The sequence below is a fragment of the Heliconius melpomene genome, chromosome 14 (genome assembly GCF_056956725.1).
Source record: "Heliconius melpomene rosina isolate 202511_hmr_F chromosome 14, ASM5695672v1, whole genome shotgun sequence".
Lineage (NCBI taxonomy): Eukaryota > Metazoa > Arthropoda > Insecta > Lepidoptera > Nymphalidae > Heliconius > Heliconius melpomene.
Window position 1 is genome coordinate 105,410 of NC_140402.1, and position 72,089 is coordinate 177,498.

The following is a 72,089-nucleotide window of genomic DNA, read 5'->3' on the forward strand; positions in this document are numbered from 1 at the left end:
ACATAAGTCCCAATAATAGAATACTTATTGACATCCCCATTACAGGTTTGAGTTAGGGTGTTTCTAAATTTTGAAAATAGTATCCAACTTGTAGATGTGATTCTTTGGACCCTTATATTCTCTATGTCAATCTCTCTTTGCTCACATTGTGTTAAGTTATCTTCGAATTTTAAGAGCTGCTCGATACAAGTTATCTCAGGATAAAGAGTTTGATGATCTTCGTTACACAAGAATTGTTCTCCAGCAGCAAGTGACCGGCATGGTTTTAGGATCGGTAAGTATTTCGTACCCTTTGCCAAGAGGTAGGGATATTTAGGGATAATGGAAAATGTTTTATTTTCTGATTTACGAAAAATAGGTAAGGAATATAATTTATAATAATTATAAGTAATGTTATCTGTAATTGGAATCTCCATTATAAACGTAATCTGGTTTTGCTTAATATATGATTTAATATTGATTTTTTCCTCTAGTTTTACCAAATTTTCCGCACTCGGCGTATATAATAAATTTTCAGTTTGAGATATTAAAACTAAATGTTGTAATAGTTCAGTAGAATTAATAATACTTTGATGTAATATGGATATTTTACTGAAAGCTAATGCAGTCTCTATTTCTCCTAACTTAATGAATATAGTACGAAAGTTACTTACGAACAAATTAAAAAGACTTACTATATATGTGGTATACACTAAATGATTATCCTTAGAAACTAACTCCTTGATCATAGATTCAACAATTTTCAAACGCTCATTTAATACAAAAGAATTTTGATTCAAAACTTCAGTAGTATTTATAAAACTATCAAGCATTTTAGATATTAAAGTAAATTTGTTCCTCATTGTAGTTTGATCATTTGCGAGCTGAGAAATGATTTTTTCATATCTTACAGCGTTGTAGGGAACATTATTTATTCTAAATTAATATTATTACATTTACTAAAATCATCCGCACGCAGCGGAAGAAATATCTCCGATGACCTTGCGTCAGTCAAAGCCATTTCGGGAGAATCAAAATACCATCAGCTGCTTCATGAGTTTCCAGAGGTAACGAGACCATCAGGTACGTCTTCCTTACCTAAGCATAATACCGTGCATTACATCAAAACCATTCCCGGACCACCGGTTACCAGTAGACCTCGTCGTTTAGACCCAGTTAGACTGAAAGCAGCCAAAAAAGAATTTGACGATATGCTGTCACAGGGAACTGCCCGCTCCTCTAACAGTTCGTGGTCGTCCGCTCTGCACTTAGTTAAGAAGAAGGACGACGGATGGAGACCATGTGGTGATTATAGAGCACTCAATGCTCGCACAGTACCTGACAGGTATCCGATACGCCATATCCAGGATTTTTCCTACCAACTCTCTGGTTGTACAGTATTTTCAACTATCGATCTAGTCAAGGCGTACAATCAAATACCAGTACACGTCAATGATATCCACAAAACAGCCATTACAACTCCTTTTGGACTTTTCGAGTTCCCGTACATGACCTTCGGACTGCGCAATGCAGCACAAACCTTTCAGAGGTTCATGGACGAAGTGCTACGTGATTTTGATGACTTTTGTTTTGGTTACTTAGACGACATTTTGGTATTTTCCAGTTCTGAAGAACAACATCAGCGCCACATCAGACTACTCTTCACCAGGCTCAAAGAGTATGGTGTTTTGATAAACACATCCAAGTGTGTCTTCGGGCAGCGACAGGTAAAATTTCTTGGTTACCTAGGGTCAGATTCTGGGACTCAACCTTTAGAGACGAACGTAAAGAGCATAGAGGAGTGCAATGTGCCGAAAACTGCTAAGGAATTACGACGTTTCCTCGGTATGTTCAATTTTTATCGGCGTTTTATTCCCGACGCCGCAAATATCCAAGCACCATTAGATGCTGCGCTTTTAGGACCTAAGATGAAAGGAGCTAAGCCGATCACTATGACGCCGGAGATGATGGAAGCCTTTCAAAAATGTAAGACTTGTTTATCTCAAGCCACATTACTGGCTCACCCAGATCCTTCTGCAGAGCTAGCTATTGCCACTGATGCTTCTGATGTCGGAATTGGAGCAGTTCTTCAACAACGTGTTAATAACGTATGGCAACCTCTTGGTTTCTTTTCTAAAAAATTAACATCTGCGCAGAAGAAGTATAGTCCTTACGACAGAGAACTGTTAGCCATTTATGAAGCCATTAAATATTTTCGACACATGGTTGAGGCTCGAAACTTCGTGATTCACACGGATCATAAACCTCTCACATATGCATTCAACATTAACAGGGAGAAATGCTCACCGCGCCAATATCGGTACTTTGATTATATTTCTCAGTTCACAACTTTTATTCAATACTTACCAGGACGTTTGAACGTAGTGGCTGATACTCTGTCACGACTGGAAGAGGTGAGTCGATCTATTGATTACCAGGCTCTAGCACTTGCTCAAGATACTGATCCCGAACTGCTAGGTCTGCTTCAAAAAGGCTCATCGTTAAAACTGGTTAAGGTAGATTTGCCAGACTGTAACCAGAAGTTATACTGTGACGTATCAATGTCTTCTCCGCGCCCGTTCATTACTGAGAAGTTTCGCCGACAAGTTTTTGAAACTTTACACAGCTTGAGCCATCCTGGTAGGACAGCTACAGTGCGGCTGGTTACACAGAGATTTGTATGGCCAGGGATTCGCAAGGACTGTAGAGAGTGGACACGAGAGTGTATACTTTGTCAAAAGAGCAAAGTTCACCGTCATACCCTTGCTCCCTTATCCTCAATTCCAACTCCTACATCGAGGTTTGAACACATCCACCTCGACATCGTCGGACCTTTAACTGTTTCGTCTGATTTCAGATATTGCCTTACTGTCATCGATCGTTTCACACGATGGCCTGAGGCATTCCCACTTAAGGACATCACAGCTGATTCCTGTGCTACCGCTCTTCTCTCTGGTTGGATAGCAAGATTTGGTTGCCCTCTTCGAATTACAACCGATAGGGGTCGTCAATTCGAGTCGCATCTCTTCAAGGCACTATCAGCCATGGTTGGTGCACATCACTTTACGACTACTTCGTATCATCCAGCTTCCAACGGCTTGATCGAGAGACTCCATCGGCAGCTGAAGGCAGCTATCATGTGCCATCCCTCTTCGACCTGGACGGAAGCACTTCCCTTAGTGCTGCTGGGCATCCGTAGCGCTTGGAAGGATGACATTCAGGCTTCAGCGGCTGAGCTGGTCTACGGGGAGCCCCTTCGACTTCCAGGGCAATTTCTGGCACCCTCAGAAGACTACAGGACTGCAGATATCACAAATCTGGTCACTCGTCTTCGTGCTGGTATGGCACGACTCTCCCCGAAGCCCACGTCATGGCATAGGACAGGTCCTTTTTATATGCCAGCTGACCTTGCAGAGACAACACATGTTTTTTTACGGCAGGACCACGTCCGCAAACCACTGGAACCACCTTATGCAGGCCCATACAAGGTTCTCAAGAGGACTCCTAAATATTTCAAAATAGACATATGTGGTAAGCCTAATAACGTTAGTGTGGACAGGATCAAGCCCGCATATGTTACGCGAGAGGCCGTTCCTGCATCAAAGAGGATAATAACAGCACCAAAGGCTATCTCTCAATCTGACGTGGAGCAGACACTTGAGAGGCGGACAAGAAGCGGAAGAAGAGTCAAGTTTCCAGACTACTATCGCCCTTAACCAGGTCTCTGGGGGGGGAGTACTGTAGGGAACATTATTTATTCTAAATTAATATTATTACATTTACTAAAATCATCCGCACGCAGCGCATTGGAACAATTCAAACCTGTTCAGAGTTTTTTTGCTATGCGTGTCGTAGGCTGCTAGCTAGCATCGCCACGTTTAAAGAGTCGGCTAGAATCGCTTGCGACATTCACTTGTGTATCCATTGCTCTCTTAGCTTGCATTCAATTCTCAACCTTAACTTCTTGCTATTACGTACTAGTTTAGCTTGTATTTTCTATTGGTATTTATTTAAATTTCTTTATTTCCTTCTGTGATTATTTTCTCTTCACGTATCTGTGCGTTAAATAAATTTGGACAATTTCTCCACAAAATTTGGATTTTTAATTTTACTCATTTAGTGTAAAATAAATAAGATCATATTAAATAGTGGTATCACATCTCAACCGCTATAGCGTCATTATAGTCTAAATTCCCAATAATAATTTTAATAAGAGAACCCAATGGATTGAAAAGGCCTCTCTTGAAACATTTTTGTGTAACTAGCTGTTCATATTTCTGTACGGTGATGTCGCGAATATATTCAACGTGAAATCTTGCAACTTGAAAATCACGTAAGTAAGAAATATTTTTATTAATTAAATTGTTAAATTCATTGTATTTATTTATAACAAAGTATAAATCATCATATATTTTATTTAAATTTAAAACCTTAATTATAGTCCAGTAATCTGTTTGAAGATACGCCTGACCTTATTTTACAGGATACACACCTGGATTATTTTCAAGAGATTGCAGATGAAGGGCCAGCACAGATCCCATTATTATCAGTACCAGCAAACATCACCTGCGGAGGGCGTTTTATATTTTTAACGGGAACTTTAGATTTTCTTTGACCAATTTGTATCGGTATAACATTATTTAAATCCTTTCCTATAATTTTGGCCTTATGATATCGCGGTTTATCCTTGCTTTTCCGTTTATTAACGTCTTTTGTAAATATAATTTTTCCTAATGGAAGATCTATTTTATCTTCACCACCTCTACTTTCCTTTACCTTCTGCTTAATTTCAATCATTTTTTCGGCTAAGTGTTTATATAATACAATTAGGTTTCAGAAGTGAAATATGAAAATAAAACTATACAACACTAATGTTACAAATACAATCTTATTTATTAAAAATCTTAATAACTATAAAATGAAGTATAAATAACTAGAAACTTATATAAAACACCAACAACATTCGAAAACACATATAGGTATTTACTCAGTGTTAATTATAGCAGCTCTTTTAACCAATTCATATTATTTATTAATTAAAACATTTAAATTACTTTATAACTTGCTAATAATGATCTATTAACAACCTAGTAACAAATCACATCGACTACAACACGTGTAACCTCAAGTATGTGAGGGCCAAATATGTCTTCCCGCTTAAATTAGTAACTTAATAACAAAATGAAAAGAGCGGGATGTCAAAATGACATTGACAGCGACATTGACACATTGCAGTACTATATTTGACAGTTGACATTTGTAGCACAGAAGTCTCCTAAGTCGGCCATTCTGACCCTGCGTCGTCCCCGACGTAGCTGATCCAGTTGCCTCATCACATGCTGGTGCATCCCGATTAGCCCCAAAGTCATCGGCGTCGTTTCATGGCTGTATTGATGAAAATTCTACAGTAGTACCATATTCGCTGTCTTCATCATCTAAAATTTTAAGTTTATAAATGTCTAAACAATACAACATAAACGGATAGGCAATCAAAATATACAGACAAAAGATATAAAAATAAAAAGTTTTGAGAGCTCTCATTTTTAACCCTGTAAAATCTTCATATCCAAGTATGTTCAGTCCGGTGCAGCAAACTCCGGAACCTGTGAACAGAACAGTCAGAAGGCGTCCCCTCTGTCTGCCAGGACCAAATGTCCACATAGACGTCACATGGCCACAAGGACCAAACGTCAGCAAGGACCAAACGTCCACAAGGCCATAATGTCAGCAAGGACCAAATGTCCACCTTGACCACAAGGACCAAACGTCCTTCAGAGCCACATGCTCTTCACAAAATCTTTCAGGGCCACACACCCGTCAAAATTTCTCAGGCCATATGCCTCATCAGACCAAACGTCTGATACAAGTCAAAGTCAAAAGTCAAAGTCAAAACACCCAACCCAACCCCATGTATGTGCCCAAAGGGACCACACATCCAATTGAACTCAATAAACAAACTGCCACATTACACCAGTATTGTACACTAAGCCCCACCTTGGTTGTCAGACAAAAATTAAACATTTAGAAAAAGAATTAATGGAGGATGAGAAAAATAAAATGTCTGTCTGTATGTATGTAAGCATGTAATGATTTAGAAAGAAATTGTGCTAGACAACAAAGCAAGAATTAGTGCAATACAGTTAAAATAACTTGACAACGAAAAAGGCAGTACAAATTTCCAGTTACTAATCCCCATGCCATTGTACCATGTTAGAGCTCCTCAAGTGGTTTAACTACCACCACTCAATAATTAATTGCCTCAGTGTTATAGAAGCTCGGCCTAACCTGACCTCTATTTATAATTCAACCAACATGTTCAATTTCTGTTGAAGTAATAAACATATTCAAAATTTTATGGAAAAATCGGTTTTTTTTTTGTTTGAGTATTAATAGTAACTGAATCCCATCATAACGCATTATCAACACGTCATCAACATATTCTAAAACATGATGCCTACATTCAATATGTGTTTACATAAGATATGACAACATTCAACACATGTTTACATAAAATATTCATAACCACCACCACCACCAAATTATCCGTGTGTGATCATCAATCAAAGGGAGAAGATAGCTTCCTCTGACATTCAACCCTTTCAGTGCCCCACAATCAACACATATCCAGTCATACACACTTTGGATTGCACCCTCCAACACACATACTCCACTCCTCTCTTCAAGATGGCTGACAATTTCATGTACTTTAAGCTTTTCCCCACCCCATATAGAAGATAAGCATTTTCCCATATTTACCGTTGTTTGCACATTTAATGGCACCGATGATCGAATAATGTGAAAATTTATTTATTATGTACATAAGAGAATCCAGCGAATAACCTAAGTGGTACATTAATGTGCTGCCAAACGCTGAATGTGCTGACAGACACTTCAATACAGACACACTTCACACTTTAGACACACTTCACACTTCAGACCAGGACAGATACTTCAATAGATATTCCTAGGCATTGTTTACTCCTCACTAATTAAGTTGTCTGAAATTGTCTCCTATATCATAAACGATAAATTATTATTTACTATAAACATTCTTCTGGTTTCAATTTCCCATTTTAATTTGTTTAAAATAATTCAAACTCTGTAACCTCATAATAGTAATACACAGAAATCTTTTGCTACAATAATCCCTCCCGCTAATTACTTATATAGCTATTAATAGAGATAAGTCTAAATATTGTATCCTCAGTAATATAAGTAATAGTTGTAAACTTAGTCTTAGCAAAAATTATATATGTAGTAATCATAATGAACTTGATGTAATGGATAATCCTATTTGTGAAACTGAAATTATGTCTATGTATGTTATGGCTTTTAATTCACTTCCTACTATTTGTAAAACAAATTTTATTTTAGAAAATTTACATTTTTGTCAATCACTAGGTAATAACTGATGGGTCTTTATTTATTCAAATCTACTAAATTGCATGTTAATTGTAATAACAATGATTTCAATGTAACTTTATTTGACACTGGAATTTTAACTTTGAAACTGAATTTATTTACTCAGAATGTTACCTACAACATATGTTACAGATGTAATTAATTAATTATTAATATTTAGTCTCCATATACATTCTACCATTAGGCATGAAAATATTACATTTGGTTTTATTAACATAAAATTTATAATTTTTATATTTACTTGTTATGTAAAATTTATTAGTTCAATTAATCCAACAATTAAATTAAATTCTACTCATTCTTTTCAATCTTATAGCAGACAATTGCTGCAATTGCACATAAATTAAAAATATTAATAATTCTAATTTGTTTAATTTAATAAATCCTAAGTTATATACAAGGTTTGCACCCTTATCTGCATCATTGCATCACTTCAATACTATGTATGCATTAATAAGTCATTAGTATAAAACATAGTTAGTCTACCTGAAACTCTTCTAACAGCCACACATTTTTCTATTTCCACAGTGACTCAATTCTATTTGTTTTATGATTGAGACTAATTAATATGTTTTAAATTATTACCAAATCTCTTTTTAATTGATTAATCTTTTTTTTTTTAAAACAACTTTAAGCCAAATGTACATAACAGCACACACATTCTACATACAATAACATCAGCATCTATATTAACTAGAACAGGCATGCAAGATCTCAGAACTATCAAGTCGGCTCCAAGCGAGAGCTCATCAATAGCCAAGGAAACAAAACCATTTCCTTCCAACAAATTAACAGTATTACTCACCCTCTAAGGTACAGTTTATTGATTCTCCCTCACACAACTAACATTTCAAAACAAACAAAGGTTACAAGTCATACTGCTACCATTTCTAGGTTTCCTTATCCAATGTTACTCACACCCCCTTCACCAACCATAAAATTGTTCTAATCGAAAAGAATTGTGTAACGAATGCCCAATTATTAAGCTATGAATCTCTTCTTTCTTTTTTTTTTTTTTTAGTCACTATGAATTATGCTCAACTGGCATGCTCGAAACGCCATATATCAAGAATCTAATTCAATTTCAAATTCACTAAGCCCTATATACATTGACAAGAATCATCTCAAGGCAAACTGGCACCCGTCTCTCCTCTAGCACACTAAGCACAACCACAGAACTCTTCAGAATCAGCCTGCATAAAACATCAACCACCTATGATCACCAGTAATCACTCACTCACTCATTCAACCATGAACATCACCCTTAAGGCGCCCAAAGTAATGTGATAAACATTCTGAATCATTCCAGTTATTAGCACTTCTAACCCTCTCCACCTCCTCACACTATAGCTCAATATTATTGATAACAGAGTCAGTTTGATATAAAATAGTTTTGTATTATTCAACTATTTAAAGATTTTATTGCATCAGAAAGATTATGGGCTAACTTGGTAACCCCTGAAGTACATTGAGAAGGTGATGAGGTATCAGAGGCTATACTTTCAGATAATGCACCTTTGGGAAAAGTATCAAATCTAACAGTTAATCATTTAAATTTGTTTTTAACAAACTAGCATGACAGGTTGAATTATGAGAAGAAATATTATTTTGTGTACCTTTTTCAAGTTTGTCTAATCTCCAAAGAAATGCATTGTAATGCTCACCAGTAGAGGCACTCAGATACCTGGAGACACACAGAGACGCGTCGCGCATTGCAAGCAGAAGTGCGCATACACGTGCGGGGACGCGTCGCTCATCAGAGGCGCGCAGACACGCGCGGGAACCGCATCCAGACCAGTAGCGCGCAGATACGCGCGGGGACCGCATCGAGAGCAGAGGCGCGCAGATATGCGCGGGGACCGCATCACAAGCAGTCTCGCAGACGCATCGCATATTGCGAGCAGAGGGTGTGCAGACGCACACGAAGATGCGCAGGAATGCGTCGCACATCGCGAGCTGAGGGCGTGTAGAGGCACACCAAGACGCCCAGGTAAGCGTCGCACATCGCGAGCTGAGCGCGTGCAGAGGCACACCAAGACGCGCAGGAAAGCGTCGCGCATCGCGAGCTGAGGTCGTGCAGAGGCACACCAAGACGCTCAGGTAAGCGTCGCGCATCGCGAGCTGAGGGTGTGCAGAGGCACACCAAGACGCGAAGGAAAGCGTCGCGCATCGCGAGCTGAGGTCGTACCGAGGCACACCAAGACGCTCAGGTAAGCGTCGCGCATCGCGAGCTGAGGGCGTGCAGAGGCACACCAAGACGCTCAGGTAAGCGTCGCGCATCGCGAGCTGAGGGCGTGCAGAGGCACACCAAGACGCGCAGGAATGCGTCGCGCATCGCGAGCTGAGGTCGTGCAGAGGCACACCAAGACGCTCAGGTAAGCGTTGCACATCGCCAGCAGAGGTACACAGAGACGCGCGGGGACGCGTCACTTGTCGTGGGAGCAGAAGCACCTCATAGCGGCACGGCGGCGGCATGAATGTCCTGCAACAGCACCATGAAAGCACCAGCGCTCGAGACACCCTTAGCGCTCGAGTCCCATAACATGGCTTTCAAATGACTTAACCTAACTCGCTAACCGCGACCACGTGTCGTGTCCGGTCGACGTGATTTGTTTTGTGATTTACTTCCAGCATCACCCATATTTAACACTATTTCTATATAGGCAATAAATAATTTAAGAAAAGAGAAATGATGAAACTGGTGTTTTATTTGCTTTCACAAAAATAACAAAATTATAAGGTACAAGGATCTGGCCTGATGGGCTTAGATAGGTATCCCACTTCTGAAATTAGGTTTCAGAAGTGAAATATGAAAATAAAACTATACAACACTAATGTTACAAATACAATCTTATTTATTAAAAATCTTAATAACTATAAAATGAAGTATAAATAACTAGAAACTTATATAAAACACCAACAACATTCGAAAACACATATAGGTATTTACTCAGTGTTAATTATAGCAGCTCTTTTAACCAATTCATATTATTTATTAATTAAAACATTTAAATTACTTTATAATTTGCTAATAATGATCTATTAACAACCTAGTAACAAATCACATCGACTACAACACGTGTAACCTCAAGTATGTGAGGGCCAAATATGTCTTCCCGCTTAAATTAGTAACTTAATAACAAAATGAAAAGAGCGGGATGTCAAAATGACATTGACAGCGACATTGACACATTGCAGTACTATATTTGACAGTTGACATTTGTAGCACAGAAGTCTCCTAAGTATACTTTTAAACGTTTTGCATGATCTTTAACCAATTGCTGTATGTATTGTTTCTCTAAATCTATATCAAATAAACTACTTGAATCCGTATGACCAAATACTACTTCGAAAGGGGTTAGACCTGTGACAGAATGGATAGAACTATTATAGGCAAGAATGGAATACATCATCACTGATGCTGCATCCGTGCATTTCTATAAATTTCATTAATAGTAGAATGTAAATGCTCAATCAATCCCATCGAATTAGAGTTGTTAGGGGAGCCGATATGGATTTCGATTTTATGTAAACTCAAAAATTCTTTCATTAATTCATTATTAAATTCGCTACCAGGATCGGAACTAATCTTTTTAGGGGTACCATAAAATGAAAAATATTTCATAAGTGCACGAACTACTTCCGCGGTTGATCTATTATCTATTGAAATGGCTTGACCCAATTTACTATTACTATTTACTGAAAAAGATCAATGAATAATTCTTGAAACGGGGCGTCTTGTGTTTGAGTCAACTGTAAAACAGGTTTAAAAGGTTTTCTATCGTATTTCATTTTACAGCATGTTTCACAAGCGTTAATAATGGCTGAAATGGTTTCTTGCATATTGTGCCAAAAATAATTCCTACGTATACTTGCTAGAGTTTCCTTAATACCGCGGTGACATGTTTTACCTTGGTGATGTTTTAATACGATAGCTTTTTGTTCTTTTTCATTTTCTATAAAAATTACTCGCTCTGTAAATTCGAATAATAGAACGGTATCCTTCCTAAATAATTCTATGACAATACTAGTAAACTGTTTCCGATGTTCATTATTTTCAAAATAAATGAAATACTTGGTTTTTGGTTTAATATACTCCTTTAAAAATTGTTTAACGAAATCTCTATTATAAGTGGGTAAAAATACTTCTAACACCTGTTGCTTTTCACGTGAAAGATCGCGAACTTGTATTTCATTCTTAAACCATGTATATACTAGAATTTGATTTGGCTTTGTGTCTATTGCTTCGTGTAATATTGATATACCTGACGATTCTACGTTATTAGCGGAATGAACTGTGTCTGTTTTGGATGTTTCAGACGGTGACCTAACCAGATAGTCACATGTCCTAGGTGAACTCGGCACTGATAAAGTTTCGGAATCGGAAAGGGTTATAGGTTTTTCCCTAGAACTACATTCTGATATAGATATTGTACTAGAGTAATTGCGTTGGCGTAGCCCTTTCTCTTTCTTATCAAAATTTACTTTCATAGAGTCTTTTTCATCGTCTGAATGTGTGGCATATACTCTAATTCTTGACAAAGCGTCCGCATTTAAATTTTGGTTTCCCTTTTTATAAACTATTTCGTAATCGTAGTCCTGAAGTCGAAGGCGCCAACGAGTAAGTTTACTACTTGTATCTTTTTGTGAGTTCAGCCATGATAAAGGCTTATGATCGGTATATATCATGAATTTCTTACCATAAAGATATGGCCTAAAATGTTTTATAGCCCAAACAATAGCAAGACATTCGCGTTCTATTGTACTATATCGAGATTCCGTGTCACTTAAGGTATGACTAGCATACGCGATTGGTTTATCGCTACCAATGGGACCCTGGGATAGAACTGCTCCTAACGCGACATTAGAAGCATCAGTAGTCAAAATAAAAGTTTTATCAAAATCAGGATACTGCAAGAAGGGTGCATTTGTTAAAAGTTCCTTACATTTGTTGAATGCATCCATATAATTTTTATCTAAGACAATTTTATTTCGTTTTTTTAAGCAAGACGTTAATGGTTTTGTAACATGAGCAAAATCTTTAATGAACCGCCTATAATATCCAATGAGACCTAAAAACGATTTTATTTCAGTTGTCGTCTAGGGTATTGGGTAATTTAATACGGCAGTAATTTTATCGTCATTTGGTTTAAGACCGTCTTTTGTTATTGTATGTCCAAGGTAAATTACTTCTTTTCGTAGGAATTCCGATTTATCTAGTTGGATTTTTAAATTCGTCTGTCTAAGTCGGTCAAAAATGGTTCTTAATTTTTGAATATGTTCATCTAGGCTAGCTGAAAATATAATGACATCATCTAAATAGACCATACAATGTATTCCCTGTAACCCTCTTAATATACTATCCATAGCCCTTTGGAATGTTGCTGGGGCTGTTTTTAAGCCAAACGGCATTCTAAGGAATTCATAATGGCCATGTTGCGTGCTAAAAGCCGTTTTCTTTATGTCTTGCTCGTCTACCTTTATCTGATGGTAACCGCTTGCCAAGTCAAGCATAGTGAAGTATAAACTTTTGCCAAGTTTGTCCAGTAGGTCAGTAATATTAGGTAGTGGGTAACGATCGTCAACAGTCACTTCATTAAGACGTCGATAATCGACTACCATACGCCATTTTACTAAACCTGATGCATCACGCTTTTTGGGAACTAAATGAACAGGTGCATTCCACGGGGAATGTGATTCTCTTATTACATTATCTTGGAGTAATTTTTCAACTTGTCTATTAATTTCGTCTGCTTGCGCAGGAGCTTGCCTATATGGTCATATAAAAATAGGATCTTCACTCTTAGTACGGATTTTATGTTTAACTTCGTTGGTAAAACTTAAGGGTAGTTCATCACAATAAAATATATCCCTATATTCGTGACATAATTCTAGTATTCTAGTACGTTCAGTTTCGTTAGTGTGGTCTAATCTAAGTTTTTTTAAATTTTGTTTCAATATTTCGTCGGTGTCAGTCATTGTTTCGTTATTATTTTGTATGAAGTTACATTCTGAAATATTAATACTCGATGTTTTAAACGCTTTGCTAATAGTCAAAGTCATAGGTCTATCTAAAGTGTTTTGAATTATTGTTGATGCATATCCATTAATACAATTTACTAATGCAGAAGGCATTCGTATACCAGGTGTAAACTCTTTAAATTCAATTACTGCTTCTCCCGTGTGTAAATCAGTAGGGATCTTTACTCGTTGTTCACACCGAGGTTGTAAATGAACGAGATAATTCAAATTATTAATTATAGGAATGTCAGTGGTCTTAGTTCTCAGTAATAAATGTTTGAGGTCAATAATTGCGTCCAATTGTTTAAGTAAATCGTTTCCAATAAGTCCGTCATAGCGTTCATCTACATCATATAAATGAAATTTATGATAATCTGTAGTATTAAAAGTCGGAAATAAGGGAATTTCAATAATTTCTTTGTGTAGGCTAGAAGCATGTGTGCTAATAACTTTAAAAGGTTCATATTTAATAAAATTAGGAAAATATTGGTAAGCAATACGGGGGCTAATAAACGAGCGAGTGCTGCCAGTATCAATCATTAATTTTGCATTAATTTCTGGAATAAAAATATGAGGTAATTTAAGATTCGGGTCACAATTTAATTCTATGATTTCTTCTTTTGCGAGGCTTCTGTTTGAAAATTTTCCTCGGCTGGTGGAGTTACAATATAATTGTCTATTCCGTCAATAGGTGCATAAGGCACGTCCTCAACATACGGTTCGTAATTCATATAGTCATAAGGATCATAATCGTAGTAATAGTCGTATTCCAAATTTTCATTTTGTAAATCAGTTTCATTTAACCTAAAACCTTGTTGCGCTATTTGAGGTCGCGGGGGTGCCGTTCTCATAGATATGTCAGTTGATTCTAAGCGGTTATTCTGAGGTGGTCTTTGACCAAACTGTTGTGGTGTCATAGGATTTTGGGGATGCTTATACCCAAATTGCGGATTTTGGGGTGGCCTATACCCGAATTGTGGATTTTGGGGAGGCCTATATCCGAATTGTGGATTTTGGGGAGGCCTATATCCGAATTGTGGATTTTGGGGAGGCCTATACCCGAACGGTTGAGGCTTTAGTAATGTTTGCTGCGGTTTATATTCAAATTTTGGTTGTTTTGTAAATTGAGGTCTAATAGTATGGATTCCAAAATTAAATTTTTGCTGAGGGGTAAGATTATTTTGTGTAAATGACGACCCTGCGACGTTAGGTGTTGGCCTCGGGGCCGTTGAATTGTTAAGAATGCGATTACGAAGTTGATATTGTTCATGAAAATTAACCTCCTCTAAAACTATTGATAGAGCTTGTTCTAATGTACTAGGTGATTTAAGTCTCACAATACGCACCATATTTTCTGGTAAATTATAGAGAAAAACATTTAAGGCTGTGTGGTTATAAATAGCAATTTTCCGATAAATTTACTTTAGATATTAACAGGGACCGAATATTTTGTATTCTGTTACAAAACTCTAAATAACTTTCCCCTGATTTAATTTTACATGATTCGAGAGAAATTTTTATACATTCTTCGCTACGAGGGTCACCAAAATGTTGTTCCAATAATTCTTTTAACTCAGGCCACGTCTCTATATCCTCACGCTCAGATAACAACGCGGCGGCATCATCTATTAATCTACTAGTTATAGCATGTAAAACATAAATATTCTGCTGCTGATGACCACGAAATTTATTTATAATGTACTCACATTTTCTAAAAAATAAATTTAATATTCTTTTGTCGCCACCGAAAAGAGGAATTAGTCGTAACATTTCATTGGGTATTGGTACTACGCTATTTGATGCTAAAGGAATTTCTCGCGATTGTTCCATTTTGTAGAGTAAAAATTAATAGAGAGCTCTGAAGTTTCAAATCAATTACAATTATTTTTAACTAACTTAACACATACAAAAATATAAAATATATCAAAAACACATATAACAATTATGTATATAAAGCACACAGTAAATTAAAAATATAAAAATAGTAGGAAAATAAAACACAATAAAATTATTATTATTTTTTTTTTTTTGTTTTTTTTTTTTATTTTTTTTTATTTCATAATACATAAAAACAATTACGATCGATTTTTAGATCATTAATTATTATATATATATATATATATTTTTTCTTTAATTACTAAAATATTTTAATAATATTACTTCTAGACGTTAGTTAGTCTATGGAGATACTTTTCTTAGAACTACAGGTTTAATAGAGTTTTATATTAAAACCAGATACGTTATAATGCGAGACGTTCAATCCCAAAATAACGCCACTTATATTTATTGTAAATCTCAAATAGAATGTGGGAATATAAGAAAAAGGAAGGCAAAGAGTTTTACTCACCGACCGATCGCTGATCCCATCTTCTTGTTCAACTTATTTCTTTGGTTCGTGGATAGCCTAAGTCTATTCGCACTGTACTCGCGATTTTTGGGCGAATTTGGACACCCAAATCTACAAGACACGCAGACCTTTGATAGACTATCCTACCGGCTGCGCCAGTTAAACTTTCTAATTGAGAATTTACTTTTTTGAAAATAAAATATTAATTTAAATTAAAACTATTTAATACGTCTGATCGATTTGGAGATCACAACAATATCAATTCTTAAAGTTAAAAATATTTGTATTACCAAAGTTATAATGTATTGCGACATTTAACATGAATTTTTACGAAACAATAAAAGTGCTTATAACAATAATGAGAATATTCCGGTGGTCTCGCTGAGCCAGCGGAATAATCTCGCTTAACCTAATACTGAGGGTTTGGGTGAGTGCATAACTATATAGAGCTGTCAAAATGTTTACTATGAAATATTTACATACCACTACAGTGCTGTACTGCGCCACGACGCGACTGTCAAATTCGACGTAATCAGGAAATCAAAAGATATAGAATTATTCGTAAGTATTCGTATCTGGTTTCCATTATCATCACACATAAAGCGGCGACTAATCTAATAATGTGTTCAGATTAATACTATTGCTGATTTTTCTGGGAAATTTGTTGTCACATAATTATTAGTTGCAATTTAGATAAAATACTTAAAAAATATCTCTTCGTTTCAGAAAGGAACAAAACACAACAAGAATGTTAAATATTATAGCCCAAAATCCCAGGGCCCCCAGATCTACGTGATTCTAGCAAAGCCAATTATATGTCAACTAAATGTACATCTCTGTCTGGGAGGATGATGGAGCCATCAGATTGGTCTGGGTGCTTATGAGGGGTCTTGAAATAGTCCGTAAATATCGAGCGTTTCTGTAACTTAGGTACCTCTGACGTTGGCACTACTTTTATGTTGGTAAGCACGCCTACCGTCTTATATATTTGACTATTAATCCTTATAATGTCAGCTTTGCTAAAATGACGTAGGTCCTTGGCCCTGGGATCTAAGTCTATTAAGATAAAATTTACTATGAAGTCATCATACAATATATAAAAGTAATATAATTACGAGAAAAAATCATCAATCTCAATCTTTTGCCTGTTTTATTTATGTTTACGCGGTGCGCCATACATGGCAAGGTAGGCAGAGGGAATCTGGCAATCTAGTGCTAACAGTTAAGACACTCCGCCCCCATTAAGACATTTCCATGCCCACTTGCCGCCGAATTCTAGAGACCTTGTGTATTAAGTGGCGGAGTTCAACGACGCGCTTTGCCTCCACGCCAGAGCGAGGAAATGAGAATATTAAATATTTATTGAAATATTTAATATTCTCATCTGGGATATTGTTCCCAGATGAGAATCGAACCCTGCACCACGACCAGATACTAAATCAGATCGGTATCGCGGGCGGAATTTCATTAACATTGTATGTAAAAACGCGAAAATCAAAGAACTTATTATATAAACTTAATATTTTAAACTTGAGGCGTGAATAATAACATTTTCACCATAAAGGGAAAATTTATAAAAAGTAGAAACGAGCATTGTCTGAAGGTAGTCACGTGACGGCATGACGGCGTGACGGCGTGACGGCGCGCCGTTACACTCTTCTATTTAAGACGATTCGTTTCTTAAAACGGAGCTCGTTTAATAGATTTATTTGGGCATGTTTTGAAACACCCATTCGAGAGTTTGCGAGGTCCGGACTTGAGATAGAACAAAAAACCTTTATTTCGGTATCCTTGCTCCTTGTTTTACGTAATCTTTATGATACTATTTACGTTAATTTTATAGTTTTTTTAGCTTCACGCGGTATCCTGCAACAAGGCATGGTAGGCAGAGGTAACCTGGGAACGTAGTGCTAAGATACACATTTCTTATTAAGAACCGCTTCCCATTTCCCACTTTCTATCAATTTCTTGAGACATTGCGTGTTGAGTAGCGGTACTTAACGCCGCGCTTTGCCTCGTTACCAGAGCGAGGAAATGAAAATATTAAATATTTAGTTCCTTTCAGTCGATATGGAACCTAGAACCTGTCGCGTTTACAGTCGTTGAATAAGTCGCTACATATGGAATGCTTCCGCCAGACCACAACCACAAGACCTATTATTGGGTACAACTAGACTAACTAGTAACAACCGCCATAGAACACAGAGACCATGGTCCCCGCCACTCCGCCGCGGCTCTGAAGCGACTCGTCCATACGACTGTATGTAATTAGTACATAGCGCACTCTAACAGTCATTGCAGCCTTAACAGAAATTAATTAGAATCGTCCCGCGGTTTCTCCATTCCCGAGTCGAGGTCGGAATGAGGCGAATTACATTTTCCGCTGCTATTATATTATAATATATATTTAAATAATTTCAAGTTCGTTTTGTTACCTATATTTTTTTAACCTTCACGAGAGACCCTCGTGGCGTAGTGGTGAGGAAGTTGTATTTGCAATCGTTTAAATTTCGATTTCTCTAAAGAAACCACCCCTTACTTGCTTCGCCAGCCTAAATTCGGTCGCTTTGGCTGTTGAAATCGTAAAACATTAATTAAAATACGAGGGCTCTTATCTTTTGATTGTGTTAATTTAGAAGGTCTACTTTCCAAGACTCCAAGAGTCCGTTGACCTGAATATTTGATATTAGTTTCAGGGTACCTCCACGCATCTCGAGATAAATGGTCTTATAGGGTCCCTTTTTTTCTCTTGAAGTAAAAGGTCTGCAACAATTATAAAATATTTTACTATATAAATCTATACTTTTATTATATTTGCGATGTATTTCTTATATAAATGATGTATGAGTGTAAGTTTCTGGCAAATGTGGCGGCGTGAAGTGAGCTCACAGCCCGAGAGTACATACTCGCTCGGATTGAACATTATACTAGACATTTCTGTAGCGACATGGACTTCTGACTCCGCTTTATCACTCTCAAATTATTTGCTGCATTCAACTGGAAGCCCCGCGCGCCTCTAGCGCCCCGCGCGCCTCGAGCGCCCCGAGCGCGAAGTGTCACGGGCTTTATTTATTAATTAATTTTTAACAAAAAGAAAAACCGACTTCTAACAACGAACTAAAAAGTGAAAAATAATTATACAAAGATTTTATAATTTTGAAGTCGGTGCCAAGTAAAACAAACAGGCTTAGTAATTAGATATTGTAGTAAAGGTGTTGTAGCATTAGCTTGACCACTGTCAGACATGGACCAAAAAAATGGGACCATTCGGGAAGCTATACCTTTCAAATAAAAAAAAAATATGAAAATCGGTTCACCCAGATAAAAGTTATGAGGTAACAAACATAAAAAAAAATACAGTCGAATTGATAACCTCCTTTTCTTACAGAAGTCGGTTAAAAAGAAGGGTAATTGAGTTGCATTTGCGCGGTTTTGTGATTAAATATGACTGCTGTTTTGAAAAAAATGATGGCGCAGTGTCAGTGATAGTAGATAATTTATCCTTTCACAGAGCTCCACCTGCAACTATGAGAGTAAATACAAAAATTGTAAATTTGGGAGGATAAACGATAAAAACAAGCTCGGAACGAAAGTGTATTAGGAATTATTATAAAATACTTATTTAGGTCATATACATTGCTAGTTAGCATATAGTCACAGAATTATTTGACACTATTAACCTGCTATATGATTATTTATTAATATACTGAACTATACTCGCTCTTTATTCGAACTATATTTGCAGTGCACCTACGGTGATGAAAGGAAAAAAAAGAAAGTGGGGAATATCTTAACAATAGGTTCCCTCTGCCTACCCTGACATGTGCGGGATGCAGCGTTAGCAGCATCGTCTTTTTTTTTTCTGACTTGAAGTTAATGCTGTTAGCCTTACTGGCCTTTACAGCGACACCGGGTGGGTAGGGAAGAGGGTACTCTGGCCCTGAAAAATATGCAGGCACTGTGTGGCTGCCTGTGGGGAGTGCCGACGACGCAAGGGCGCCCCCTGCGGGGCTCGAACCTCGGCTTGCGGTCGTCGAGCGGACTAGGAGTTTCCCTATTCTAAGCAAAGCCGGCCGCGACACAGAAGCCGCGACCGGGGGATAAAATTAGACTAATCTAAGGGAGCTAACGGTCCCTAACCGCTGGACCCGACGGCGCCGAGGCCGCCGGGCCGTGAGATAAGCTAGACTACGTCGTCGGTTCCGGCGACGACGGTGTGTGTGTCGTGCGTGTGTAGTGTGTTTACTACCTACGTACGGGCCGTTTGCTACGGTAATGGCGTCATCGGGGTCTAAGAGGACGCTACGCGGGCGTCTACGAATCGCGTGAGGCGTGTAATTACACGCCTCAGCGACGAGGGGGTTCGCGTGCGAGCCTGCGCGCTCAAAGTAGCGCTTCGCTAAGCGTTTGCAGTGCTCGTGAATCGATTCCAGTTCAAAATCTCTATGTAGGTCGACATTACGCACGTACCAGGGGGAACCTGATGCGATACGTAAGAATTTATTTTGCACTTTTTGCAAGGGAATAAGCTCGGTGTGCGCGAACGCAACGCAAGCATAAGCAAGGACAGGTCTAATACAAGTTTTGTATAGTGTCAGCTTATTTCTAAGTGACATTTTACTTTTCTTGTTTATAAGATAGTATAGTTTATGAATAATGAATTTTGCTTTGTTGCAGACATTTTTAATGTGGGGTTTGAAGGTGAATCTAGAGTCTAGGGTGACACCTAGATACTTGACCTGTTTTTCCCAGGGAATGGGTTTGTCTAAGAGATGGATGGTAGAGACTCTTATATTTTTATTGAGAGGGAAGAGTATTGCTTTACTCTTCTCGGGATTGACTTCGATTCTCCATTGGCGGAACCACTCACCGAGTGCGCGGGCCGCTTCCTGAAGTCGATCTTTAATTAGGATAGTACAACGCGAGGTTGTGAAGAGGGCTGTATCGTCGGCGTACATAGCCATGTGAACACCCGGAGTGAGCGGGATATCACTGGAGTACAACGAGTACAGGATAGGACTGAGCGTAGAGCCCTGAGGCACGCCTGCGCGGAGGAGGCGGGGGGAAGAGAGAGTGCCTTTGACTTTATAGCGAAAGTATCTATTCGTGACAAAGTCCCGCAGGATGTGTACGAGACAGTCAGGCAAGCCGTAAACGGTGCGCAGCTTGAAAATCAAGCCGTTATGCCAGACTTTATCGAAAGCTTTCGCTATATCGAGAAAAATAGCAGCTGTATTGCTGTGAAAATGATCCCTAAGGTTGTGTCGAGCGATATGCTCTACAACACGGTGGACTTGATGTATGGCGGAATGTTTCTTTCTGAAACCGAATTGCTCATTTCTGAGCAGAGAGTCGGCCTCTACCACCTTTGAGACTCTAACGAGAATGATTCTCTCGTAAATTTTACCTAAACAGCTGAGAAGGCTGATAGGTCGATAACTGGAGGGGATATTCCGCGGATTATTAGGCTTGGGAATGCCTATGACTATGGCCTCCTTCCATTCGTCGGGGAATGAGCACGACTTAAGAAGGGAATTAAAAATAATGACCAATAGAGATATGAACTGAGCCGGTAGGGACTTGAGCATTCTATTAGACAATTTATCGGGCCCCGGGGCCTTCCTATCTTTGAGGTTTTTGATAATGACTTTGACCTCGTCTTCCGAGGTCGGGCGGAGCGGTTCCCCTTGCGGGGGCGTCAGCGCCCCTTCTGCGACCGCGGAATCCACATGCGCAATGTGGCTCGGGTCGCAGGGCTGACTGCTCGGGGTATACTGAGCCTCTAAACTGTCAGCGAGACATTCCGCTTTTTCGGTGTCATCGGCGGCAATTGATAAATCTGACCTAACGAGAGGAGGCATAGTCGAGAGACAATCGACTCTAAAAGCTCGCGACAGCGCCCAGAATGCCTGGTGCGATGGAGCGAGCCCCTCGAGCTTCTTATCCCACGACTCACCGCGCAGAAGTTCGAATTCGAATCGAACTCTCCTCTTTAATCTGTAAAATTCCCTACGATTGTTGTCAGTCGGGTAAGTATCGTGTCGTCGCATAGCAGCGTTCCTAAGCCTAATCCATCGCCTGAGCTTTTCTGAGATATCAAACCTACCGTCGGGCAGGTTTGTTACCTTTTTCGAGCAACTCTGGATTGTATTTTGGATATAATCGGTGAATTTATTCGCCGCGTCTATTGCTAGCTCCGCGGAGTCGGCGATGCCAGGTATTAATTCCTTAAGAGGGGATTCATTTGAACGGAGGAGCTTTGCAAATCTCCTCCAGTCGACCACTGTTTTAGTGGGAGGGCCTGAGGGGCGCTCATCACCTAATTTGAGGATAACAGGACGATGGTCCGAATCTAGGTCGGGAATGGTATCCATTGAACGTTGCGACAATGCAACGTTCGAAAGTATGGCAATACCGAGTACCTCGCCTGTACCGAGGACACTAAAGCGAGTGGGAGAAGGCGGGCCTATAACACAAGCGTTATATTTCTCTGTGAAGGCTAAAAGCCTCTTGCCGCTGACATTAGTCACCGACGAATTCCAAAGTGTATGCTTATAATTGAGATCCCCGATCAGAAGGACCGAGTCACCCATACTAAGTAGCGCCAAAATGTCGCTTTCTAATATTTGCCTATTAGGCAAACGGTAGACTGAAGCTGTAATTAAAGGCTGATGGCCTGTGAGGAACACCTGACACACCGACGCCTCGGCAGCATCGTCAAGAGGTGAGAGGTTTTATAATGCTTTTCCCGTAATTGATTGAAAAAAATTTGATTTAAAATGAAACATTGTAAACAGACCACATACGAGTATATTTAATATCATACATTTTTGAAAACTCAACGACAGCATGCATATTAATATTAATGAAAGATTACAAACTTTACTATATTAATATCGGTTATAGATATCTTTACAGTATAATGAGATTATATATTGTTATAGCACTTCGATTGAAGACGACGATAACGATTATATTTATATATATTTTTATTGGTGTAATAATTTATTTCTATACATTCTTATACCATGTGCACGTGGTAATTTTTTTTCAGCTTCGATTATACACAAATGTTTAATATACTTAAAAATTACTTTATATTACATTATTATAAGTAAATGTATAATACACCCCGAGGTTCCCTCAGGCTTCGGGCACTATGAAATGCACGCGTCAACGTTCAACCTCAAATGCTGGTTACTCGCAGCGGCGCTAGCGCGTGGTATCAGCGGCCAGCGTGCCAGTTGCAGCATGATCTACTTTACTGCAGAGAATTGGTTTGTTTTTAGGTTTCATTCATCATACCTGTCTTGTATGAGGCCAGCCGTGGCGCAGTGGCGCAGTGGCGCAAGCGTACATCTATACGATTTTCAAACAATAATATTTTCACAAATAATAATTTTAATAGATCACGAGCCGATCAAAGTTTCGCTGTTATCTTACAGTTGGAGCTGATTACACGTTATTAGCGGGATGTGAAGCCGCTACCTTCCTGTACATCGTAAAATACATTACTCACGGTAAGGTAAACAACCCACGTAAGCATCACACCGCATATTAGACACCAACTATGAATATTTGATGAAAATCTTCAAAATTCTTTTGAAGGCTCTTCAAACAGATACGCGCTCGCTGCAACGAGAGCTGCCCCAGTTGCAACTGTGTCACCGCGCTACCAGCGCGGTGTTAGCAAGCAAGCTTTTCTGTTTCACTTTCCCCTGTATAAGTACGAGAGAATTTCGATTTAATTTGGGAATAACGTATGGAATATTGTTCGTATATTTGTTGCCGAAAAAAAGAGTACAAAAGCCTTTAAGGCTAAATAAAATATATTATTTTATGAAAGCTCAAAAACCCGTTACGTTTTACAGGTTTCTTTATTTTGGAAGGACATGGAAGAACAATACGCGTATTATATATACAACATGTAATAAAGTTAATGATTACTTAAAGCATTCCCATATTTTTATCTCTTTGTCAGAATGTGTGCATTTGTGCAGTGAGCCCTTAACTGATTTAAATGCGTTTTTCACTATTGTACGTTGGTGAACTTCACTAACATTTAATGTTTGCGTGTTGATTGGCGGAACTCAATGCTGTGCTTCGCCTCAGAGCGAAGACATCTAAATGTTATATATTTTATATCCTCAAATGGGATTGGAATCCATAACCTGTCGCGGTTACAGTCACACGCGTGTGTCCTCTCTGGCCTGGACTCATTTACTCTTTTAAGGAATTTAGTTCAACCAAATTGCTACTAACTTGTAAAAGGGTACCCTTATATGACCAACTGGTTGTGGGCCTGTCTGTGTGCCAAGACCGGTTAGGTATCTCTCCATCCCGTAGAGGTCTCAAGCGGATATTCATATCAAATATTAAGGTCTATAGTTCCTTAGAGCGAAAAATAAGCTACAAATGAATCTTCTAATTTAACGTAATCTAAAGATAAGGCATCGATTAGCATTTGTGGATCGATTTTGCTGCACTTTAGAATGGTTCCATCGATGTTGCTATCCTTGGACCTACATTCATGACATATGGCTCGAAGTGACAACTTACAGTAATACCTATTAGAGAAAAAAATCTGAAAAGTGTAAATTTATTGTTATTTCATAAAAACCCTAATATTTGTAGTTCATTTCTTATACAATGAGTGCAGGACGTATACGAGATATAATATTTTTCTTAACTGTTTAATAAATGCCTACTGTTTTAGACAAACACCACAAGAAGAGTACCTTACACTAAGTTTTCTCTGCCTACCCCGTTGTATATGACATACGTGAAGAGACATCAAGACCACGTCGCACTAGCATGAGTAGATCAGATACGGTATCACGCTATCACGTCTCGATGGTTCCTCGATGGCGTCATCTAATGAATATCAAGTAATACTTATTATGTATTTGTACATTATATTCATGGTTCACGTCAAAGTCTGTTAGATGCACCTTGTGACTTGTGATCTACGTTAACATCACAGCCTACTCGGTACCGATTCCGAGGATACTGCTGCGAAATGAAGGATTTCATCAAAAAGGTTGTAACCATACCTAACATCATCATATCGATGGACCCCTCCCTGTCTACGTCGCTTTATCTTTGGTCAGAGTTAACTCCGGCATTTAGTGTCTTATGTCATATATATATACACCATATATGTATACCTAGATTATAGTTATTTGTATAAGATCAATAATAAGCAGTAATTAGTAAAATAAATGCAGTAATAAGTGATCGATCCGCCATCGTTCCTGTTCGCTATCAGGATTCTTTCTCTCATTATCTATAGAGAGGCTCGCCGTGATAAACAGCTGAAGTAGGTGTATACAGGCTGATCGATTGAATGTACTAATATACACGGAAAAATTATAATTATAAGATAAATACATAATATTCAAAAAATATTTTTTTAAGTAATTATAGAACTCAACCAAAAGTAACGAATAAATCCTTAACTTAATCCTTACCCAGATTTTATTTTTATTTTAAGATGTGTATTAATGGTGTAACCGACCTGAAACAGTAAACTAAAAAGTAAAAAAAAAAACTTAAAAATCAAATAAATAAATATTTTATCATTTTAAAGTCGGTGCCAAATAAAATGAATAGTCTTAGCAATGTGATATTATAGTAAAGTTGATGTAGGTTTGGCAGCTTGAAACTCATACTACTACTAGCGGACGCGCGCAGCTTCGCTTGCTTATTTAGGAGTGAAGTCTAATAAACCATGAAACACGTGTTTAATTAAATATTTTTAAGAGTCTGAATTTCAAATTTTATAAAAATCGGTGCCGATTTAAAAAAACTTCAAACTTTAAACCCCTATTTCATCCCTTTACGGTTAAAATTTTTCAAAATCCGTTCTTAGTGGATGTCCAGATTACGAAAGTAAACATCTGTCCAAATTTCAAGTTTATACGCACAGCGGTTACGGCTGTGCGTGCGTCTTACCTCAGTCAGTGAGGACAAGTCCTTTTATATATATATACGTATTACTGTATGCTGGGTGTATTTAATTTTTACTTTTTAGTTTACTGTTTGAAATTGATTTTTTTTTATTAAAGATGGGTAGACCTTAAAGGGATGTGGATATCACGTCAGAACTGTCTGATCATTAAAGTGAGAAACACCAGGTTTCAAGTAAAAGAAGAATTATTAAAACCGGCCGACCCAGCCGACAGCTCTGAGGTAACAAACATAAAAAATACAAGCGAATTCAGAACCTTCTTCTTTTATTGAAGTCAGTTAGAAAGCCAAGCTAGATAACTAAATAATCCTAATAAGTACAATGTAATAGTTCCTTTTTAGTAACAACTTCTGTAAGAAAAGGAGGTTATCAGGTGGACCACACCCATAGCAGGGTGGTTGTAGCATTAGTTTGACGCCAACTTCAAAATTATAAAATCTTTTTTAGTTAAGTAAAATTATTTTTTCCTCTTGGTGACAATATTTTTTTTAGCTTCGTCTGTATCATGCAGATAGGCTTAGGGGACCCGGAAAAAATATTAAATATGAAAATATTAAATATTTCATTCCCCCGAGCGAGAATAGAACCCATAAGCATCGTGTTTACAGTCACACCCTGGTGCCGTAGGGTCCCGACACTCACTACTTACTACTTTGCGACAGTTAATTAGCTATTTTTATAATTTCAATAACCATTTGCTTATATCACATAGATTATAATATTAATCGGCAAATTTAATCTTATCTCTTCATATCGTTCAGTTAAAGAACAGCCTGTATGTATAATAAAAATTCATATATAATTCTAATCTGAGGCTTGATTCAATATTAGTGACATCGAAGTGTCCCAGAGAGCACGATGAGGCTGACGCTAGTGGTCGCCGCGCTGGTGCTGGTCGTCGCCGCCGCAGGTACGACCACTTCATATAAATATATGAAAAAAAAAAACAAGTATAAAATTAAATAAATACTTATAACAAGTGACAGAGTATGAAAAAGAATTTTACCTTACCTTAAGTGCACGCGTGTGAGCGAGAGGGAGTGATTTATATCAGTCAAATATGTGGCAGACAAAGCGCGGTGTTGAATTTCGAAATCTCCTCTCAAATGCAGGTGGAAAGTGGAAAACGGAGTGTTTTGACAATTAGTTCCTAGTGTCTGAACTCACTACTCTCCCGCCATCCATCACTCCTCCCGCGCGACCATATATTTATGCTATGGTAAACAATTCAACTTTAAATGGAACAAATAATAGATATATTTTTTTTATTTAAATTAAAATATAAGGATATGTTTTAGTTTTTGCCTTACTTACTTACATGTAAGATAATGCTCATTAGGTATCGCTATGTATGAACATTTTGGAAAATGTCTTAAAAAGCTGTCTGAATAATGAATTTATTAATTTTATTGCAAGTATGTTATTACCCTTCATAAGGAAGGAATTTCCAAATTAAAAGGAAGTGTTTAAATTTCAATAGAGCAATATACATTATTTAGCATAAATTCTGTTCTTCGGCTCGCATCATTGTGTGTAATCCTTTGTTGACAAAGTAAGACTCTCCATTCTCCACTCTCTACCCTGGCAAGTATGTTCAGTAGAGATGGAAGATACGAGATAGATGTGGAAAGGCGTATTGCTGCCGGTAACAGGGTTAACGGAGCCTTAGCTGCATTGACGGCAAAGCTGCGCGCTTGGCCGTACACAATGCAGTATTGTTTTCGACGTTGTTATACAGCAGCGAAACGTGGGTATTACAGAAGAAGAATGAAAGAAAGATGAATTCCGTGGAGATGCGATCTCTTCGTAGGATATGCGAAGTCAGCGTAGCTGATCAAATCGACAATGAAGAGATACACAGAATGGCAGGTACTAGCGAGGATGTCACGGTGAGAATGAAGAAAAATGTGCTCAGCTGGTTTGGGTACGGCGAACGATGAAACGTGATGAAAGAAAGGCAAAAAAAATCTATGATGGAAACGTGAGCGGTAAGAGACATAGGGGGAGACCTAGGTTGACCTTCGAAAACTCAGTATCAAAGATACTGGAGGAAGGTCACGTAAAAAGCATAAGAATCCCCCGGAGGGCATGTATGAAGAGGTTAATGATAGTGGACGAGGCGAAAGAGGTATGTAGAGACCCCGTAGCGTTTTGCGGTCCGTTCTCTCTGACTATCCCGCTATGGATACAGCGTATGTAATAAAAGCGCAGTGTTGAGTTCCGCCACTCAACACGCAATGCCTCCAGAACTACACTGCTATGTGCGGGGTACAGCTTGAAGCTGCTGTTTTTCAAAGTTTTGTAGCAATTGTTTAAAATTGAATTGACAAATGTTGAAATAAATTTTATATTGTTGACTCAAAAAAGACTTTGAATGATTAATGAATGCTTCCAATTTTTTTAACAAAATTGTAATATTATTCAAGCGAAGCTCAGAAAGACAATGCTGCAAGCGGGTTCTATTTCATCTTGGGGGAAGGAATTATTTTCAACTCTTTGCTCTGTGAATAAGAAAGTTTTAAACAGTAATAAAATGAATGAAATATTACAATAGTTCATACAAATCTCAGGCCAGCAACTTCAAGAGTAGATTAGTCGTCACGAGTATGAACCGCATATACTCGTATCGATAAGATAGCATTTCTTAAGTGTCTCGAGGAACTTTGATGATTACTGATAGTTAGCTAATTGAACTTAAAATATTTATAGGTTTTACTTTTCGTTGAAGAAAAATAACTAATCTCATGATTAATTAACTGTAATAATTGACCATGAAGTAAATAACAAGAACAGCGAACAATATTATTGTATGTAAAATACTATTTGACTTAATTGATAAAGAATATTTTTCATTATTTGGTTTATTATTTTATTATATAAATATATGTAGTATATCCTTTTACGGAAACACCATGTTGGGAAAAATACCTTAAGCCCATACCTAATAAAATAATTAAAATACGTCTACAGTAGCGTTGCCAAACTATCGATTGTTTCGCAATCGATAGTTGTTATCTAAAAAAGCCTATGCGATCGATAGGACAATCGATAGTATCGATATTTTCGATAGTATCGATACTATCGATTGTTTTGGACTATCGATTGTATGCTAAATCGCGATAGTATTGAATATGATTCTTAAGCATAGTTACAAGATGGAATGAAAAGACCAAGAAACATTTTTGTTACATTTTTTTTGTTTTTTCATATTTTGGTGAAAAGAAAGATACTATCGCAACTTAGCATGTGATTGATAGTTCACAATAATCGATAGTATCGATACTATCGTTTCCTAGAAATTCAATAGTATCGATACTATCGTTTCCTAGAAATTCAATAGTATCGATACTATCGAAAATATTGATACTATCGATTAAAATATCGATAGTCCTACTATCGGACAACTATCGATTGAATATTGATAGCCTATCGATAGTCGACTATCGATCGCGCAACACTAGTCTACAGCTTAGACGTAGGATTTTTTTTTCATTTCACGATGTTTATTCATACGTGTGTCCCTGCGGATAGGTGTATGTGTGCGCGCGTCGTCCTTGACAAATGACGTTTTATTATACAACGATAATATTATTATTTATTTTGTTTGAAAAAATTTAATTATAATTTTTGGCAAAATCTTTCTCTGTTTTAATTGAATTAGGGTTTTATAGAGTAGGTATAACTGTGGTTTCATTTAAAGTAGCGATGAAGAAAACACTTTATATATACTCGTAGTGTATATTAAGGACGAAGCCCGCCACGACCTCGCACCAGCGGCACAACTCACAGCGTCTGTTTGAAACGCGACGTACGTAAGTTCGATTCCCGCTCGATTAAATGAAGTATTTCCACCTGCTGGTACTCCTCGGTAACCACTGGTTCTTTAAAGAGCCCTATTGACCCTGCTAAATGTAAAATAAAACAAAGTTAAAAAAATATGTGAAATATTTTAGTTTCTTTTTGAATTATGTCTTCCTTCCTGTATTTCACACAACTAACGATAATATGTTTGGACAGAAAGTAATTTATGTGTACTTACGAGTGTCGGGATATTGATTACATTGATACCGCGCCGGCTGCCGCGCTGATAGCGCGTATCGGCTCCTTCACGGTGCAACAGTTTGTGAAACATGTAAATGTACTAAACGGATTTTAGATGAAACTTACATTTAAATTAGCTTATACATCAGGCTATAATTTTAAAGAAATATTTCATTATTATAGCAAGATTTTGTATAATTTTACTATAATAATGAAATATTTATTTACTTCGAGTGAGAATCGAACACACGAGCCCACCACTGGCGTCTAGATACAAATATAATTTAATTATATTTATTTCGTTGTCTCAACAATGGGTGTGACAGATGCACCACATACCTAAAACACCTAAAAGATAAAACCAAATAAACTCAACGTACAGACACAGTTTTTATTCTTTTTAAATACTCGTATATAAAACATGGATTATAGATTTTATTACTTTTCCTTTTTAGGCGAAGAAAAATTTAAATGCTACGTCTGTGACGATTGTGAGACTGGATATGAAGATAAAGAACAAGAATGTGTAAACACAGGGGGAGGTGACGGATCTGGAGATGGTGGCTCTGGAGATGGTGGTTCAGGAGACGGTGGTTCAGGAGATGGAGGTTCAGGAGATGGAGGTTCAGGGGATGGCGGTTCTGGAGATGGCGGCTCAGGAGATGGAGGCTCAGGGGATGGCGGTTCTGGAGATGGCGGCTCTGGGGATGGAGGCTCAGGAGATGGCGGTTCTGGAGATGGTGGCTCAGGGGATGGGGGCTCAGGGGATGGTGGTTCAGGAGATGGTGGCTCAGGAGATGGTGGCTCAGGAGATGGTGGCTCAGGAGATGGTGGATCAGGAGATGGTGGCTCAGGAGATGGAGGCTCAGGGGATGGTGGCTCAGGGGATGGCGGCTCAGGAGATGGCGGCTCAGGGGATGGTGGCTCAGGTGACGGTGGTTCCGGAGATGGCGGCTCAGGGGATGGTGGCTCAGGTGACGGTGGTTCCGGAGATGGCGGCTCAGGGGATGGTGGCTCAGGAGATGGCGGCTCAGGGGATGGTGGCTCAGGTGACGGTGGTTCAGGAGATGGAGGTTCAGGGGATGGCGGTTCTGGAGATGGCGGCTCAGGAGATGGAGGCTCAGGGGATGGCGGTTCTGGAGATGGCGGCTCTGGGGATGGAGGCTCAGGGGATGGAGGCTCAGGGGATGGCGGTTCTGGAGATGGCGGCTCAGGGGATGGGGGCTCAGGGGATGGTGGTTCAGGAGATGGTGGCTCAGGAGATGGTGGCTCAGGAGATGGTGGATCAGGAGATGGTGGCTCAGGAGATGGAGGCTCAGGGGATGGTGGCTCAGGGGATGGTGGCTCAGGAGATGGCGGCTCAGGGGATGGTGGCTCAGGTGACGGTGGTTCCGGAGATGGCGGCTCAGGGGATGGTGGCTCAGGAGATGGCGGCTCAGGGGATGGTGGCTCAGGTGACGGTGGTTCCGGAGATGGCGGCTCAGGGGATGGTGGTTCAGGAGACGGTGGTTCAGGAGATGGTGGCTCAGGAGATGGTGGTTCAGGAGACGGTGGTTCAGGAGATGGAGGCTCAGGGGATGGTGGCTCAGGGGATGGTGGCTCAGGGGATGGTGGCTCAGGGGATGGTGGCTCAGGAGATGGCGGCTCAGGGGATGGTGGCTCAGGTGACGGTGGTTCCGGAGATGGCGGCTCAGGAGATGGTGGTTCAGGAGATGGTGGATCAGGGGACGGTGGCTCAGGAGATGGTGGATCAGGGGACGGTGGCTCAGGGGATGGCGGCTCTGGGGATGGTGGCTCTGGGGATGGTGGCTCAGGAGACGGTGGCTCTGGGGACGGTGGGTCAGGAGATGGAGGCTCAGGGAATGGTGGCTCAGGGGACGGTGGTTCAGGGGATGGAGGCTCAGGGGATGGTGGTTCTGGAGACGGCGGCTCAGGGAACGGCGGTTCAGGGGACGGTGGCTCAGGAAATGGAGGCTCTGGGAATGGCGGTTCAGGGGATGGTGGCTCAGGGAATGGAGGCTCAGGGGATGGTGGTTCAGGAGATGATTTTGGCAATAGCGGCTCAGGAGACAGTACTTTAGTAAACCGGAATAATGGATCTCCTAGTGTAATTCGATTAGAACGATCAGTACTGCAGGTAAGCTTATATATTGTATATATTATTGTATATATATATTTATAGTGTTGTTTTAATATTATGTAGTGTTACTTTGATACTGCATGTATTGCAATGTAAAATAAAATTATTATGACATAATATTACAATAACCTAACTTAAGTATAAAGAAAGTAAAATAGAAAACAAAAATAAATGAAATCTAGTTCAAAGTTTGTAACCGTATAAAAGTAACGAATGCATTTACTTACCTTTATATGACTATTGCAGAGTGTCGGCCAGCCTGAGCCAGTGTCGCGAGCAGCCATGCTGAGGTTTGTGAAGCAGATCAGGGACGACGCCAGCAACGTGGCCTGTGTGACTGCTAAGTACGAAGGTAGAGATCAGTGTGCTACAGGCGGAGGAGAGTGAGAGTGGAGAACAGAGTGTCTGAACTGTAAGAATAGAGCGCATATTGTAGGGGCAGTGGTGAATACAACGCCACGCTTTTGCGTCGGTACTAGAGAGAGCTTCCCTCGAGTAGAGGTAGAACCCACAATGTACTTTATTATTGCTAATATTATTTAATGTCTAATTTATATATAATTCTCTTTATTAGAGTCTGTCTTTTACGCAATCAGGGCCAAACCGCTAATTTAATTGTAATAAAATACTCATATAGAGATACTTGAGGGTCCCGGGATGAACATAGGATACTTTTTTTTCTCATATTTGTAATACTTTCGATATATACCAATATATTAAAATAATTAATTTGACATGAAATTTATTCCGCCATGTTAATAACAATCGTCGCTACGCGTTGCTAAGCAACGGCTTGCAAAGTTTGTTGTGTTAAGAAAACGTCACCCAAAGTGAGTTTGCTTAATGCATACATGGCGCGCGCCGATATACATTTGTATACATTAACAAAAATTAGATGATTTCTATAATTTGATATTCATCCTAATGAAAATAAATATAATAGTCACTTTTAGCATTTCATCTAGATGGAAATTATAGTTTACTGTATAACATTCTAATAAATAATTAAGGAGATGTCACTGATTCCAAATGACCTAGCCTACGAGTGGTATAGTATGACCGACGCGAACGGGCAGATGACTTTGATGATTTTGTAAATTTTTATATATTTTCGAATTACTTTTATTTTTTATGGAATTATTTGCTGCTTATAATTAATTTTTCTCAGTTCGGTTATCTATACCGATGTTATACACTTAAAATATCGTAATTTTAATCATTTGGGATTTTATTTAATATTGTTCGTAAAAATTAATAATTATTAAACGGTTTTATTTAGCTCACCCCGTTTGTTTGTTTGTTTGGGTCAAATTTAGTCATTGAAATTTAACCCTCTTCCCGTTAACCGATTGATCTGAAATTTGGTATACGCCTTTGATTCTGGTGACAATACAATTATCCATATTCAATATTATTGTGAATCCAAGATGGCCGCCGCTACAAGATGGCGGACAACTTAGTTTTTTTCAATCCCATTAATATGGATATCAAATGAAAGGGCTTGTCAAGTAGAATTCAGTGGACTATACAAAATCAAAATCCAAGATGGCCGCCACTATAAGATGGCGGACAAGTTAGTTTTTTTCAATCCTATCAATACGGGTATCAAATGAAAGGGCTTGTCAAGCAGAATTCAGTGGACTATACAAAATCAAAATCCAAGATGGCCGCCGCTACAAGATGGCGGACAAGTTAGTTTTTTCGATCCCATCAATATGGGTATCAAATGAAAGGGCTTGTCAAGTAGAATTCAGTGCACTATACAAAATCAAAATCAAAGGTGGCCACTGCTACAAAATGGCGGATAATGTAGTTTTCAATCCCATCAATATGGGTATCAAAATAAAGGGCTTGGTAAGTATAATACAGTATACTATACACAATTACAATATGAATCTCCCACCTAAGTCAAGATCTGGTATCCTGTCGAGGACTGTGTGGCTATAGGGTGCCTAAAAATGATACGTCGCTAGGGGTACCACCCAAGGTAAAAGGTAAAAGCGCGCCGAGAACTGTATGGCACTAGGTGGATAAAAATGATATGTCGTTAGCGTTTTCCCCTCAAGATTCAGGCACATCTTGTTGTACATAGCCTTGTCCCTCTATTGGACCTCTGGGGGGGTCGTTCGTAACATTCTCCATTAACCTTGCAATAATGAGACATCGAGCCTCATTTCAACGAATTGAATAGCATGAGAAATAAAAACTAAAAACTTAAAAATAAAAAAGTAAAAAAAAAAATTTAAGTTAAACGGTTTTATATTGCAGATAAATGTACTAAAAGCTAAAAAATAATTTCATAGAAATTATGATTACTAAAATAAAATCGTGGGGACACTTGCTACTTACCACTAGGTGGGTGAAGTCTCACGCTATGTCTTTCAATTGTAGATATTGGACGTGCCCCACGATTAAATTTTAGTAATCATAATTTCTATGAAATTATTTTTTAGCTTTTAGTACATTTATCTGCAATATAAAACCGTTTAACTTAAAATTTTTTTTTTACTTTTTTATTTAATATGATGAATGTGAAAATATGAATAGAAAAATGTTTAGTACGCGCGCACGGTAAACTTTAGGTACTTTTTCTAATATTAAGAATTTCCTTTAGTTACTTTTATTTCTTTTGTTTGTTCATTTCGGTTACTCAGATATTTTTTCTAATAATAAATCTCCACTTATTATTATTTTTTAACTTATTTTAATTATTTAGGCTTATATTTTCGCGGGCGTAGCCGCGTCCGGGCCCACTAGTTTTTTATAAATTGAGACCAGCCGTGGCGCAGGAACACAAGTGTGTGACTGTAAATGCGATCCCCATGAAAATATTTAGATAAATTCTTATTTTCATTTCGCTCTGGTATCGAGGCAAAACGCGGCGTTGAGTTCCGCCACATACCATGTTGCATGTTGCAACTATTTTAATAAGGGATATTATTTCAATATCAGGAGGTGACCAATATTTGACATTTGACGTCAAGAAGAGAGCATAATATATTAGTTATATGTGGGGGTGGGGTGGGGGCGGTCTGTCGTATGTACTCGTATATAAATACCAGATGCATGAAATAATTTTCAATTTCAGTGAATGGCACAACAAAAGTGAAGAGAGGTTGTTCCTTCGGCGCGGCGGAGGAGAGCGCGAGGTGCCGGCAGCTGACGGGGGTCGCCCACTCCGACTGCCGCGTGTGCCTCTCCAGCCTGTGCAACTCCGGACACAAGCTGGCCATCGCACTCATACCATTCATCATTAGCATTCTTATTCATATCTAAATATTTATTTTATACAAAAAAAATTAAATATTAAAAAAAATTTTTGAATCTGTATAGAAATTAAAAGAATGTTATGTTTTTATTTATTTATAATTAATTAATTATATAATATTAAGTTATGTTTGTTATTTCGTTTCGTTTTTCTTTGTAATGATTCCTATTCGTTTACAATATTGATTTTTGTTTGTAGTTTCACGCCCCAATTGGGGGATTAATTATATTTAAAATTATTTTCATTTCTCCGCTCCGGTATACAAAGCGCGGTGTTAGGTTCCGCCACTCAACACGCAATGTCTTGAAAATTGGGTGGATAGTGAGTGCTCTGCTTTTATTATTTTAGTAGTATTTGTAATTGCTAAACTAATGTTAATAAATATTTATAAGTTACAAACAGGAAAAAGTAACTTACATAACTGTTGTATTTAGTCGTATAGTAATATAGTTTGTACTTTACAACACAACTGAAAAAATGTTAACGAAAAAAGGAAAATACGTTTTAGCGAAATGTTCAGAGACAATAGTATAAGAACAGGTGAATACACGAAAAGAAAAAATGTTTTTGTTCGTGAACAAGAATTTAGAGTCTAATCATACCCCGGCGCCCGCGCGGCTCGGGGCAGCTTGTTGTGTTAAAGTACGTAAGTGGGTCGTTCTAGAAGATTTTATGGCGATTATAAAAATATAATTTGAAGCAGAAATGCTCTTTTTTTTGTTTTAGACAATCTTACTTTTTTAACGTTGTTGCACGAAGGAGACACCTAATGTAGAGATGTACGCATAGTGTTTGTGTGTGTGTGTATGAACGCGACGGTTAAAGGTTTGATTTCTCCTTCAGGAAATTTATTATTTTCGTTACCCCACTCTGCTAACAAGACAAAGCGTTGTGTTTGGATTTGTTAATCAATGTTTCGAAAATATAAACAGATCCCTTGAGGAACGGGCACACACTAGGTCGCTACCTGCCTTGTTATTTATATTGGTTACAGGGCGAAGTCACTAAAAATTACGGTATACTCTTATAATATGTCTCTTAATGCCATGGATGCGAAGAGGTGGTGGGGGTCTTCCATGCCACTCCAGTAAAGTTTGGTGCCCAGACATTTTAATCAAAAATTTGCCCCGAATAATTAAAAAACAACATTTAGAAGAACGTATCTGCTCAAAGGTAGAGTTCAGATCTTCCTAATGCTATATTAAAATGAAATTGTAACAAATCTTAAGCAATAGTTGAATAGAGTGCAAGTAGCTCTGACATAACCCCTGTTGCACTTTATTATGTAAATGACTTTACTTAAGTAGACGCCGCTGGGTGCTTCACCAAACGCGCTGTCTTACTTGTCTGTGGCAGCGTGGCAGCGTGGCAGCGTGGCAGCGTGGCAGCGGCACCAAGTGTGACCGAGCGCGGCTGGTTGTGGGTTGGACCCCACTCATGTGAAATATTTATTTAAATTTATATTAATTAAAATGTTGTTTGTCAAATTGAAATTCCAGTAACTGTTATGTTATGTTGTATCGGAAGCAAAAAGGGGGATAGGCTGTGGTATGGTGGAGTTCTTGGGGGAAATCAGATGGCAGCGCGCAGGTCGCGCTGGTCACGCAGGTCGAACTGCAAGTAGGCACATAATCGTATATCCTGCATATAGCAGGCTAGACAGAGGCAACGTAATGTTAACTCTAGAACCGCATCCTTGGTATCTTTTTTCGTAAATAACGGCTTATTTTGCGCGTCCGTGTATTTGTGGGGCCGGAGACAAGCGTGAATACCTTCGTCGGGCATCGATCTTGCTAACTAGTGGACGTGGTACGTGGCTCTTCGCGTACACCATGTTTTCAAGAAATTTTTGATTTGCGCGGTTTCAGATCGCCTAGTTATTCGTATTCTTCTTCTCCACATCAAGACGTAAAAACGAGGATCATATTTTGAATGTTTTGTTGGCGGTAAGAAATATTGAGAACAATAGACACGCTTACCTGAAGAAGAAAGATTTCAATACTGAACTATTGGAGATATTAAAAGCTTTTATTTAACTTACAATGTATGTATGTGGGTGGGTTCGGGTGAAATCTTGGAGCTCAATTTTGAAGTAGATATCGTCAACCGATTGAGCTGAAATTTTGTATACACGTTTACTTTGGATAACAATGCACGATAAAATATTTGACGTCATTCTAAATGTAATATGGCGGACCATGCAAGATGGCGGAATTGTTATTTTTAATGTACTTCTACAATATGGGTATCAAATGAAAGGACTCGTTGAGAGCAACTCGAAAAATAATGTGATGTCACTCTAAATCCCATAAGGAGGATATCGAAGATAGCCGAGTATCTATTCGGTCTACTTCTATAATATAGATATTAAATGAAATGGGTTGTTGACCGTAACTCTAAAAATAATGTGACGTTATACTAAATCCAATATGGCGGACCATCTAAGATGGCGGAATAGTTTTTATTTATGGACTTCTGCAATATGGGTATAAAATGAAAGATCTTGCCGAGAACAAATAGAAAAATAATGTGACATCACTTGAAATCCAATAGAATTGACACGATTCAAGTTTTTTGTGCTTTCATATAATGAAAGGAAAGTTTGTACGATTGAGCTGAAATTTTGTATACACGTTTGGTTTGGATGACAATCCACGATAAGGTTTGTGATTTCATTCTAAATACAATATGGCGGACCATCCAGGATGGCGGAATAGTTATATTTCATGAAATTCTATAATATGGGTATCAAATGAAAGGGCTTCTTAAGAGCAACTTGAAAAATGATATGACGTCATTCTAAATACAATATGGCGGACCATCCAGGATGGCGGAATAGTTATATTTAATGCACTTCTATAATATGGGTATCAAATGAAAGGGCTTCTTGAGAGCAACTTGGGAAATAATGTGACGTCATTCTAAATCCAATATGGGGGACCATCCAAGATGAACGAATAGTTATTATTTTTGCAATTCTGCAATATGAATATCAAATGAAAGGGCTCATTGAGAGCAACTCGAAAAATAATCTAACGTCATTCTAAATCCAATATGGCGGACCATCCAAGATAGCCTAATAGTTAATTTTAGCCTACGTCTAGAATATCTATTGAAAGGGCTCGTTGAGAGTAACTCGAAAAATGTGACGTTTTTCTAAATCCAATATGGCGGAACATCTAAGATGGCGGAATAGTTATTATTTATGCACATCTGCAATACGGGTATCAAATGAAAGGGTTTGCCGAGAATAATTAGAAAAATAATATGACATCTAGTGTGAGAAACCTTCTTCCTCCTGGCATTAATCCCGGCTATTGCCAGAGTCTGCCTTCCTACTAAACCTACTCCACTTTGCGCGGTCTTTTGCGTCCTCAGTGGTTAGACCATTGGCTCTCATATCCGGCATCACGATATCCAACCAGCGCTTCCTTGGGCGTCCAGGAAGTCTCACTCCAGGAACTGATATAGCAAGGCACTTGCATCCGACATAGTTCTTAGACCGGCGCGTAACGTGGCCAAACCATCTCAGGCGGTGCTCTTGGAGCTTATCCACTACGTCACGGACCCCAAGACTACCTCGAATGAATGTGTTGCGTATGTGGTTAGACCGCGTTACGCCGCACTTCCACCTCAGCATCTTCACTTCCGTGACGTGAAGCTCCTGAGTGTGCCGAGATAGTGCTGGCCAACATTCGCTGCCATATAAAAGAACCGGTCGTATGATGCTCTTGTATACCAGTCCCTTGAGCTTGGCGGTTTTCTTCGGTTACAGACCACACCAGTGACCTCCCGCCATTTGGCCCAGGCAGCACTTATCCGTCCATGGACATCGTGATCAATGCCTCCACACTCGTGCATAACGGATCCAAGGTACCTGAACTTTTCTGACTTAACGGCTGGCTCAGGACCTATATGGATTGTGCTCGACTCCGGGCTCCCGCAGGCCATGTACTCGGTCTTCGACACATTTAGTTTAAGACCGCCGTTCTCAAGCGTACCCTTCCAGAGGTTCACTTTACGCTTCAGTGTCAGTCGGTTCTCGTCAATGAGTGCTATGTCGTCGGCATACATCATCAGCCATGGAGGCTGCACTACATTGAATAAGAACGGACTAAGAGTCGAGCCCTGGTGAACCCCCACTGTAATCGGGAAGGGTCTAGTGTCGCCAACAGCATTCCTAACCATAGAAGCGGAATCGTGGTACATGTCTCTAGTGTGAGAAACCCAGCCAGTGGTAACTAAAAAGTAAAAAATAAATTATAAGCAAAAATTTTATGATCATTTAAATTGTGTACAATGAGGTTATGAGTTGATAGTTAAAATTTAAAAGACAAATTTTATTTTCTCCTTTTTAAAGCGTTTAAATAAAAGCTTTTTCTAAAAATGATTTTTTGCTTATAATTTATTTTTGTAATTAAAACGACCAATAACTAAGGCCACTAATACTATTGCGAATTCCAGAAGGTCCATGGTTAAAAGACACATAAAAGTTTTACAGTGTGGACTGTTTTGAATACGATTAATGCGCCATGTTAAATAAAAAATGAAATAAAAATGAATTGAATGTTAAAAAAATCTAACAAGTTAACTTTTAATAAAAGTAAATTATCTTTTTGTTTTTTTTTATTGGGTTACATATATATCACAGAGTACCGTTACTGAAATTCTTATATTGGTACGATCCTAGGCTAAGAAACTCAGTTTGTCACTTTCCTTTCATTTTTAAGGTAGTGCGTGTTGAGTGGCGGAACTCAACGCCGCGCTTTTAATACCAGGGATTAAAGAGAATACATGAAAATATTATAAGAGACGGCCACAGGAAAGCTAAGATTACCTACACGTGTTATTATATAAAACCGGTGTACATATATTTATACTTCGTTCATTAATAAGTATCATAAAGTAAATATTAAGAGGTCAGAAAAACTTCTTAGACAGCAGTGACGACAGGAGAATAGGACTCGTAAGCATGAATAATGAAGGCGGAGACATCTCATTTCCTACAAAAACAAGGCAATAAAAGAGAATCGCGCTGATCTACAACAATGTGTTATATCTATATCGTGTATGCTCTGTGTTCTACTTGCGCTACGACACCCTCCAATACCCCCCCCCCCCCATCATTAGCGGGCAAACTCCTTGCCTACAGTGGGAACTCATGGTGGAAACATTTTACGAACAGAACTACCTGGGGACCTTGGGTTGAGATACTCCGTTTCTCATATTCCACAGTTTTTGAGGCATTGCATGTTGAGTGGTGGAACTTAACTTTATAACGAGCGCGAGGAAATGCATAATATTTAGAAACATCACTCCCCTGAGCGGGAATCAAGTCCCGAGCGTTTGTGCCACACACGTTTGCCTTTATGGCGCACATTTTACCTTTAACGTCGTGAAAATAAGCATTTAAAGAGAACGTCATTAATAAACATTTAAATAAATATCCTGAGAATGGATCCAACTTTATTTGATACCCTCTCGGTGTAGGAGGTCCCACCACACCAGTTTTGGAGACATTGCCGAATGAGTGGTAGAACTCAAAGCCACGATTTGTCTTGCTACCAAAATGAAGAAATGAAAATAATTCGTATTCTAAGTCGTTTCCTATTATATCCATATACGAAGTTGCTGCGCCACGGTGGCCTCGTATTTAATATTTACATTTTAAATTCTAAATATTCTTTATTCATATAGACTGTTTTAAGCACTTTTGAATCGTCGAATGAACATATAAGCAAAAAGCTACCATCGGCACCGGTTCGGAAGGCAGTTCTGCTGAGAAGAGCCGGCAAGAAACTCAACAGTTGCTCTTTTCAAAATCAATGGTACAATCTATTACATTAGCTGGCAGCTATCCCGCATTACATTCAATAGACATTAATTCCATACATGTTTGTCCTCCAAATATTCTTGTACAGTGTACTAAGCTTTACTTGTTAGAATTTTTTTTACAAATAAGAGCTTTAAATTTTGGAAGTGGCTAATCTAGAATACACTGCGGAATTTTATTATATACACGTATGCTCAGATCCATAAAAGATTTATTAACTTTTTGGAGGCGAAAACTTGGAGTAACAATGTTATCTTTATTTCTCGTTTCTATCGTATGTCGATCGCTATTTTTACTATGACAGTTTATATTTTGTAGGACAAACAGAATATTATAATATACAAATGAGATGAATGAATGATGAATGGAGTGTCTCATCACTAGGTTTCGTCGTTCGTTCGATTAAAAGTCGTTTGATAGAAACTGAAATTACAGCTATCAAAGGTATTGGCCATTGTTCGGTGTTCACACGCGGCAGTGCCCCCCCCCCCACCCCCCTTCCTCTACTCTAATTCCGGTACCTCGATGTTGAATATTAATAGCGTTGACTGTGCATTTTTCTTCTCGTACATTATCGTGGTAGTTTAATTTGTTCTATTTGCTGCAATGTTGGGTTCCAAGCTTTTAGCGTTTACTCGTAAATGATGCTTCGATTTTAATTTCTGGCGTGATGTCGCTTGAGCTGTTACCAATAAAATAAAATCAGTGGTGTTTTTTATGTTTAACAATAAAATGGGATATACGTACCTACATACTTTACACACTTTTCGCAATTGAGGCCACATAGGCCCTTACGTGTCTCTTCCTTTACTGACAGACAACGCGCCGACATTGGCGTAGACCGTAGAGAGAGAGGACCGGAAGTAGGGAAGCGGGAACATAACGGAAATCCGTTCCATTTTACGCCATAAATTTTAAGAACAAAGTTGTTGGCGATGACGAGTTAAATTTATTTTTATAATCATTTTAATTAAAATTTAACCAATAATCATAGCTACGATACCTTTTAAGTACAAAATATATTATTTTAAAAGTTAACACGTCGAGCACGTATTTGAATTAGTAAAGCGAGCCAAGTGGATCAATAAATTAAGAGAACAGAGTCGGCCTAGCGGTGGCCACCGATCCCCTCCTCCCCTCCCCCTCCCCCCGCTGCCTCAGCGCGCTTCGGCCGTACTAAATATTAATTTTGTAGAAGTATATAGTTATAACATTAATTGTAGCCATCATGGCGCAAGGACACAAGCGTGAGACGTAAACGCGACTGTGTGAATTCGATTCCCACTCGGTGAATGGGGCGCGGCGTTGAGTTCCGATATTACATGTTGAGTGGTAGAACTCAACACCGCGTACTATCTCGCAAAGTCACACAAAGTCTCTGTATACCTTTTATTAAAGAAACATTAACTTTATCACTTTTTATGGAAATTAAAAGCTATTTTATCGCTCGACTCGACCTGATCCTGTTTACAAACTAAAACGTAGAATTACAAAATATGAAACGCCGATAATTAATTGCGTTGATATAATAAATGAATTGGCGAAAGTTTGTTTGATGAATGAAATTAATTAATTTCCCCAACTATGCGCCGGCGCGCGGCACCGGCTGCGGTCGGCCTTAGCTACATTACAAATTCTGTTTTAATTGCTTCAATATAAAATATTAATATAATTATAATATATTTACGGCCATTTCAAATAGTCTCTGTTAATTAAAATAAATGTTAATGTGATTTATTTTTTTGTTTCATGCTTTATCCCTAGCCTCTTTGACCACCCCGCGCCCTCCGAGGGTTCTCAGATTGCAGGGCTACTCGAACTCTTGTGTCTTGTGCACTTTGTTCAACTAGTGTCAGAACCTAGTCAGCTGAATTCTAGAGACATTGCGTGTCGAGTGGCGAAGCTGAACGCCGCGGAATGTAAGAAATGTAAATATTTAATTTCCTCGATTGCAAATCGAACCCACAACCTGTAGCGCTTACAGCTCAGTAGTACACGCTCGTACAGAGTACAAGGACGTGCCGTGTAAGTTTTAAGCAATAAAGCTGGCGCTAAGTCCTGTTTAAACTAGAAATTCCTGAAACGCATGTGAAATCTAACAAAAGAACTTTGAAATTGAGCTTTTGAAACTTCTTTCATTTCATTCGCCCCATCCTTAGTGAGGAATTCTCATTTTAATTATAAACCTGAAACTATTAAAGATAAAAGGTATTTTAGTAACTGTTTTTAATTAAAAATAATAATGATGTATAGGAAAAAATAAAAGAATATTAAATCAGAATTTTTTAAAAATTAAATAACAATTTAAACAGATTTATTGTGTAACAATTTTAATTTATGAAATAATTTGGGTCACATTTTCGGAATGCTGTCAATAGAAATAGAAATTTTAAACTCTCCGTCGCGGCGCACTGGCTCGCGGCGGTTGTGAGTTCGAGTCTTACTCGGTGCTGTCTGCTGTAGTACACATATAGATATAGCGTGAAATTAAAAAATGCAATACAAAGTATTTTCATTTTCATATAGGTTTATATATTCATATTTCAAAATCGTCTCAAAAACCAAAGAACTTTTTACAAGTCGAAACAAAGTTGTTCTACCCGCTCGCGTCCTCTATGGGCTTGAAGAGCTTACTATACGAGTACAATAACTTTATTTATAAAGGGGGCTCTAGCAATGTAAAAGTTTGGAATTCTGTAACTTATAATGGGAATTTGTTTTATTTTCTATAAAAATTAGTAAAAATATTTTTATGATTTTGTTTTTTTTACGATATACAGCAGTGTAGGCAGAGAGAACATAATGTTAGGACACTCTAACGTACTCTCCCGATTATCGAGCAATGCGGTCTGAATGGCGGAACTTAATACAGCGCTTTGTCTACTCTACTACTACTACTAGCTACGAACTAAACATAATTTAACATCACTCGACGCTGCACTCTGTCCATCCAGATCCGTAGAACCCCAACTAGGCCAGAATTCAAACCTGCAACGCCGGGAAGCTCCGCTGTGACTGCGGCACACACGAGTACGAGTATTACGTAAATATCATTTGTTGTGCGTCAAAAATTAATCTCCCTCGAGCATACGAGTATATAGCGTGAGGGGCGGCAGTAGTTCCCTCTTACTTTTGTACTTTTAAACAAAATTGTGAAGTAAATTTCAAAATATCAATATCATATGTGTGGAATATCCAATACCTCCAGTATCTCACATGCGGCAAATACATACATATATGCACATATTTCCTCAGTATTAAAGTTGCGATTCGCTTCGGAATTCATGTTTTATTTATTTGTTTACATCTGTATGCGGATTTTTTCGTGTTAATTAAGTTTTTCGCCGATCAAACAAATTGATATTTTATATTTTTATATATTTGTGGGTGACTCAATAACAAATCTCATCTTATCATACACATTTATTTATACATATCATATATATATTTATCACACAATAAAATAACAAGAACAACACATACACATTCACATATACATTCACTCTTAACTAACCTACAACAAATATAAATAAATAAAATAATACTCACCAATCGCTGCAACTGTGCCATAGGGACCACTTTTAATTACCTGCAGAAAAACCGGTCCCGCACGCGGGACTATAACGCCAGTCGCGATTTACTGTCCGACGCGGAAGCCTTGTTACTTTGTTTTATGCTCCTTACATTTAAATGTAATGTAATGTGATATTAATATCACGACAATATAATTATACTTAACACGCCCATATATTTATGCACATTTATTGCACGTCACATGCTATGTTATGTTAAGTGCGGTGGCAAGTTCCGCCACTCAACACACAATGCCTCAAGAATTCTGTGAAAAATGGGGAAGAGATGTATTTTAATAGAGAACGGAGTATTTTAACACTAGTAAGGTACTGCCGGTGTAGATAACTAGTAAAGGTGTTATTCCACCTAGCACATAATTGTTTTAAACTTAACAAAAAATAGTCAACAGATTATGTTGGCACTAACTTTTTTTTTTGCTTACCAACAAATCAAATGTTATATGTCTTGTTTTCTTAATATAAATATATATTACGTATTTGTGGCTGTAGTAATATTAATATTGTTAGCGAGATATGTGTGCTAACGGTATTAATACACACTATTATCATTCCCACTCTCGTAAAAAACAAGCGCACAGTCATATATAAGCTGATTCGCGAGTCAGTCGTTGTTTAGAATGTTGGTTGGTATCGATATTGTGAATTAATTTAGGGTACTTTTCAATGAAGTTTCCTTGATATTTCATTTTTACGTTTGATTTCTAGCATTATAAAATTCCTGATTTCCACAGTCACCTCTCGGACTACACCGCCGGTAGACGCGACACACCGCAGTACATTTCCCGTGAGACGCCCTCGTCCTCAGTCAACTCGCTATCAGGTACCTACGTTTCTGGAAGCAAAATACTCCCAACTATCTTAATACGATCTGCTTTACTGTAGAAGTGGGACGTGGCATTGTAAAAAAGAGATCTGGCAAGTCCTGGAAGTCCTTGTCTGTAGCAAAACGCGTACTTCCACAATATAAATAATATAAGTAATTTGCCTTGGATACGTCACACGTGTCATAACATGAGATTAGGAACACCTGTGACGCCCTAACTTTGACCTACACTGAGATCTTATGAGACTATAGTTACAGCAGTTCAGACTGGTAGGATATCTACAGCGAGGGCAGATGATATAAAAAAATTCTTTCACGCTACATATCTTCCAGGAATTATTGTAATTACTGCTATATACTAACATGCATATATAAAGAACAAGACAATTGTTGTCAGTGTTGCAGACAAGTTGACAGATTTTACTGTTTCTTGATACCACTTTTGAAGGGACAGGTTTGAAGGGAACTAACCTGACTTACCTCATAATATGACTAAAATTATTTGTTTATATTTTAACAGTATTTTGTAAAATGAATTTATATTCAAAATTATAACATTTATTCCTCTTAGATAATAAAAGTATATCAAGTTGATTAATTACTTTATAATTTATATAATATAATTACACACACATACACACACACACACTACGATATCTTTTAATTTTCAGCAAGTTCCCCTAATAAGTAGTAGGAAGAACTAACTACGACATTAGGGAGAAGAATATGGGAGAAGTCCATGAATATAACAATAAAAAATATGTATTGAAGCACCTCATTGAGAAGGACTCTCGTCCGTAAATTGCAACCAACTCGTAATACAAGTTTATTGATTTTGTTTCTTACCTCGACCCTAATAGAACCGGACACTGCTCGTTGTATCTCTCTCTCATTTTTCCTTCCAAGCTATAAGTATGAGTTTGATTTCTTTTTTGTGGGGAAGTTAGAAAAGATATGTCATGCTGCTCTTACTTAATATGTTTTTGAATGAAAAATCTTCCTCAGAGAGATTACTGACAAAGCGGATGTAAATACACAGCGCCTCATAATTAGATGAAAACATGAGAACGGGATGTTTGTACAACAAACGCAAAATGCAATTAAGTAGCTAGTAGAGAAATGTTGTTCACTTATGTTATGTGTATGTCAATTTATTTTTCTCTAATATTGTTGTCGTCGAACACTTTTTTAGCCAGTACTGTTGCGTTGTTCATTTCTGCCACTCTTGTTTACAGCAGTTACAGCAGTATTACTTTGTGCTATTGAACACCAGTCAGGCTTGTACTGGTCCAGCTCGTCTCGTCATCTCCGTTTCGGTCGGTCAGTCTCCTTCAAAATAGATCACTATATAACATAAATAATGGTGTCTTTTTTGTTATTCTTCACACATGCCAGGGTAAATAGAGATTACGTAATATTAAGGTTTTTATCGGACGCCACAGTGTTTTTATGTGAAATAATGATAAAAGCCTTACCTATATAATATGTGTAATCGATATCTATACTTATGATAAAATCGTAGCTGATCGGTGTCGGCATATGTGAGGTATGCAGAAACACTATTACTGCGGGCAATTTATTAGAAGAACTAGAGTCTAGAAGAACTCAAAACAATAATTTTTAAATTTGTTGTCTGCTTCTCTGTATGTTTGTTCACGCTAACTTCAGAAACTGCTCAATCGATTTTGAGATAATATACGAATACTTTTACTAATGGCTCTTGCGTGGAACAGTGTCTGACTGTAATGACAATGGCCGACAGGTCTGGTACCCCGGTCTGGTACATAAGGCGCAGCGTTGAGTTCCGCTATTCCACACCCAATGTGTCAAAAATTGGATAACGTGTGGTAAATGAAGTATCCTAACATTAGGTTCCCTCTGCCTACAATGCTATATGAGAAAAACACGAAGCTATTAATTTTAATGATGGTATATTACTTCCACGACGAAGTTACAATGAATAAAAAGTAAAGAAAAGATCAAAATGTTATCCAAAAAATAAAATAAAATTGTAACCGTTCTTTAGAAGACTTTACGTAAATCGTACAAATCCCCAATTAATTAGTCGACCTCTTATTATAAGAATCCATTTGTCTCGCCTCTTTAAAGGAAATTAATGAAAATTGAAAACTTATGAATTAATTTCTTAGAAAGAAGTCAATTTATGACGATAAAATAGATGTTTTAAACGCCGTAGTTAGTTTGTAAGTTGGATTTTTATTCGGGGATATGAATGATTGTCAACTCAATTCAGAATTCCTCGAATATTGGAATCGGAAAAGATGGGGGCAGTAGACGCCAACGTGGCCAACCCGAGTTGTGGGTTCGATTTCAATTTTGTTCAGGAGGACACTTACTTACATTTTGGTCAATATGATGATTAATAAGATAGAACGTTACGTCGAATTGCAATTGGGCGTGGCCAATACGGGATGCAGCGAAGCAACAGATAAACGAGTCTAACTTTAAAGCTCGACTTACTCCGGACACCGCCCGCGGCGCTCGTCAGGACGATCGCTATTTACTAAGTTTTGCCGCAACCCCTTTAACTCTTGTAAAAATGTTGTAACTTCTTAGTCTTTCACGATTAATATTTTTAGTATAAAATTCAGCGGTACAATTGTTATGTATAATAAATAGTAGGTTAGTACTTGACTTTATAAAGTTTGAATAAAAAATTACTCTCACGAAGGTTTAAACAGCATCACATCGTTCCTCACTTACCGTCCGAACTCGAAACATTATTTGTTGAATATCGGAACTCAACGCCGCGCTCTGTCTACCCGAGGGGGGAAATAAAAATAATTTAAATATAATCATTTTGAATAGCGTGGATCGAATTCACAACCATACACTTACAGTCAACTGCTGCTCCAATAGGCCACGACGACGTCAAATTCTGATAAAAAATCGCAAATCTAAAAAAAAATCACATGGATAAAAAGTAGATTTTTCTTTCAAATTAGTATGTATTTGTACATTACCGTAGCCTCTGACTGTCTCCGGGCACGAGCAGACTCCGGAACAAACAACAGGTAATACAGCGCTATTGCACACATTATTAGCTACGGTAGTCCTGGCGGCCTGGCTGCGGGCGCGCAGACGAGCGTACACTAGTGTGCCGTCGCGGTTCACCCGCTTGAAGCATACGAATGTTTATTAAATATATTTATGAAATTATTTTCAGTTTAGAGGGTAAATTCTAATAAACCGTGAAACACGTGTTCAATGAAATATTTTTAAGAGTCTGAATTTCAAATTTTATAAAAATCGGTGGCGATTTAAAAAAAAATCCATACAAACTTTAAACCCCTATTTCATCCCTTTAGAGCTAAAATTTTTCAAAATCCCTTCTTAATGGAAGTCCAAATTACGAAAATAAACATATGTCCAAATTTCGCGCTTTTATCGTTAGCGGTTAAGGCTTTGTGTGCGTATTACCTCAGTCAGTCAGGTATATGTCCTTTTATGTTACGTATAGAAACTAATAAATTGATAATTGTAGTATCACGTACACGTACACGTATGAAATCAGTAAACTTAAATTGATCAACTTGTATAAGTCACGTTCTTACAATCTCGCCAATTAACCTACAATCATGACATTAGTACGGAGCCCTTGGTAGGCGAGAGCGACTCACGTTTGACCGACCAACGCCGCGCTGCGTCTTACCAAACAATAAGTAGTACGTTCAACAGACGCAAGTCTGCGCCGGCAGCTAGTCCCAACAGCGATAGCCCCGGGCATTGTTTGCATTCCATTACCTCGGTGTCGTTCCGCACGTAGTACGGTGTAATTACGAGGCGGCGCGGCGTCTCCTTCCTTGCTATACTGTTCTATATGAAACTTCTCCCTCGGTGATTCAATTTGCAACAACATTAGATATATCTTTGTATGTTTTTTTTTGTATTTCTATCTTTTTCTTCTATATTTTTTAACAGAACCGAGTGCCTTGTCACTAGGGGTTCCCTCTGCCTCTTTTGTTGTGCGTTAAAAAGCATGAGACTATTTTTTTTATTAGGCATTCAGAAGTACTACAATTCCATCAAATGCATTTGTAACATTCATGACGGATATCAGAGAACGAAGCATTTTGCCTCTACCCACCCTGCACCTATCCTGCACCCACCCTAACACAAATAGTAGGACACAGTTTATGCAAAAGTCCACCACAAACATATAAGAATTTAAAGCAGAACACGATAAAGACAAATTTAGAAAGAAATTATTAAGAAAACAATGGAACGTATGGGAAGCGCATCGAGCTACAATCATCGACTGTTAGAAATAAAATATGCCGTCGACGAGGGGGTAGGACTCCTCACCGGTCCAGTCGACGGCACTTGGTACATGCCCGCGACTACCCACTTCACTTATAAATGTATGTTACATCTCATGGAAATTAAATTCACAAAATGAGGAGGAAATAAAAATTATATCTATATTTTAGTTTCTTTGTAAGTGTGTATAAACATATTTTTTAAGTGAAATAAATCTTTTTGTTATTTTTTAAAAGCGCGGAGGTACTGTGAGTATGAGCTGAGCGATACACACTTTAATACTGCAATTGGCTGCTCGCCCTTTGCTTTATAACTGCATATGACAAATATTTATTCATTAAAACAAATAAAAGCTAAAATATTTGATTCTGATTGCCGTGGTCCGATGCACAGTGACACGTTGCCTGAGTGACTATGGACGTGACGTACACCTCTTTACGTATGTCTGTATGATATTTACATAGTCATTGGCTATGCACGGGGTGTGTCTTCCCATTTCCTTAATTCTCTCCTCTACCCAAAGGTTGCTTGGAAGAGATCGCTCATTTAGCGAAAAGGCCGCCTTTTTGTACTTTGTTGTGTGTTTCTTATTGTTATGTGCGTAATATTATGGATTTATTTTTGGTGTACAATAAAAATATATATTTTTTTTCATATTACTACTTAAGATTTTAGTTAGCCAATAAAGAATATCAAACACAAGTCAATACGCAGCAGTGGATCGGATTAAGATTCAATCCCAGTACTGGTGGTATCTGCGAAGTGGATGCACTCTGTTTCCGCACCTGAATATTAAGTTTGCCCCCACTAGACCCCCCCTCCCCTCCCCCTCCTTTCGCTTTCCCCGCCAACCCCCCTCGAGCCACCTTCGACCTTGGGCCTTCATTGCTCTGATTGCGGTTAATCGACAGTGATTGGAAAATCTATGAGCTGTGATTTGCGACCCTTTTGAACATCGGAATGGTTTTGTTATAATTTTTATTAAATGAATATATTTAAATATTAATGTAAATTTTGCTACAATATTATTTTGGCTAAAAGGAAATCCTAATTGTATCAAAAAATACTAAATATAAAAGGAAATACTAATATGTTGACAGTATCAGCTCGACACATTTGATCGCATATAACGTAGAGCTGTTCGAATCATTAAGGACCCAATAAGTTTGACACTTTGGCTCTGCGAAAAGAGGTCTCCTCGCTGTGCGTTCTCTATCGCATTTATCATGATGAGTTTTCTGGGGAACTGTTTGACCTGTTACCTGCCGCCGAATTTTCTAACCGCACAGCACGTCACAAACTTAAATATCATCCACACCATCTGGATACGTGGCACTCCACTACTGTGCGGTTTCGTAGAAATTTCCTCCCACGCGCCACCGAACTGTGGAACGGTCTACCCGCGACAGTGTTTCCAGGTTGGTACGATATGGGTGCCTTCAAAAAGCGCGTCTATCTCCACCTCAAAGGCCGGCAACGCACATGTAGCTCCTCTGGTGTTGCACGGGGTCGTGGGGGGCGGTGATCACCATCAGTTGACCCGAACGCTCGTTTGCCTTGTCATTTTCCATAAAAAAAATTATATATATTTAATATTTAATAGAATTAAACACAAAGGTCTTCGGATGTAAGGATTCCTAAAATAATTACTTTATTAATTTAATTAAAAGAAAGGATATAAAAATGTTGTAAGGAGACGACGAAAGTAGGGGTAATTACTTTTTGTTCGTAATCATCAATCAAACCCGCTCGACTCGACTCGACTCGGGGCAACAACACCGATCGTTCATTTCACGCAAAAATTCGTCTTTGACGGATAATATAAATCAATTTGCAGGTCGCGCGCGGCGCTGTGTTCGCAGACGTATGTGTGTGTGTGTGTGTGTGTGCGTGTGTGTATGTACAGATGTATACGTACATGTAGCGTGCGTGTGTCCGTGCACACGCCCACACGTGCCTCGGGTAATTATTTACAAGCTGACGCTACACTTACGCTGTAAGTTGATTTATGGCGGTCCGCATGAAAAGTTCTGCCAATTTTTTACGTAACTTATTGTACGGAACTGATTGTAAGTGTCAATAAAATTAATTGATAAACAACAAAAAGTAACATTCTACATACGAGAGTGTGGATTTAATTAAATCCAGTATTAATTATCTCGATTGATTACTTTTAAAACGTTCATAATATGTCTAACTTTTACACATTTTCTCTCGTTATTTGAATTTCCCAAATTAATTAAAACTTGAAGCAACATTTATTTTAATTCATAAAAGCATATACTCATACTTCATACTCGTATTTTCCACAAAGGTTTCGGCTTTATCACAAAAAAGTAAATATGTAAGCTGGTTGGTGGGCGGTGGTGGCGGTGGTGGTGGTGGGGAGTTTTGTCGAACATTTGTTTTGTTTCTCTGTTAGACTTCAGCTTTTATTTATATGGACTTTAGTGTAAATAAAAATAATGTGTAGTTTCAAATGTCTAAAAATATTAAGAAATAAAGCTTAGAACTGAAATCAATTTAATCATATTGAAAGATAGGGCCGATGAGGATTGGTTTATTTGTAAGACGTTATATACGGTAGTTCAATAAGAGTTCCATATAATTTGTCTGCGTCGCGAGCACCTGCTGAGATGGACGTCCGATCCAGGAAACTGCAGGGTGACCAGCGACTGTCTCCTAGTAAACTGTATATGGACTTATAATTATGATAAAATAAATTCCTGTACACAGAAGTGATATCTCACTATGTTCTACTCTGACTGTTATCATGGGACCGCCAACTTGGCCACTTACCGCTTTAAATTCTAAGAGAATGATAACAAATAATATTTTAAACTGAATTATTTTTACTATTCTTCATTTGAAACCATAATTATCCCAGCAGACTATAGTAGTATGATTGTTGATTGAATTATTTCAGAATATTAATTGTTGACTTAAGACATACATAAACTCTACGTAATTAGTACGTGTAAATTTAAAAGATTGGTCCCAGATCTACTTAACTCTCAACGTACTCCTATTTTATCGTTTTCTTTCATAAAAGAATAAAACTAGTTTAGTTGGAAAGTAGGCCAGCTTTAAATTATCCGCCAAAAGTGTTGGCACCCTGAGACGCTCTCACGTTTAAGAAAGAAAACACTTCGCGTAGATTTAAAATTCTATTTGTTCAATGTTTGCAGAAAAGGAATAATATGTTATCCAGTGTTACAAATATACCGACATAAAAAGAAGAAGATTTTCTATTACTTTTTGTAATCTCGAATTCTATAAAGTTTTACTCTCAAAACATTGAGAACATTACATTGTGTGCGCATCATCATATATATATATGTGATGTTAAAAGTGACAAATAACAAAAACATGCAAATCAGAGACGCTTTTATTTGCGTAGAGAAATAAACACGAGCAATGAAAAAAAAGTAATATATGTGCTATAAAGATCCGCGCAAACGTGTGCGTGTGTGCGCTCAGTGCTCACACACAGACGCGCACACACACACGCGCACCCGTCCCGGTAACGAATATGCTGCAAATAATATGACCTCTAAAGATACGTTAAGCAGCCACTCCTCTCGTAGGAGTTACCTCATTTATATTCAACGATGAAACTATCAATCTTATGTACATTTCTCCTTCTCCTACAATCTTTTCACTCTCGGAAGTAAATCTACAATTTTCATATGTCATTATTAATGTACATTACAGAATAAATGATAATTGACTTATTCATAATCATATTAGATTTACTTGGTAGATAAACTTAATGTTATTAGATAGAATCATCATAGCCCCTGATTACATCCTTGACCTCCGCGCCCGCACCCCTCGCAGCGCACTGCTAAGCGCTAACGGGGTCAAGTGCGCGAGCCACGTACGACGTGCAGCCAGTACTGCCAGTGCTGCGTACTCATTCTTTTGTTTATTTCTCTATTTACTGATCAAATCTCAGTCGTCTATGACAGACCACTCATTTGTTGCTCTCTCTTTATTGTGAATACAAAGTGCACTCATCGTAGTATGCAACTTTATAATTACATGCGAGTTCACTCGTGTACACATGAGTGCGTGTAACACAGATACACTAAGTAAGGTTATCATCAGTTTCGAAACCTTTCTCTTCTACGTAAATATAACATTACTTTTAATTAATAACCAATAGTAAGCAAAGAACCTGTTGTGATGGTCAGATGAATACGATCACTCGACCTGGCACCTGGCCTGACATCTGCAGTAACTCGTAGTAGAGTCTGAGTCAGACTTTTGATAAATCGACAGTAGGTTTCTCTTGTTTTTTTACTAAATACCTACAAAAATACAAATAAGATATATAGAACTATACAAATATTAGCAACCTTAATTATAAATAACAACCAAAAAATAAATATTGAAAACAGTACGTTTAAAATAATGGTCAGATATTGACGTGAAATTGTATCATTAACTGCAAGGATGGCCGTCAGATAACCTTTCCTACTTGGTGCTCGTCTCTCCCACTGCCGTCGTTGCACGACTGATGTGTTACCCGCCATGAATAGAACATCTCAACAGCTCCAGCGAAATAAAATGTGACGAGTCTCACAGACCGGCCCCGTCGACGCCGGGTTAGGTACGTGCAAGCTGGAGCGACGCAGCTACGATGCTACGGCAATCCAATAAAGTCACCTAACATACGAGTATATACTCGTGCATGTATTCCGCCGGAGAGCGCCGCTTTCATACCGAGAGGAGCTGCGTAAGTAGACTACGTTATATTTGTATTTCAATTTACACTTCAGTCTATTGTTACTTTTATGTGTGAACGTATTACATAACAGTCATAGCTTCTACTGAGCTATGCGAAACATACATACATACGTCATTAAATTTTATTACTTGTTGTTTTATTTTTTTTATTTTCATTGAGGTTACCCTGAGGACTGGTGACTCCTCATTAAATTTTATTCACAATTTTTTGAAAAATTATTCAAATCCAGACTGACTGACTGCAAAGGAGGAGGGAGGGGAGGGGGGGGGGGTGCAGCTACACTATAGAAGTAATCACATTACTCGACGAAAAATGTTCCGGCGCTTTGACACGTAACTCAAGTATCCATTGAGAAACAGGAAGTTCCTGAACTTTGAACAAGGTTTCACTTGATACTCCCCTACAGTACAAGAGTCCCACTCACTTAACTTCCCTGCTCTGCAGTTGCTCCGGCCGAGGTTAACAGTCCGGTAGCTCATCCTGTAGTATCTGACGTGCTCTAGAGTAGCACTGGTTGTCGTAGTGTCTCTGACGACACAGTAGCTGTCCCTTACTAAGTCTAACTAACATTAGATATATAATTACAACATAGTTTATATGAGCTCTGATATCAAAGATACGTACGCTACAACGTACATATACGCGTGGCCTGTATGATCTATTGTCATATTACGAAAAGGGTCAGTCGTTACTCAGCTGGCTGAGTACAGCGCGCCACAGCGGCGCTGATGGCTGAGATAAGGACGGGGCGCTGTAATTAAACCAATATCGTTGTTCAAGTCTTCCTTCGTAACAAAAGTATTCGTTAGTTCAATGAAAGATAAACATCTTATTCATTCCTCGGGGAGACCAAATTTTAATTAAATTTTCATTTCTTTGTAATGACAACACACCAATATTGTAATACATTACTTATTTACTGACATTTAATGTAGGTTAAGTAAGTGTTAGGTAACAAATAGTTTTCATTTATTTACAGAATGTACTGTTTCATGTTTAACTATAGTTAACTACAGCTCTGCAGGTTACAAGTATATTATTCACATAAAATAATATTTCTATTTAATCATCATTTAATAATTTTATATGCGTACAAGACACAGCACACACGCCTGCACACGGTCGCGGTAACGGGGTCTACAAGTTAGTGTTCGTTTAAGATATAAAGTAAATTTGGTACAACTGTCACTGCAGTCTATGCTAACTTCACCTAATCCTTAAACAAAAATAGTGAAATAGTTTAATATTGTTTTAAATATAAACATTTCCTAATACAATTCACTTAAACGCAAAGTTTATGGACTAACAACATCACAACAGTCCTCGTGTTTTTACGTGACGGTCCTCAAGTTTGATCTGTGTTGTCTGAAAGAGGAAGCACATCATATTGGCACATATTGGAGGGGGTGCCGGCGCTCATGTTGGCTGCAGCGACTTTAGCGATTCATTGTACAGAAATGTTCTGTTATTTTTATAAGATATGGGTTCCACACCCAACAAGCAATGATATTTGGGGAACAAAGAAACTTAACTCTAGGTAACTACCTATTCTGCTATTCTGTTATACAATGAAATGCTTAAGCAAGATACAGCGGAAGTTAAAAAGATTTTTTTTATTTAACTTACCTATTTATACGCTATATTCCGCATAAAGCGGAGTGGACAGAGGAAACCTAGTGTTAGGTCACTCCATTCTGCAAACATTTCGTGCTGAGTGGTACAACTCAACGCTACGCTTTGTCTTGTTACCAAAGTGAGTAAATAAAAATGATTCGGTAAATCAGAATGGAAATCGAACCCACAACTGTTGAATTTTCATTCAGCACCACTCCACGACGTCCTTCAAATATCAAAAATTAATTCATGAAAACAATTTAACCAAAGATTATGTAACAACATGTGTAAACTTAAACGTCTGGAGAATACATTTCTTTATAAATATATGTTCACTGACGTCACCTGTCTTGGACGCTTTGAGACCAGACGAGGCAACCTAAATGAGACCTTCATTTAGCATTTCTACCCTCGTAGTGCAGTTATGACGCACTGGTTGTGAACTATTTTCATTTCAATTTGTAATTGCATAAACTTTAGTGTATAGAGAGGATGTAGCGTACGACTCTCTGCTCCCCACTTTTCACCCATTTTTAAGACACTGCCATAAGTCGTGGAACCTAACACTGCTAGCTGTCGAACCAGGGCAAATGTGCAAGCCTCATCTGCCAAGCATTTTAGTGTAATCACTTGGCGAATTTTACGTCTCTACCATAAATTATACCTTAAATTATATTTATGTAATGAGAGAAATTACTGACGAAAAACTAGTACGACTTGCTTCATTTAAATATACAAAGTATGTAGGTATATGAATGTGACATTTAAGTATATTTTAGTTTTTCCCAGTGTAAGTAATTTGGAACTCAGGCCACAATTAGAGCGCCCGCTGGGTATCTGCGTGGGGCGGCGTAGGGCTTGTGGCAACGTCCAAATTAGCGTAGATATACAAATATACAGATATACATACATACATAAGTAAATACGTCAGAAAGGTGACTCTATCATGCCTTTGACGTTGTTTCTATTTGTACTAAAATATTTTAGATTTTCATGAAGTGTTGCCAACTTAATATATTGTGTCTGCTGTCGGGTGTAGTCGATTGCGGGCAGCGGCTGTCAGTCGAAGTGATTGTTTATATGTGTATGTAGCAAAGCTTCACATATCTGAGAAATGAAACCAAGTCATCAGCTGATATCGAACCCCCGCTTTCTCCACGTGAAGTCAGTCTTACTTCCCAATGGCGGTACGGTGACGGTTATTGCAAATAGCCATAACTAGGTATTCCAAATTAAATAATAAAAGAGCTAACCTTACAAAAAATAATATAATATTTTTTAATTTCTGTTATTTATTTAACTTTATTTGGTTTTATTTTACAGTAGGCTGCATTTTAATTTAAATGTTTATTTTTTTAAGGTTTTATGTATTTATAAATAAACTAGCGACCCTCTTGCGGCTTCGCCCGCTTTAACTATTGGATTATTCATGTAATGTATGTTTGCAAAGCACTTAAGATAATGTGAAAATTAATTAAACCCTAATGCAACCCGCATTTTCATAGTTTCAATAAGGATTTTCCAATTGTTTTACACAGCAAGGATTTTTTAGTAGGTACCGTAATTTTAAATCTGTGCTACTAATCTTTTCAAGTACTTATTAAAATATATTTAAATGACTATTTTTAGATAGTTAAATGACTATTTTTAAAGTGAAGAAATTATAAACAAAAACCTACCTACTAATAACTACTACAAAAAATGTGAAACCAAATATATCGCGCTGAAATAATACATTCAACTCCAATTATCCAATACGTGCAAACGCTTCTAACTAAATCTTCGTTGCTATAGAGGCAGCCGGGTTTTTTTTTTCGAGCTTGTGGTTAATGCTGAAGGGGGTATTCTGTCCCTGATGAAAAGCAAGCACGACGTGTGAGGAAAATTAAATAGAATGCATGGGCCGGGAATCGAACCCGGGCCGCCCGCGTGGCAGGCGAGCATTCTACCACTGAACCACCGATGCGTGTAAGGCAAGCGGGCACGGCGGACGCATGGCGAGTTCGCAGCATGGATTTTTTTGATATTGTAACAACTTCTAAAGTACTTATTAAAATGAAAGACAGTAAAAGACAGTTTTGATTTACATTAAATGGCCAACGTAACTAATATACTTATTTATATGCTGAGAGTAAGGGATAAGTGAAACTTGAGTAACATACAGCTGATGTGTCAACGGCGGGATGTGTCAACAATTAAATGCGTTTTTCTCTAAAACTATTCGCAATTTCGAAATAGTGTAAAAAGCAAATTTTATCTTCGTTTACCGTAGAAAATTAATAAAGTATTTTAAAGGATAAGGATTAATACCATTATGGAAAAATATCCCTCACAATAAAAAATATATTGAAATTACTATTTTTAGATAGAAATATGATCACTACACGTTATCCTTAAAAGATAAAAATATGCTGTCGCGGACTTTTTTGTAGATCTTATTAAGAGGAACAATACTCCAGTACATTTTTTTCATGTAGTACTTACCATTAAAGCAGCGCATGCGCGAAAGTGTCTCAACGGGTAGGACTTTATACACATTTATCGTATTTATGTTAATTTACATAAGAATGTACAAATAATAAACTATATATAAACCTTCCCTGAGAAATACTCGACCTAATGGTGAAAACCACATAAAAATCCGTTGTGTGGTTTAGAAGAAGAAGAGTTAGAAAGTTCAGACAGACACGAAAAGCGACTTTGTTTTATAAGATATAGGATAATATAAACAAGGAGTCAGTTTATTATGTTAATCGAACGAATTATGCGAGCGTCGTGGCGCTATGGCAAGTAGCTAATTGTAATCGTCCTGCACACGCTCGGAGCTCTTGTATCTCATTAAGTGCCGCCGCCCCCTGGACTATGAGTATATTATGTTCACATGTACATCAAGTCAGCTATAAGCGCCTTCCGCAGTATTGGTAAAGATGAACGCGAAGGAGCTCTCGTTAGAACTGTTTAAGTTGACATACGTAAAGTATCTCAGAGTCCACTGGAAATTGTCGAATTAGTAGCTAGGTTTTATTCCCATTCTGGATAATGCACTATTTTTATTTGGCCGTTTTGGTGATAAGATAAATACAGGATTGAGTTCTGCCACTCATCACGCAAGGTCTCGAAAAGTGGAGACCGGAGTGTCTATTTACTCCGGGTACCCTGCTTTCTTAACGTTTTCGAAACCGACCGGGATATGCTGAAGGTTTATCTAACAACAACACATTGTACGGCTTTATTAATGTATCTTCTATTTGCAGGCACTTGTGACTGCCTCGTGCAGGGAGCTACTCACCGAGAGACCGTCGTAGTGGAGTGGCACAGCATCTGACTTTAGACGAGGTCTCGTAAATCGGAGGGAAAGTAGGAAGCAGTGTCTTGTAGGGAACATTACTTATTCTAAATTAATATTATTACATTTACTAAAATCATCCGCACGCGGCGCATTGGAACAATTCAAACCTGTTCCGAGTTTTTTTGCTATGCGTGTCGTAGGCTGCTAGCTAGCATCGCCACGTTTAAAGAGTCGGCTAGAATCGCTTGCGACATTCACTTGTGTATCCATTGCTCTCTTAGCTTGCATTCAATTCTCAACCTTAACTTCTTGCTATTACGTGCTAGTTTAGCTTGTATTTTCTATTGGTATTTATTTAAATTTCTTTATTTCCTTCTGTGATCATTTTCTCTTCACGTATCTGTGAGTTAAATAAATTTGGACAATTTCTCCACAAAATTTGGATTTTTAATTTTACTCATTTAGTGTAAAATAAATAAGATCATATTAAATAGTGGTATCACATCTCAACCGCTATATTGGTGACCCCTAAATTGGTGAGCACTACAATAAATACCTACGTTTACTGCTGGCAAGAAGATTTAAAACGGCAAGAGGCCATTTTGACGACCTTGGCAAGTGACCTCTGATACAAGATGGAGGACGCGACTACATCCAACGTGTGCAGAATTGGCGTGCGTATTCCACCATTCTGGCCGGAAGAACCAGCCCTTTGGTTTTCACAAATTGAAGGTCAGTTTGCTTTATCTAATATAACAAGTGATACTACAAAATTTTATTACGTTGCCGCTCAGTTAGATAATCAATTTGCTGTCGAGGTGAAGGATATTATCATTTCTCCTCCCGAGACGGATAAATACATCACTCTTAAAACGCAACTGATTAAAAGATTGTCTGCGTCTCAAGAAAAGAAAGTGATGCAGTTGCTGAGGCACGAGCAGCTAGGTGATCGCAAGCCATCACAGTTTCTGCGATACATGCAAGATCTTGCGGGTTCATCTGTCCCCAAGGATTTTTTAAAAACATTATGGTCGAGTAGGTTACCACAAAACATTCAAACGGTTATAGCTTCACAGCCTGATCTGCCTATCGAAAAATTAGCTGACCTGGCAGACAAGGTGCATGAGATAGCACCCTCATCACCACAGGTCGCAAGCACATCTGCGATGGCCACACCCCCTGCATCCTCCATGTTGGAAGAAATGGCCAAGCAGATCCAACTCCTGACCAAGCAGGTATCGGAACTCTCGACCCAGGTACGTCACAACTCGGTCTCATCGAAATTTAAAGAGCGTTCCCGGAGCCATTCCAGACATCGCAGGAAGTCAACTACCCAGCAAAAGTGTTGGTACCATTTTAAATTTGGTTCATATGCTAAAAAATGTGTGCAGCCATGTAATTACGGAGAGTCGGAAAACTCTCTGGGCAGCCGGAAGTAGCGGCCAACGTCTGCCCTTTACCTACAGGCCGTCTTTTCATTACCGACCGTATTTCAAAAATGCTTTTCCTCATTGATACTGGCTCGGATCTCTGCGTTTTTCCACGGTTGGCTACCAAGGCGCCCTGTACCAAGACAAAGTATGAACTCATGGCGGCGAACGGTACAGTCATTCATACTTACGGTCCTACATTGTTACACTTAGACCTAGGACTAAAGCGTACTTTCACCTGGAAATTTACCATCGCTGATGTTTCAAAGCCTATTATCGGCGTAGATTTTTTGATATTTTACAATCTTCTTGTAGATTGCAGATGTCAGCGACTCGTCGATGGAAATACCACTCTGTCAGTGCAAGCAATAAAAGAAAATATCTCCGATGACCTTGCGTCAGTCAAAGCCATTTCGGGAGAATCAAAATACCATCAGCTGCTTCATGAGTTTCCAGAGGTAACGAGACCATCAGGTACGTCTTCCTTACCTAAGCATAATACCGTGCATTACATCAAAACAATTCCCGGACCACCGGTTACCAGTAGACCTCGTCGTTTAGACCCAGTTAGACTAAAAGCAGCCAAAAAAGAATTTGACGATATGCTGTCACAGGGAACTGCCCGCTCCTCTAACAGTTCGTGGTCGTCCGCTCTGCACTTAGTTAAGAAGAAGGACGACGGATGGAGACCATGTGGTGATTATAGGGCACTCAATGCTCGCACAGTACCTGACAGGTATCCGATACGCCATATCCAGGATTTTTCCTACCAACTCTCTGGTTGTACAGTATTTTCAACTATCGATCTAGTCAAGGCGTACAATCAAATACCAGTACACGTCAATGATATCCACAAAACAGCCATTACAACTCCTTTTGGACTTTTCAAGTTCCCGTACATGACCTTCGGACTGCGCAATGCAGCACAAACCTTTCAAAGGTTCATGGACGAAGTGCTACGTGATTTTGATGACTTTTGTTTTGGTTACTTAGACGACATTTTGGTATTTTCCAGTTCTGAAGAACAACATCAGCGCCACATCAGACTACTCTTCACCAGGCTCAAAGAGTATGGTGTTTTGATAAACACATCCAAGTGTGTCTTCGGGCAGCGACAGGTAAAATTTCTTGGTTACCTAGTGTCAGATTCTGGGACTCAACCTTTAGAGACGAACGTAAAAAGCATACAGGAGTGCAGTGTGCCGAAAACTGCTAAGGAATTACGACGTTTCCTCGGTATGTTCAATTTTTATCGGCGTTTTATTCCCGATGCCGCAAATATCCAAGCACCATTAGATGCTGCGCTTTTAGGACCTAAGATGAAAGGAGCTAAGCCGATCACTATGACGCCGGAGATGATGGAAGCCTTTCAAAAATGTAAGACTTGTTTATCTCAAGCCACATTACTGGCTCACCCAGATCCTTCTGCAGAGCTAGCTATTGCCACTGATGCTTCTGATGTCGGAATTGGAGCAGTTCTTCAACAACGTGTTAATAACGTATGGCAACCTCTTGGTTTCTTTTCTAAAAAATTAACATCTGCGCAGAAGAAGTATAGTCCTTACGACAGAGAACTGTTAGCCATTTATGAAGCCATTAAATATTTTCGACACATGGTTGAGGCTCGAAACTTCGTGATTCATACGGATCATAAACCTCTCACATATGCATTCAACATTAACAGGGAGAAATGCTCACCGCGCCAATATCGGTACTTTGATTATATTTCTCAGTTCACAACTATTATTCAATACTTACCAGGACGTTTGAACGTAGTGGGTGATACTCTGTCACGACTGGAAGAGGTGAGTCGATCTATTGATTACCAGGCTCTAGCACTTGCTCAAGATACTGATCCTGAACTGCTAGGTCTACTTCAAAAAGGCTCATCCTTAAAACTGGCTAAAGTAGATTTGCCAGACTCTAACCATAAGTTATACTGTGACGTATCAATGTCTTCTCCGCGCCCGTTCATTACTGAGAAGTTTCGCCGACAAGTTTTTGAAACTTTACACAGCTTGAGCCATCCTGGTAGGACAGCTACAGTGCGGCTGGTTACACAGAGATTTGTATGGCCAGGGATTCGCAAGGACTGTAGAGAGTGGACACGAGAGTGTATACTTTGTCAAAAGAGCAAAGTTCACCGTCATACCCTTGCTCCCTTATCCTCAATTCCTACTCCTACATCGAGGTTTGAACACATCCACCTCGACATCGTCGGACCTTTAACTGTTTCGTCTGATTTCAGATATTGTCTTACTGTCATCGACCGTTTCACACGATGGCCTGAGGCATTCCCACTTAAGGACATCACAGCTGATTCCTGTGCTGCCGCTCTTCTCTCTGGTTGGATAGCAAGATTTGGTTGCCCTCTTCGAATTACAACCGATAGGGGTCGGCAATTCGAGTCGCATCTCTTCAAGGCACTATCAGCCATGGTTGGTGCACATCACTTTACGACTACTTCGTATCATCCAGCTTCCAACGGCTTGATCGAGAGACTCCATCGGCAGCTGAAGGCAGCTATCATGTGCCATCCCTCTTCGACCTGGACGGAAGCACTTCCCTTAGTGCGGCTGGGCATCCGTAGCGCTTGGAAGGATGATATTCAGGCTTCAGCGGCTGAGCTGGTCTACGGGGAGCCCCTTCGACTTCCAGGGCAATTTCTTGCACCCTCGGAAGATTATAGGACAGCAGATAGCACAAATCTGGTCACTCGTCTTCGTGCTGGTATGGCACGACTCTCACCGAAGCCCACGTCATGGCATAGGACAGGTCCTTTTTATATGCCAACTGACCTTGCAGAGTCAACACATGTTTTTTTACGGCAGGACCACGTCCGCAAACCACTGGAACCACCTTATGCAGGCCCATACAAGGTTCTCAAGAGGACTCCTAAATATTTCAAAATAGACATATGTGGTAAGCCTAATAACGTTAGTGTGGACAGGATCAAGCCCGCATATGTTACGCGAGAGGCCGTTCCTGCATCAAAGAGGATAATAACAGCACCAAAGGCTATCTCTCAATCTGACGTGGAGCAGACACTTGAGAGGCGGACAAGAAGCGGAAGAAGAGTCAAGTTTCCAGACTACTATCGCCCTTAACCAGGTCTCTGGGGGGGAGTACTGTAGGGAACATTACTTATTCTAAATTAATATTATTACATTTACTAAAATCATCCGCACGCGGCGCATTGGAACAATTCAAACCTGTTCCGAGTTTTTTTGCTATGCGTGTCGTAGGCTGCTAGCTAGCATCGCCACGTTTAAAGAGTCGGCTAGAATCGCTTGCGACATTCACTTGTGTATCCATTGCTCTCTTAGCTTGCATTCAATTCTCAACCTTAACTTCTTGCTATTACGTGCTAGTTTAGCTTGTATTTTCTATTGGTATTTATTTAAATTTCTTTATTTCCTTCTGTGAGTGTTCAATTATTTTCTCTTCACGTATCTGTGTGTTAAATAAATTTGGACAATTTCTCCACAAAATTTGGATTTTTAATTTTACTCATTTAGTGTAAAATAAATAAGATCATATTAAATAGTGGTATCACATCTCAACCGCTATAGTCTCAACAATAGGTTCCCTCTGCCAACGCTGCTATACACGGGATACAGCGTAAAGTTATATAAACAATAAAAATATATATTAATATAGATTTAATAAATAATTCAATTGGGTTTTTCCCTCTTATACATGTTTCAAAAGATAATAGATAACAGGCGATAAGCAGTCGTCTAATGGTGAGCGTCACGCTACACGATATTTTGATATATTACGAGGTGCCAAACCTCACATACACTACTATAAATAATTAATTGTAGATCCTATTATTTCAATTTGTGCTATATATACTAAATAGTAAATTAGTTCAAACTTGCGGCTTCGCCCGCGTGGTTAAATCAAATAACTAAACTAACTAACTAACTAAATTTTTGCTTGACACATTCTAAGTGTGGGAGGTAACTGTGACCGCAAACTACAAGGAAATTATTATCGACCCTTAATTTCCGTAAAAATCGGTAAAAAACAATATCTATACTTTTAGCGTACCTACTTGTGTACAAGTGGGTAGATTTAGGTGAAAAAGACAATAAAAGCAGTGGAATTGTGTTAAACGGAGACAGTTGCATGGAGGCGGAAGCCCTGATCGGAAGGTTACATGACACTTATTGTAATTACGTGGAACCTCTGTCCGAGTGCGTTGGAAACATACTCGTATAGACAGATTTCTAAAAGTACTGTAATTGAAAAGTAAAGTCACAGCCAAAAATAATAGTTTTATATACTATTAATATTTTATAACAGAATAGTTTATTCAGACATTCCGAAAAGGTCGAAAATTACCCTTCAACGGTAGTGGCACGCCACAGAGAGCTATCGAGACCCTCGTTGTCGAATTTAAAAACAAATTGTGAAATGAAAAAGTGAAACGGTTATAGCTTATGTGCAAGAGTGAACTTTGATTGCCCTCCGCCGCCACCAGCGCCCACCACCGACCACCGCGCCGCGCCCTGCTAATGCGTATAATTGAAGAATTTAATAGTAAAATATAAACATTCTTATATAATTACTAATTATTACAATACTCTTTATAGGAAACGTATAAAAAATAACATAGCGGGATTTGAACCTGCGCTTCTTCGAAACTGTCCCAGCGCTCTGACCGATGAGTAAGTCATACGTTATTATCATGCTCCGTTGAAATTCATATGCGCATATTACAACTAAAGAGCTTCTCTTAAATATTTGATATATACCTCCTAGCAGGGATCGAACCCGCAACCATCGCACACCCAACTTCACACGGAAGAATAGATATCAGTACGTTAGAGCTTACTGCAGTACTACATGCAGTTGGGACACCACCACGTCACCACCACGTCACCTGTGAAAGTGTCACCTTTCACGTATACAAGCACTTTCACACCAAGGCCAGTATTGCACCAGCACCTCCTCGAAGCTGTACATGTCTCTGGTACGTATGGTACATAACACATTTGAAATATCATCCTCCTCGGTGAATGGATCGTCTATCACAATAATAATTGTACAACTCGGAGCGGGAGTTCATGAGATTCATGCGTTCAACACAAACATGTAAAATCTTTAGCTGTATAGTTCCAATATAGATCTATTATACATATTTCACGTCGCACTATATTCACGTTGCCTTTTCCTATATAAAGTTTTTATTATGAATTTAAACTCTATCATGCAAAATTGCTTGAAATGAATTTATTTTATACTGAAAATATTATTCATTATTAATTTTATTCGGATTACATTTCATGTGTTATTATCGCGCATTAAAGTTGCACATTTCGGAATGTTCAACGAACATACGTACATGTCTGTGTGCGCGACTCGACATCACTCAGTCAACAAATGCGGTCAAATAAATTTAATTAAAAACCGCAGCATGATTTAATAAGTAGTGAATTGTTTGCCTGTGCGGCGCTTAGCCCCGCTCGTCGCTAGGTACCTACGACAGTATGTAGGACAGTATGTAGGCAATAGGAGATAGCATATAGGGACAGTTGTTTCCACGTGACATATTAAAAGACCGCATTCCCTCCAGTGGCGGGTGATACTGTGTGTAAATGTAAGGTTGTTTTAAGATAACAACGGTACTACGTCGATACTGCAGTATACGAGTATTCCAGGTAATACAATCGATGCACCCCGGAATGCCTCACACGAGGATATATTAACGGAATTTACGTCCCGCAACGAACAAGAACAAGCATTGTTGTATAAATCTCAGTAAATCCTATTACAGTTCACTCTCTGCACTCTCTGCACTCTCTGCGCGCACTGCGGAGACGCACGACCTGAGTAGCTCGTCTTAGTAGTAGTTTGATACTTTGTTTCTACCAAGCGAGTAGAGCGAGTGATAATTACATTTGAATTAAATGAATACAAGAGTAGATTAGAGGAAGGAAACGTGTTATAATACAATTTACAGAACACTAGTTTCCGTCCTTTAGGATATTATATATCAGCTAATAACAGCTAAGAACAACTACATTTAGTTATTTAGTTACATATTATAAAAAATAATCTTTCTTTGTTATTGGTTGGTTGCTAGTTTATTCCTAAATTGGCCTCTTATACAGAACGATGTTAGTGTTTATCGACTATAAACAATTCAAGCCGGTCGTTCACTGTGCAACTAGCAACTTACTCCTAATAAAAACCTTAACAACTACTTAATATTGAAATTGTTTAATTTGATAATGGCAACCGCACTGTGCCACCCGCCCCGCGCCACGACTGGCCTGTGTGAGCAGTACTTGCACAGTGTAACTTGTAACCGGTCTCGTTAGTCGCGCATTCTATCCGTGTTCACTTTCGTGAAACTTTTTCAAGCTTTTCCCTCAAACTATTTACAAGAGTGTTACTTCAACTATCGAATTATGAGTATTTGGTAACTTTGGTATCTCACGTTCATATTTTGTAAATGATATGTATACCTGAGTAGCATAATTGTATAATTTAATTGAATGCAAATACTGAATAAATTATATTGTGCGGCGGACTTAGCACACACACACATGTTAAAGCACAAAGTGTGAACATAAGTAAATGAAGCTAATGTAGGATTCTGACGTGTAAGCTATAATACTCTAAAGTTTCATCTTACATCCAATTTCTATTTTTTTTTTTCCTACTTAATTAGAATAATAATAAAAAAAATTAGATCTGTCTTGGCGCAGGGGCACAAGTAAGACGGTAATGACAGCTTGTGGGTTGCATTCCCATTCGAGGAAATGAAATACTAATTATTTTCGAAACAAAGCTCGGCGTTGAGTGCCGCCACTCAACACGCAGTGCTTCCAGAATGTCTTAACGTGTACACAACGTCGTAACAACGTAACAGAATGTCTTACGTTCGGTGTGTATAAAAAAAGATTAGTTAATAATAGTAATAATTAGGATATCTAGTAACAATATATTAGAATTACCACATTCTATTATATGCTATTGTAGCAGTCCTGTATGGAGTCACGAGAGCCGCTGTAGTGTACTGTTTGCTCTCATATTTATACAATTGTAGTCATATTCAATACACGAACAATTACACGTGTCTATAGTTTTTATTTACAACAATACAAAAATTGTAATTAGCTAATATACTTAATGTATGTATTAGCCAAAGTGGCGCAGAAACGTTGCCCTCTTACTACCGAATATTGAGACACAGATATAGACTGCGTGTTGAGTGGCGGCAGTGACAGTTTTATATAAGTAACTAGTGGACCCGGACGCGGCTACGCCTGCTTCAACTATAAGAATATTTTCGCGTACTGTGCCGCTCGTAGGCTAGGTCATTTCGAATCAGTGTGTAATTATTTATTAGAATGTTATACAGTAAATATAATTTCAATCTAGATAAAATGCTAAAAGTGACTATTATATTTATTTTCATAAGGATGAATATCAAAATGTCGCGGTAACGGTTGCGTAGCGACGCGACGGTTGTTATTAACATGGCAGAATAAATTGCATGTCAAATTAGAAAGTATTTTAAAATATATTAGTTTATATGTGTAATGTAATGTTATATAGCCTATAGCACTTCTGAAGAATGCAGCTTTCATACAAAACAAAAACAAAGTAAATCGGACCAGTAGATCCAGAGATCTTAGCGTTCAAACAAACAAACAAACAAACAAACTCATCCATTTTATTATATTAGTATAGATATGAAAATATCAACAATATTTTACTTACTTAAGTTTTCAACTAAAATGCTGCGCCACGAGGCCTTCGTAGCGCAGCGGCACACAAGGGTGTGACTGTAACGCGGCGGTTGTGAGTTCGATCCCCATTTGTGGAAATAAAATATTTATTTACGTATATATTTTCATTTCTTCGCTCTGGTCTCGAGGCAACACGCGGCGTTGACTTCTACCACTCAACACGCAATGCCTACTCTGATGGGTGCAGGATACAAAGTGAAACTGTTTTAATTTAATTTTATTTGTTAACTAAAGTGTCGAGTATAGACACTTTCGGGATCCTCTAATTACACAATGTATTGAAATTCAGTACACCTGTATATGTGTAGTGTTCTGTTGTTACAGATCGTAGTTTGACTAAATTAACTTTTGATATTTATTGTTTTGTAACATTTTAAAGTGCTATTCACAAGTTTGGAATTTAAAAAGTTTTGTTTAAAAAAATACGCCGAGAGTATTACGGCGAAAGAATAGAAAAAAAATATTAATCAAAGGTGACTTCGATGATATTGGAAGACCCCCCGGGGATCATATATTTGGGTTAGATTGATGGCAATGGACGAGTCAAACGACCATAGCATTTGTCTCTCCGTTCTCTTTGCTTTCTTTGCTAGGGGTAAATCGTAAAATTATAAAATATACTTTTTAAATTTGGAAAGCGACATTTTGAAGAAATCTGAATACCGAGATGGTAACAACAATCGTATAAGAATTTGACTCTTTAGCAGTCTGTACGATATGCATGGCTCAGTAGGTACGAGTCGCTGTCATGGAGAGATGGTACAAATGGAGTGTCCTTCATAAGTGAGGCTTTATGTGAGTTGAAGCTATTACTGGATGATACTGTAAGATATACATCGTAATTAGGTTGCGAGCGGACATCGAGCTAATGGCGTTTGAGAGGGACCGGGCGGGGAGGAGAAGTAAGGAGGGAGGGAGGGAGGCTAGTCAGTTGGTCGGAACATATTTAATCATGTCAGGGCAAGCAACGAATAAAACTGTTTAAAAAATGACTATTAACTTACCCGGAGTAAGATGTTCTCATACTATTCTCTTACACAGGGTATATCTCGGTCGACGGATCAACGGCTGTCTCAGTGACCGAGCAGGCCTCCTATGGAGCTATATTAAGGAAAACAAATCACGAGCGCAGTCCCAAGAGTTGTTCTGTATTTACCAATTTTCTTCAAGAGTAATATTTTTCCTAATAAGGTAATTAGTATCGTGCCGCAGTGACTCCACCTTGCGAGTGCAGTTATAGTTTGAGCCCACAACCATCGCGTTTACAGTCCAAAGCTATTTATAAATGCCTCAATAATAATAATAAATAATACTTAAAGATATATCTAATACGCAGAAAAAGATAAACTCAGCAAATAGTCGCTAAAAAGTTTATTGTTCAGCGTGTATCTCAGCTCGGGCTTTTATTTGTAACCCGCTAGTCGCTTCCCGGGGCGTCTCTACAACCGGAAGTAGACTTTAATGTAATGTAAATAGATCTTGAAATAGATCGAATTTAGGCTTCTACGTGCTTACCACAATGCTTACGTTTTATTTATAATACTTTAAAAATAAGTTTCAGTTAACGGTCAGACGCTGCCTTAATGGAAATTTATTTCTTTAAAAATAATAATATTATAAAAAAAATTAAATCAGCTTTACGCTGTACCCCGCACACAGCAGGGTAGGCACGAACCTAATGTTAAGACACTCCGTTCCTCACTTTATGCCGATTTCTAGAGGAATTGCGTGTTGAGTGGCAGAACTCAACACCGCGCTTTGTCTCGACACCAGAGTGAAGAAATGGAAATATAAACGTAAATAAGTATTTCATTTCCTCAAGTGGGGATCGAACCCACAATTGTCGCGTTACAGTCACACCTTTGTGCCGCTGCGGCCTCATGATAATATTATTTAGGAAAGGACGACAAAGAGAGAAGAAGGACTTTTTGGAAGTAACTCTAAACTCAACTGTCAGAAATATACGCCCATAAATAATTATTACATAAATGATGATGAGTGTTTCATCACCACTGATAGTAGACCAACATGGAGAAATGTTTCTGAGATTCATGAATTCTTATCACTTTAGTGCACTTGATGTATACAAACATTCACAAAGTAAAAATACATAATATGTATTTAAAATGTGAACATTAATATTTACAATAAATCAAACATCTTGTTAACTTTCAGTGGATGTTTGTTTTCGAGTTGTATATTTGAAATGAACCTCAATATGATTGCAAGAAGCGATAGCGGCAGCACTTGTGATATCGTACTCGAGGGCGGCGGCGACCGCAGCACCGCCCGCCCGCCCGCAGCGGGACTAACCTGACCTGCAACCTGCAACCTGCATTCACTTGCTCGCGGTGTGTTCGGTAAATGAATAAAACACGATACAGCTAACGAAGCGTGATATAAACAGTTCGTAAAATAGATGCTACAAATTCGGTATCGATGAAAATAGATACAAAAACTTATTTATATATTTATTTCATATAAATGTGTTAGAAAAATCAAAAACTACATCTCTTAGTACACGTAGTTAGTTTTTTATAACTCCACGCTGTGTATTGATAAAGCAGGGTAGGCAGAGGGAACCTGGGAACCTATTGTCAACTGACACTCTGTCGCCATGTCACTACTTTCTGCTTAATGTTGGAGGCACTACGTTGATAAGTAATGGGACTCAACGCCACTGTTACCAGAGTCTCAGTTTAATGTCCAATTTCTTTTGATGATAGGTAGGGTAAAGAAATATTTAAAACGTATCATAGACAATATTGTATATGTATATGTCCTAGGGCGGTCGTCGCTGTAACAGGATGCGTTACGTGATGTCATATCGGGGGCTATCTGGAAGGAGACGTCTGCGTGACAGTTGTACGTGATTTGTTGGCAACTTGCGGGCGCGTGTCGAGCATACTGCCGTGACACGCCGCTGTCGTACTGGCAGTAACACGAGCTGGCTGTAACGGGGCACAGCTCGTTGATGCTAATAGCAGACCGGCATACTCTACCTGTACACCGCGGCTAAGAACAAGCTATATGCATCGTCAGTTATTATATTACAATACTATTCACAGAATACGCCTGCATGATGCAATGATATATATACATTTAAAGAATGCAAATTCACGAGCGCACCTCAAACATTACATTTAATGGTCTAAAACTAAAATGATTGAAGACGGTGACGGTGACGGTGGTCAGCACGGACACGTCACATCATCCTGCTACAATAAAACATATTTCATTACAAAGTAATTTCAATTTTAATTGGCTCACATATTTAACATACATGTCTTGGGTAATATACTTTAGCTTTATGAGAACTCTCTTTTTTATTTGTAAGCAAATGTTACCCGATATTACATTACAAACACAATGACGATAGAGCTGGTTATGTGCCTGTCTCTGTTACATTTCACCGTAAATTCGATTTTATTTTTTCAAAGGTCTTAGAATAAATGTTGTGACTGATTTGGGCGTCGATAGCTTTGAAAGAAAAAATGTTCCTTTAAATGTGAGAGC

At 38.4% G+C, this 72,089-nt stretch overlaps 2 protein-coding genes and 1 pseudogene across 7 annotated transcripts; 2 read left to right on the top strand and 1 right to left on the bottom strand.

The window, feature by feature from the left end:
* Positions 1–14,027: 14,027 nt before the first annotated feature.
* On the bottom strand, positions 14,028–15,297 carry LOC146531803 (uncharacterized; annotated as a pseudogene).
* An 11,194-nt stretch (positions 15,298–26,491) lies between these two features.
* Positions 26,492–35,324, top strand: LOC146531804 (uncharacterized). 6 transcript variants are annotated; one of them, XM_085197248.1, is made up of 6 exons: positions 26,492–26,649; positions 30,236–30,360; positions 30,676–30,709; positions 30,785–31,917; positions 32,167–32,272; positions 35,009–35,324. In XM_085197248.1, exons 1-6 carry the CDS (start codon positions 26,598–26,600, stop codon positions 35,194–35,196), a joined length of 1,638 nt encoding a protein of 545 aa, XP_085053374.1. In that variant the 5' UTR covers positions 26,492–26,597; the 3' UTR covers positions 35,197–35,324. The 6 variants fall into 6 exon arrangements, with proteins under 6 accessions (XP_085053374.1, XP_085053372.1, XP_085053370.1 ...); XM_085197246.1 differs by having other exon boundaries at positions 30,236–31,554; positions 31,705–31,917; XM_085197244.1 differs by having other exon boundaries at positions 30,236–30,754.
* A 24,685-nt stretch (positions 35,325–60,009) lies between these two features.
* Positions 60,010–60,813, top strand: LOC146531805 (uncharacterized). The gene has a single exon (XM_085197724.1). It carries the CDS (start codon positions 60,010–60,012, stop codon positions 60,811–60,813), a length of 804 nt encoding a protein of 267 aa, XP_085053850.1.
* Positions 60,814–72,089: the final 11,276 nt, after the last annotated feature.

Bases quoted from the DNA above. Each gene is read 5' to 3' on its own strand.
- LOC146531804 (XM_085197243.1), top strand. From the start codon at position 26,598: ATGAGGCTGACGCTAGTGGTCGCCGCGCTGGTGCTGGTCGTCGCCGCC. The intron at 26,650-30,235 runs GTACGACCACTT...TTTCCTTTTTAG, and splicing joins GCTGGTCGTCGCCGCCGCAG to GCGAAGAAAAATTTAAATGC. The intron at 32,273-35,008 runs GTAGAGATCAGT...TTTCAATTTCAG, and splicing joins TGTGACTGCTAAGTACGAAG to TGAATGGCACAACAAAAGTG.
- LOC146531805 (XM_085197724.1), top strand. From the start codon at position 60,010: ATGGAGGACGCGACTACATCCAACGTGTGCAGAATTGGCGTGCGTATT.